The 70,507-nt window shown below is 42.2% G+C and overlaps 7 protein-coding genes across 9 annotated transcripts; 4 read left to right on the top strand and 3 right to left on the bottom strand.

Annotated features, from left to right (window-relative positions):
• Positions 1-2,049: 2,049 nt before the first annotated feature.
• Positions 2,050-3,544, bottom strand: LOC120449053 (60S acidic ribosomal protein P0). Its single transcript, XM_039631347.1, has 3 exons — positions 3,403-3,544; positions 3,198-3,291; positions 2,050-3,121 (listed from the first exon to the last, which is right to left on the bottom strand). Exons 2-3 carry the CDS (start codon positions 3,249-3,251, stop codon positions 2,222-2,224), a joined length of 954 nt encoding a protein of 317 aa, XP_039487281.1. The 5' UTR covers positions 3,252-3,291; positions 3,403-3,544; the 3' UTR covers positions 2,050-2,221.
• A 27-nt stretch (positions 3,545-3,571) lies between these two features.
• On the top strand, positions 3,572-4,354 carry LOC120449054 (dnaJ protein homolog 1-like). The gene is made up of 2 exons (XM_039631348.2): positions 3,572-3,684; positions 3,736-4,354. The coding sequence occupies exon 2, from the start codon at positions 3,855-3,857 to the stop codon at positions 4,236-4,238; it is 384 nt and encodes a 127-aa protein (XP_039487282.1). The 5' UTR covers positions 3,572-3,684; positions 3,736-3,854; the 3' UTR covers positions 4,239-4,354.
• A 763-nt stretch (positions 4,355-5,117) lies between these two features.
• LOC120448195 (NEDD4-binding protein 2) lies at positions 5,118-10,583 on the top strand. Its single transcript, XM_039630061.2, has 5 exons — positions 5,118-5,328; positions 5,431-6,173; positions 7,639-8,425; positions 8,570-9,854; positions 9,909-10,583. Exons 2-5 carry the CDS (start codon positions 5,460-5,462, stop codon positions 9,979-9,981), a joined length of 2,859 nt encoding a protein of 952 aa, XP_039485995.2. The 5' UTR covers positions 5,118-5,328; positions 5,431-5,459; the 3' UTR covers positions 9,982-10,583.
• A 299-nt stretch (positions 10,584-10,882) lies between these two features.
• LOC120448196 lies at positions 10,883-11,958 on the bottom strand. The gene has a single exon (XM_039630062.2). The coding sequence runs from the start codon at positions 11,727-11,729 to the stop codon at positions 11,136-11,138; it is 594 nt and encodes a 197-aa protein (XP_039485996.1). The 5' UTR covers positions 11,730-11,958; the 3' UTR covers positions 10,883-11,135.
• A 2,310-nt stretch (positions 11,959-14,268) lies between these two features.
• On the bottom strand, positions 14,269-50,882 carry LOC120448857 (tyramine/octopamine receptor). Of its 3 annotated transcripts, XM_039631064.2 has the most exons (5): positions 50,746-50,882; positions 50,283-50,429; positions 17,386-17,803; positions 15,739-16,827; positions 14,269-14,838 (listed from the first exon to the last, which is right to left on the bottom strand). In XM_039631064.2, exons 3-5 carry the CDS (start codon positions 17,707-17,709, stop codon positions 14,446-14,448), a joined length of 1,806 nt encoding a protein of 601 aa, XP_039486998.1. In that variant the 5' UTR covers positions 17,710-17,803; positions 50,283-50,429; positions 50,746-50,882; the 3' UTR covers positions 14,269-14,445. The 3 variants fall into 3 exon arrangements, with proteins under 3 accessions (XP_039486998.1, XP_039487001.1, XP_039487000.1); XM_039631067.2 differs by lacking the exons at positions 50,283-50,429; positions 50,746-50,882 and adding an exon at positions 25,871-25,891; XM_039631066.1 differs by lacking the exons at positions 50,283-50,429; positions 50,746-50,882 and adding an exon at positions 18,433-18,509.
• Positions 50,883-57,585: 6,703 nt separating this feature from the next.
• On the top strand, positions 57,586-57,917 carry LOC120448766. Its single transcript, XM_039630951.2, has one exon. It carries the CDS (start codon positions 57,642-57,644, stop codon positions 57,861-57,863), a length of 222 nt encoding a protein of 73 aa, XP_039486885.1. The 5' UTR covers positions 57,586-57,641; the 3' UTR covers positions 57,864-57,917.
• Positions 57,918-58,864: 947 nt separating this feature from the next.
• On the top strand, positions 58,865-60,923 carry LOC120449833 (glucose-6-phosphate 1-dehydrogenase). Its single transcript, XM_039632483.2, has one exon. The coding sequence runs from the start codon at positions 58,968-58,970 to the stop codon at positions 60,579-60,581; it is 1,614 nt and encodes a 537-aa protein (XP_039488417.1). The 5' UTR covers positions 58,865-58,967; the 3' UTR covers positions 60,582-60,923.
• The last annotated feature ends 9,584 nt before the right edge of the window (positions 60,924-70,507 follow it).

The following is a 70,507-nucleotide window of genomic DNA, read 5'->3' as shown; positions in this document are numbered from 1 at the left end:
GTCAATACAACATTTAATGACTGCATTGCCTAATAGCATTGATCCGAAGTTTGACAAATTAAATATTTGATCCATTGATGTCATGTAGCATATGCCCGAACATATTTTCGCGAGTGAAGTCATGTAGAGTTTGCTGGTTTAAGTCCGTTTGGAAATTCCGCTTCCGGTTCACAGTGCGCTAGTAGAACTCGCCGGCAGGAGCAGGAATCGTTTAAGCCATTCCACCAGAATTAAACCGTTTTTCTCCAAATCTTTTGGCCAAACAAATCACAACTGAGCGCACAGGGTGGATGGGGATCTTGGGGAGCATGCACGGAGGGAGCAGAAGCAGGACCAAGAGCAGGAGAAGGAGCAGAAGCAGAAGCAGCATCGTTATATCGATGGCATTCTCATGTTTAGCACACAAACGAAATGCCAGAGCAAAAATATGCATACAAATCTATCTGTGCGCATTGGATAGCCGAAATCGAGTCCAGTTTCAGGGGATACCCGGTCGGCGGAGGGGCTTGCTACTTGGACCGGAGTCCTGAACTCGAATCTGAATCTGAATCTGAATCAGATTTCGAATCTGTCGACTGCTCCACATTTTGTTGTGCATGGCAAACATTGCGATGGAGTGTGTGATGTGATGCGATGTGATGCGATGTGATGTGTGGTATATCGTACATTGCCTGTATGGGTTTCTCGGACCACTCCTTCTGGATTGCCCGGCCCGATCAGCCCCTGCACTGGCCACCGCATGGCTGCTGTCCCAATCAATTGTCCAAATGTCCAAACTTCATTTATTATGCGCATCACAAAAATTGAAGCAAATCATTTTGCCAATCGCATTTTGATTTCAAATGCCGCTTGCTGCTGATTGAGTGCCAAGCGGTGGGTGGGGCGGTGGGTGGTATGCTGGTTGGTTTTTAGGGCTGGTCAACCGCCCCACAGTTTATGCTAATTCCTGTGTATATTTGACGCCAGCGGCGCCTGAATTATGCAATGTCTTTATTAATTTACCTCAAAACCAAATGGGACTCTAACATACCAAGTCTAGGGATGACCTCGTGAAACGCAAGTAATAATATTTTAGAGAAAGTTATTTAAAATAGACACTAAGTGGAAGTCATACACAACTTACTATACTTTGTAACGGGTTTTTGGTGATACCGGCCAATTACTTTGCTGTTAACAAAATATTTAACAAAGATTTAATCAAAATGGTAGATTATTTAATATCATACATACATACGTACATATTTTTAAATTTCCAATAATTTCTTAATCTATATTAATTTTAATACCTATAAAGAGTTCCCAAAAATAAAAACTGAAATTTCGAAGAGTCGAAAGAGTCGTGCCAAGCAGCTCGCTACAACTTATAGAGCATAATTCTATAGCTTATATAGACTCTATAGCTTTTATCGCATCCGCAATTACTTCCAAGGATGCTCACGAAGCCATCTCTAAGAACCAAAGAGGCCTGCGGAGGATTTATTTTCGTAAGGGCCTTTCATTTCGGTCCCGGCTATTTATGCAGTGTTTAACTTGGCCCGCGGCTCCTGCTCCGCCAGCTTCCACTTCCGGCCCCCCGCCCTCCTGCGCTTCGGGAGCGACATATCGCCACGCGGGCGTGGCACTTTCACGCCCAAGTCGCGTAACTCATTTTCGCTCGCCAGACGAGAAAGAAATGTGCAGGAAAATGGAAAAAGGGAAGGAAAGTTTCTTTTGCCGCCACTTGGCACATTCTTAATTTCTTGCGTATTTTGTCAAGACAAATTGAATTTTTATGAGCGTCTCCGTCGACGATGTCTTTTGCGAAAAGCAAAAGAAATCGCAAAAGTCGCCGACGACGGCAGCAGAAACTTTAAACTTTTCTCATCTTGTGAAATTCATTTTATCACAAGTAATTACTTTGTAAATATGCGGACGACCGGGGCAGCTGCAAGCGGCACCTGCCGCTTCTTGGATATTTAGAGGAGAATGGATTTTCACAAGCCTTCGTATTTTAGGGCCAGTCCCACCATGTCCACCTCGATTTACGTACAAATTTAAAAGACGTTTAAGTTAAGTGCGCTTTCGAGCAGTTTACTGCATGTTTAATGCAACTCGCCATAGGGTCCGTCAAACCGCGGCAATAATTTGCACATAGAAAACATAATAGAGGGTCTTAGAAAGTAAACGTCGAAAGCGATGTTCCGTGGGCACTGCAGATGGCATACTGCATTCGGGGTCCAGCTTAGTCGAACAGACCGAAGCCCATATCATCGTCCTCCTCTTCGGACTCGGACTCGACCTTCTTGGCCTCCTCCTTCTTCTCGGCAGCTCCGCCGGCGGCGGGGGCAGCCGAAGCCGAGGCAGCGGCGGCGAACTTGCTGGGGTCCTTGATGTACTCCTTGATGGTGGTCGCCTCCTTGAACTCCACCTCGGTGGTGGCAGCAATGGCCAGAAGGTTCTTGAATCCGTTGGCAATGCTGTGCGGGGCCGAGGCGATGGTGGGGTAGCCAACGGACAAACAAACGGCGGCCAGGTTGGCCACTCCCTGCTGGAACTTGACGCGCAGATCCTCGGGCTTGATGTCCAGGATCTCGGGCGAGAAGATCGAGCCGGAGTCATACACCTGGTTGACGATCAGACCGTACGAGAAGGGCGAGATGTTCAACATATTGAGCAGCGTCGCCTCGGAGGCGCCGACCTTGTCGCCGGGCTTCAGAATGGGCACATCGTTGATGATTTCAATTGTTCCCTTGGAGATCTTGGTCGGGATGGACAGGGCCTGGAAGAAACTGGTCTTCTCGGGTCCCAAGCCAGTGTTCTGGGCCGGGATGATGACGTGCAGAGGGGCAATAGCGCCGGGACGGGCGGGAGCGCGCACCTTGGACTCCAACAGCTTGTCGCGCACCTCGGCGAGATCGCCCTTGGTGAACACGAAGCCCACGTTACCCTTGATGTGGGGCAGTAGCTTCTCCAGCTGCGGGTTGTTCTCCAGATGACCGCGGATGGCCTTGCGCATCATGGTGTTCTTGCCCATAAGCACGACGGCAAGTCCACGCAGGCTGGTACGGATGTTCTGCATCTGCTTGGAGCCAACGTTGTCGGCGCCCACGATGAAGCACTTTGGGAACTCATCGAACAGTTCCTGGAGGACGGATTAGCGAGGATTAGTTGAAAGCATATGCCAGGGGCGAGCCAGGGGAGAGCGGTTCTATACTTACCACAACCTTGATGAAGTACTGAGCCTTCCATGCTGCCTTGTTCTCCCTAACCATTTTGATAGTGTATTAGGGACTCGTCGGATGAATTTAAGAACTGCAAAAGACGTCATCTCAATTAGTCAGTACTTGGCCAACATCATTCAACAGTTATTGGACCGAAAATGCTCGGGATGAAACAATTTTTCGGACTTTTAGCAATACTTACCAAAGCACAGACTTTTCGGTTTTCGCTCACAGAACGGAAAGAGGGAAGTTGGCGGCGGAAGCCAGTGTGACCGCATCGATTACGATAAAATTACCGCATGGTCTAAAAAAATACCAATTCCGATAAACGAAATTATTTATTTTTCCTTGAAATATATAATTCCTTGTGAAATACTTGAAAAAGGAGAACTAAAAAAAAATCATGAAAAATTAATAAGTGCCAAATGGAAGGCTACAGTGCCTTACAATTACTTCTGTTAATAGTGTTAACAGTATTTTGAAGGTAGGGTTACTCTTGTTACTGGCGGGCAATAATTTATCGATTATCTGTTAGTTTCAGTTTATTTGTGATATTGTTTTCAATCAGCGAATTGAACTACCGAAATATCACCAACAAGTTGAGACGCTGCCTCACATACCATACCAGAACAAGGAGAATCTCACTTAACCACAATGGGTAAGGATTACTACAAGATTCTGGGCATCGATAGGAATGCATCCAGCGAAGACGTCAAGAAGGGATACCGCCGGATGGCTCTCCGCTACCATCCGGACAAGAACGACCATCCGCAGGCCGAGGAGCAATTCAGAGAGGTGGTGGCCGCCTTCGAAGTGCTCTCCAACAAGGAAAAGCGCGAGATATACGACCAGTACGGCGAGGACGGTCTCAAATGTGATGACGATCCGGCGACCTTCGCCCAGCCCACGTCAGACATGATCCCCTTTATGTGCGCCGTCGGAGGAACCGTGCTCTTTGCGTTCGCTGCCTACAAGACCTTCCAGTTCTTCAACCGGAAAAAAAAGGCTTCCGACAACGATGGATCGTCCTCGGATTAAGCTAACGATCCAAGGGCTTGGTAAAGCAATCTCGGGGATCTTAATTTATAGATACTTGTACAACTTGTACAGTTCTCCTAGTGCTCTGAACGCAGCCTTTTCTTCGGCTGCCAATGTCTTGGGCAAAACAGTTATCCAAGAACCGAGAGCCGTAGGCTCGTCCGCAATTTCAGGTTCGTCATTAGCAACGGCAGCGAACACGGTTGCCAAATCATTACAAGCTTCAGTGAATTCTTCTACGGAAGCAGTGGCTAGAACACTTCCCCAGGGATTCCTAGCTGGACTATATTCAGATTCCAAAACAGTTGTGGCCAAAACATTTACCCAGACTTTGCATTCATCCAAAACTGCAGCTAAAAGTACCCTTAATGCCTTGTCTGTTGTAAAGACAGCCACCGCCAGTTGGAAATGGATCGCTTCAAAAACGGAAAAACGTCTATAAAGCAAGACGGCTATCAGGGGTCTCTTCAAAAGAGAAGTTACAAAAGCAAAGAAAAAATTAAAATAAATAAAACTTTTCTAAACATTTCGATAAAATAATTTCTTTTTTTACTCTGCAGTGGGTTGGTTATAGTTTTATAACCAGTTAAAAGTTTTACCACAATGATGGAGACATTCACTAACCCTTGATGGGATCCTATAGCTCCCGTTAAAACTAATTTTAAAAACTCTTGGAGTGATAACAATTCCATTTTTAATGTTTTCCGCATGTCCTTCACAACTTTAAAGTAAAGAACTAAACTGAAGTAAACTAATCTAAAACTTAATATACTTAAGCCGAAACCAAAAATTTAGCATTATTTTTCCGAAACAATTTCTTGGCTTGAAAACGGCTGGCCGTCAGCACTGCTGCCTATCGATGACGATAGCGCCATCGATAGCCTCCGCTTAGACGTGGTATTCCCAACTGGTAATGCAGTAAATTCACGGATGTAGTGAGACGCATAGCTCCCTTTTTTCTGGAAACAAACAAACGGAGCAGCAGCCTGCAGGTTTATCCTTGCATGAGGACCCATTGAAGGAGTCACAGTGAGACATCAAGGCGTGCCCGCATTTACGGCATCAGGGATCTTGGTCTGGTCAGATATTGGTGAGTCCAAGCCCCGGATGCGATAAGGGAATTTGGGGGTGGGGAGTCTGTTGATTACTGCGCATTACGTTGCGATCGGCTCTAAACGATCTTCTTTCACAGGGCAAGCAAGCAAAAATAAAAAAACCGCAATGTCGACAGCTCGAAATTCGGATTCAGCTGACCCATCGGATTTGGCGCTCTTGCTGGGCAGCAGCAACAACAACAATAACAACAACAGCCACAACAACAACAATAACAATTGTAGCCGCAACAGAAGCGGCGGCACTCCCAGGAAGTATGCTTCTGCTGGAGCCCCAAGCTCCATCAGAATGTGCCCCGCCAGCAGTATGAACAACAACCAGAGTAACAAACAGCTTAGCTCAATTTGCCAGCGGGCGCAGGCGGGCCACAAACTGATGATCATAATGCGCGGTCCTCCAGGCAGCGGTAAAAGTACTCTGGCAGAGTCTCTGGTGCGTCAGGCGCACCTACTCGACAGACACCAGGTGCGCGACTTTGTCCTTAGCTCAGACGACTATTTCAAGACGCGCCACGGCTATGACTTCAACCCCACTCTACTGCCAGCCGCCCACGAGTGGAACCAGCAGCGAGTGCGCGACAAGGCCGCATGCGGCTGGAGCCCCATTATCGTGGATAACACCAACACAATGGTGTGGGAGATGCAGCCATACGTCCAGTGCGCAGTGCGTCACGGCTACGTAATTGAGCTTCTCGAGCCACAGACTAGTTGGTGCAAGTCTGCCAGCAAGCTGGCCCAGAAGAACGTCCACAGTGTTCCCCGGGAGAATATTCAGCGCATGCTGGAGCGTTACGAGCGCACTACTGCGGGAGAGCTCATTCAGGTGAGACGTCACTTGCTCTTGAAGCGATTTCCTTAAATTTGTATTCATTCACTTGGAGTCGACGTTATGACGGTCAGAAAACGCCTCAAAAAAATAAGAATAATGTAGACAACTCCAGAAGTGTTTGGCACTTTGGTTTGTGTGACTATGAATAGTTGACTAGCGTCATCTTTTGTTGGCATTAAATATTTTTCAGTCAACATCGTAAACTCCATTACTTGAGTTCAGAAAACCGTTGGCAATAAATGTATCCGGTGATATTTGCTGTTCATTAGATAAGAGCGGGTATCTAGCTTGCTTTTTAAATAGACAAATTAAACTCAGAATTTTTTGAACATAACAAACTTAAAGTAACAACCCCTTTTTCAGTTTTATATCCGTTACTCGTATAGTTAGAGTGTATGTAACACGTAGAAGGAAGGAAGCGTTTCCTTCAGGATCAATTGACGAGTCAATCTGGCCATGTCCGTCTGTCCGTCGGTCCGTATGAGCGCCTCGATCTCAGGAACTATAAAAGCTAGAAAAGTCTTGAAATGAAGCATGCAGATTCCAGACACATAAATGCAGCGCAAATTTGTTATCAATTTTTGCCACGCCCACTATTACGCTTTAAAGACGCCCAAAAAAATTGTTGAAAAGTATGTAACCAAATAAAGTTATAAATTGTTGATCAGGATCAATTGCCGAGTCGATCTGGCCATGTCCGTCCGCATGAACGTCCAGATCTCAGGAACTATAAAAGCTAGAAAGTTGAGATTCAGCATCCAGACTCCAGAGACATAGACGCAGAGCCAGTTTGTCGATTCATGTTGTCACGGCCACACTTTGGAAAAATGTTTTTATATTTTTTATTTTATTATTGGTTATCGATTTGCAAGCCGCCCAAAGATGCTAACCCCACACTTTTAAAACATTTTATCATATTTTGTGCACACTTTTCTTAGTTTTGTAAATTTCTTTCGATTTGCCAAAATCCTTTTTGTCCACAAATGTTGAAATTTCTTCTTCGCACTTTCACTAGGTGAGTAACGGGTATCGGATAGTCAGGAAACTCGACTATAGCATTCTCTCTTGTTTAATTTATGTTATAGTCTTGTAAATTGTCTTCGATTTGGCAATAATTGTTGGCCACACCAACTGTCCCAAACTGCCACTACCACTCTTTTGAAACATTTTTTAATATTTTCTTTATTAAATATTGTTTTCCCTATATCTATCGAAATAACACAAAAATTGTAAACATTTTTGTTCGCACTTCCACTAGCTGAGTACGAACAGGTTCTGATAGTCGCCGAACTCGACTACAGCGTTTTCTTGTTTATAAGTAAATTTGTTTTGTATAAAAGTTTGTTTATATTATTTCTTAGCCCGAAGCTTATTAAATAATGATTAAGCTTATTGAAATTAAAATATATATATAAATTATAAAATAATAATCTTGTACGCAAAATATTTTATGTGACAGTTAATGAAGGAGACAAAGTACTCTGTGGAGCTGCCGCAACTACGCAAACATCCACCCCTTCCTGCCGTGCCTGTCATCACCAGCTTTGAGGAGAACAAACCGCTGGAAGCCCCAGTCCCTGCGCCAGCGGAAACGACTTTTAAGCTGAATGCCAATGCCCAAACGTGGGTGCCCTACGAGCAGGGAGCGCCATCATACTGGTCCCAGACAGTATCCTCGGAAGACACAGGCGACGCGACGGTTCCGGAAATTCCGGAAGCTTTGGCTGCCCCAGCTTTAGAAAAGAGCGAAGTGTCTATTATTGATCTCCTCCGCGAAGAAAGCAAACCAAAAGAGGAACCGTCAAAAGCGGAACATTATGAGGCAAACCTCTTTCAAAGGCACTGCCTAGACTGTCACAATGAACCGAAAGGGTTTGCACTCCTGCGCCAGATGTATCCCAATAAACAGCTGACTGGTCTCTGGGATTTGTTTGTAAAGTGCAAGGCCGACGTAGATTGGGCCGTTGATATTCTGTTAAAGGAGGACGAGCTATATGCGGTCACTGGTTCGGATCAGATCGGATTTGAGGAAACTGTTGATAGCGAGGAGGCGGCGCAGTTTCAATGCGACTGCGACAAGGCGGCCGAGGGCCAGGAATCACCAATTTCCACTTCCAACTGCACCTCACCAACTTTGCCGCTATCGAAGACTGCATCCAAGCCGCAACGTCAACCGCGCATCAAACGAGCATCGGCCCCCACCAATAAAGAGTTGCAAATACAAATCCAGAATTGCTTTGTATTAGGTAAGATACTCTACTTAAAGGAGTCAATTAAAAATTAACCTTTTAAAAGAACTGCAAACGCCATTTCTTTAATAAGACACCATACATTTGTCAAATACATAGTTAACGTTCGATATTTGAGAACTAATATTAATTATTTTTTAGGCGACGAACAATACTCGGAGCACACGCGCAAAATCCGCGACATCCGCAATGGAATTCTGGATCAACCTATAGTGTCTAAAGTACCGGAAGCATCAGAGGAACCAGAGCTAGAACAGCAGGAGGAGGAGGACCCTGAAGAAAATACTCTTCTGGAAATAGACTTGGGCAGCGCTCTAATTGAGCAGCTACGCGCGCAGTTTTCAACGGAGGACGAAATGTTGCCCCCGGAACAGGAGCTACCTGCTGCAACAAAAATATTCGTGCCACGTCAGCTAGCCAAGCAGCTTTACATGTTGTGGATGGAAGCCGTGTTTAACCAGCTAGAGGAGATGCGCCAGCAGACAATGCGCGATGACGAGCAGTTCGCCCGCTTGCTCAAGCATCCAGGCTACGCCGATTGCAGAGAGTCTCCGAGCAATGTGGCTGAGCTTCTGGATATGGAGTTGGCCTGGAGCATATACAATAGCGAGCAGCAGGCCGCCAAAAAGGCAGCCGAGTTGGCCGCTCGCAAACAAACGCCCAACGATATAGCTACCCACCTAACTAAAATGAAGCTGTGCGAGACCTTTCCCGATATCCCCCCTGACACTGTGCTTGAGATCTTTGCGGCAACCGGCAGCAATTACGTTCAAACAGTGGAGGTCTTGGACAGCAATGTTCAGAGTATGCTGAGCGAAGCAGAACTCTATGATAAGGCCCTTCGCGAGGGCGAAAAGCTCAGTGAGCAAATGGCGCTGGAAGAGCGAAAGCAGAAGCAACAAAAACAACAGAATTCCTCCAGCCAAGGTCCCCGCATCAGTTCTAGTTCGATCGCCCCTGGCCGGTCGCCCCAACTGCATGAGGATGCCAAGTGCGCTGCTCTTCGCGACTTTGAGGAGACGCGAAACATGGCCGCCCATCACTCCCAACTTAAAGCAGAGTGCTATCTAAAGGCTAAACAGGCGGTTCAGCGCGGCAATGGTAGCGTGGCGTTATACTACTCGGAGATAGCCAAGTTACACAAGCAGAAGATCGACGTATTCAACCATCGGGCGGCCAATTGCATAATGGAGGTACATAGGCACACCCAGAACAACCCGGACCTGCTAGACCTACATTACCTACACACGGTAGAGGCGATCAGCTGTCTGGACTTGTTCCTTGACCGCCACATAACTGTGCTGCGCAACACTACCCGCGTGTACAAGCACGTATTTATTATCACGGGCCGTGGTCTTCACAGCGCAAACGGAGTGTCCACTATTAAGAACAGGGTGAAGGCCAGGCTGAGCGAACGCCGTTTGCGGTAAGTAAGGAGGGATTTTCGATCAAAAGTCGCTTAATTATTCTCCTATTTCAGTTGGCAAGAGGTCAATCCAGGATTGCTGCGCGTCAAGGTATTTTCAGCATCGCGTCATTCAAAGAACTTCTGATTCGAGGCGAATTGCACAACAGGACTTGCGGAGCAAAATACGTTTTACACTGCCATAAATGTAGAAACAAAATCAACTTACAGGGAACCGGGATAACTTAATTTTAACTTATCCGTTATTGAACTTTTGTATCACTGCTTACAAAATTGTAAAGTTAAGTAATCATTTTTCCCTGCTCCTAATCGCTGTATTATTTTCCAATGTGCTCAAGAACCTCTAAGACATTCCCGATTTTGTTACTCTATATTACATACAACTCTCGTCCCAGTACTTCGTTTTAAGTATGAATAATGCTTCCAGCCCAGTGTTCGTGTTAGACGCGAACTCGCAATCCGACTCAGCAAAGTAGTGATTTATTATCTAACAACAGCATACCTAATCACAAAATTTCTTATTTTTATACTAGTTTACTCAAACTACCGCTTAGGTATAATAAGATTAGTGTAAAAACCGTAGTCCTAAAGTAGGCGAGGTCCAATAATTACCATTAGATTTCAGATTGGTAAGCAACTATAATCCTTAATCCTAATATAAAGGGACACTTAAGGAGGATATTGTTTAGACGTTTAGAAACACTCAAGATAATAAATCGTACACTTGAATCATTTATTTTTCAAACTGTTACATTAGACGATATAATCTATTTTAGTTAATTAAACTCTTGATCGAGTTTAACCATCAATTTAGACAATCAATTTGTTATAATAATTATGTGGTAGGAATTTCATCATTTACTTTGAAGTGTACGCCAAGATCCGACAATTATCGGTAAAAGCTTCCAGTGGTTACATTAATGGCTTATTCGCGGTCCAGGTACCGCTGATCTATTGGTTCTATGAACAATTAACCTTCCTTATGCCTACCTGTACCATCTGTCCGACAAATAAGAGCGTGACCTTGATTTAATGTTTTAAACATGGAAAGACGACTATCTTTATTTACCACTACAAAATCTTCTAGCCTGACATCGGAAAACGCGTGGCACGAAGCTAAGGGGATCTCAAGGATCAGCTCAGGATACACATCTGGGTGTACACCTGGTGACCGCTGGGATTTAACCATACATTCAGGTAATTCGTAATTTATTCTAAAACATCGATGGCAGTCTGAGCGAGCGCTCCATGGCTTTGGTTGGGTCGTGTGGGCTGCGGTCACTAGGTTGCGTCCTTGAGTGGCGATGGCAAACACGGGTCGGAGACTCCCGCTCCCGGCGACTGGTTCTCCTTGCCGCCGTGCAGCCTGTTGGCCATCAGCTCGATGAGATTTGTACGCCCCCGCTTGGGCGTAAAGCGAGAGTTGCCCGAGCTGGAAGCTTTATCACGGGGCGGGGTGTTCAAAAAAACGCCCTCGAAGATCGTTTCCAAGATGTTGGATTCGTCGACATCACTGGGCGGGCTGATCTGGGCGTTAATTTCGTGCAGGGCCACGTACTGAGGATCGTTCTGGCGCGAGCGCTCCTCCTCGTCTGGAGGGAACTGCTGCTTAAGCGACTGCTTGGGCGTTTCGATGTCCGACAGATCGAGATCGTCGATTGGCGACGGTGTGCGTCCGTGGGGCGAGAAGGCACGGATTTCGAAGGCCGGCAGCTCGTCGCTGCTGCCATCCGGGGACTGCTCCTCGCGCTCGAAGGCCAGCGAGAGGTCACTTTCGCTCTCTATGTCCACGGAGGAATTCAGGCACTGCAGGCGGAAGGAGCCGTTCAGCTGGTCTCCCTCCTCACACGTATTCACCGCTTCCGTGGTCTCCATTGGTCTGGTTGGCTTGTCAAGTGCGGCGGTGCCTTATATTCATCACTGGGATGCGCTTCGCGTTCTGCCTGTCTGCAACCGCGTCTCACTTCGCGGAAATCCGCTCCCGCAGGTAACCAATTTTTGGGATCAAGCCCTGTCCACCAGACAATGTTGAATTTTAAATCCCAACAATTTACAAGCCGTCACTTTCGTAGTGATGGTAAACAATGGCGCTACCTGAATTGAACCGGCGTTCCCTGCGAATGGGTATCGTACACAGCCGATAGTTGCAGGCATACAGCAAGTACCGATACGCCACATACTTTACAGTTAAGCAGGAGATAATTTAAAATTGTGATCGGAAATATTTAAACATGACACACCGGTTCATTACTGGGGTTTCCAACCATGGCTGTAAAGTATAAAAAACAACTAATTAGTTTTCTGCAGGTCGTTCACTTTGGGCAACAGGTATATTTAGTAACGAAGAAAATATAGAAAAGTCATATTTGGGAAATATATGAGTTTTCAAAGGGTGTCGCTAAACACTATGAGCATTTTGTATTATTTTGTATTTTGTTAAGTAACCTTTTCTTAAAATAATGGGATGCTTAACTTCAAACTCTGCATTTGAGTTATGCAGTCTTTCTCCTACTCTCAGAATCCCATCCTTGCCCAAAAATGGATTCAATGGCAATATTTTATTATTTGTCTTAATTTCCTTATTGCCTTTCAGACACTTAATCTCTTTCCTGAATTGATATTCTTGTTGTTTCCTAATAACAACTCTTTCAGCTATTTTTAGCTCCTTTACGAATAGATGGATAGGCTTTATTTTTTTGTTTTTATCTGCACGAATCTATTTATGTATGCTACTATACGTATAAGCTTTTCTACACTGGAGTTCTTTTTTATTAATTCGTAAATTGGATCATTTATTTCGTTATTTAATACCGTATTTATCAAGACAGGTTCTTCTACAGACTGCTGCCGAGTCCAAAATTCTTTTGGGTCGGCTAGCCATTTCGGACCTTTCCACCAAAGAGCACAGTTAGAATCCACTCCCCTAGATGCTCAATCTGCTGGATTATCCTCTGACTTCACATGATTCCATTCAGTATTCGTTAATTTCCGAATGTCATCCGTTCTTCTTCTTATAAATTTGATCTTACTTTGAACACTGTTAATGGATGCTAACGTAATCGTGGAGTCACTCCAAGCATAGATCTCCATCACATTATCAATTGACCCTTTTAATCTTTGGATTAACTCACTAAGCGAATGAGCTGCACACAGCTCCAATTTGGGAATTGGCTTTCTATTTTTTATAGGATTGACTCTACTTTTGCTAGCTATTATATTAACATTATGTCCTACTTTAGCATAGACTACTGCAGCAAATGGTGTCTTGTTGACCCTATTTTTTTTTTTTAGCCAAATTTATCGGAGGGTAAAATAAGTATTGTAGGCTGGAAACCTTATTAACTTATTCTTAAGAACCAAATATACCCATCTCCATAAACTCAAACCCTTTTTTTTTATAACTTTAATTCGAATCTGTCTTTTATTTGTTTTGTTTACGCTTTGTTTGCTTTTGCTCGTTAAACAAGTTAATTAGTGAAACTATCATACATCGTCGTTAAATGACATAAATTGTGATATACATATTCGATATAGCATGTACTTGAGTTTATACATCCATTAAAGTACCTCCTTTCTCCAACTCTGTTGCATTTCGTAAAGTGCAATTAAACATTTATCTATCTTAAGTAAGTTTCGATGTGCTAGCTTTAAGCTGCCCACTCAACACAATAGTTGCTATGCCATAAAAACAATTAATCATTAAATTATTTAACAAATAGTTCAAAGCGTATTTGAAAGTACACATTAGGTATAGTGGTTGGGTTTATCGCTTAACTACAACTAAATTACATATAAATACAAATCGTTAAAGTGATGCCTAGAAATCGTTACTTTCTTGGAAGTTATTTATTAGCTTAGTAGATGCTTACATATCTTGAGCGCAGATTTGATTTAACTAACACTTTTTGGTTTTCCATACGCAGGGGGTGAAACACGAAAGTTGCCACAATTCTTATGCCTAATCATTTAATTTAATTGTATTAAATTCAATTTGATGCTATTTTCATTTGGGATGTCACTTAGCTGGTGTATATGTAAAATACATGTATAATTCTTTACCATGTAATTTTAATGATTTTCTTAGAAGCTGTGGCTCGAGGCATACATACTTCCTCCCTTTAATCCCAGCCAGCACAACCCATTTAAGTATGAGTATTGAGCAATTTACGCGCATTGGAGAGATACAACTGAATCGATTCCGAAGAAAAGAATATAAACAAAATGCTTAAAACTAAATAAAAGAATTTGAAGTACAGCTAGAAATAATAGGTCGAGTCTCATTTTGGACTTTCCAATATAGTGGCTGGCAGTTTGCCTCAACGTTAAATATATAAATATTATTCAATTTACCAAGCTTTATCAAATTCATCGACTTATTGAAAATGAGTTACCAAAGAACGAATTTGAAAGCATATAAGTGATAGAAAATTTTAATTTGAAAGGTCGCCAACTGAGGGTCCAACTACAGATTGAGATCTTCGCTGATCGCTCAAACGACCATTTAAGTTTGGCACAGACTTTGAGTAACGCTTTCCCGTTCGAACCTTGGTTGGCCCGGCCTAAATCCTCCGCCCGCCCCTGCCCGGCTGTCTCAATTCAGTCCTAGAAGTCGCTTGAAGGCTCGTCGGTAGTCTAGGTTGAATATGGTGTATATGACCGGGTTAAGGCCCGAGTTGATGTAGCCCAGCCAGGTGATGAAGTTCTTGAACTTGTTCGTGGGGCAGCAGCTCTGGCAGAAGGGCAGGATGACGTACATGAGGAAGAAAGGCAGCCAGCAGATGACGAACACGCCCATAATGATGCCGAGGGTGCGAGCCGCCCGCCGCTCCTTGGATAGCGAGATCTTCTGCTTTTCCTCGATGAACTGGTTTACCCCACTAGTCTTCTTCTGCAGCGGAGTGGCGGAAACAGCGGCGACTCCCGTCGAGGATTGCGGCGGGGTCAGCTTGAGGGACGTCTGCTCGTCCGCCTGGGTCACGCAGACCTGAAAACGAGATGAGGAATAGTTTTGTTAATCAAGTGACATGGATATTAGAAATAAGGAACTGTTTTTTTTGTAAAGTAATTATACCCGTTACTCGTAGAGTAAAAGGGTATACTAGATTCGTTGAAGGAAGCGTTTCCGACCATATGAAGTATATATATTCTTGATCAGAATGAATAGCCGAGTCGATCTGGCCATGTCCGTCTGTCTGTCCGTCTGTCCGTCCGTATGAACGCTGAGATCTCGGGAACTACAAAAACTAGAAAGTTGAGATTAAGCATACAGACTCCGGGGACATAGCGCAAGTTTGTCGAATCATGCTGCCACGCCCACTCTAACGCCCAGAAACCGCCCAAAACTGCCACGCCCACACTTTTGAAAAATGTTTTACTATTTTTGTATTGGTGTTGTAAATTTCTATCGATTTGTCAAAAAACTTTTTGCCACGCCCACTCTAACGCCCACAAACCGTCAAAAACTGTCAGTGTTGAAAACTGTCCTTCGCACTTCCACTAGCTGAGTAACGGGTATCAGATAGTCGGGGATCTCGACTATAGCGTTCTCTCTTGTTTTTATTCTCGTTACTCGTAGAGTAAAAGGGAAAATATATGTTTGTGGTTTTGTGGATACCCGTTGCTCAACCAGTGAAAGAGAGAACGAAAGTATCTCGATAGAAATTTTGTAAAAACTTTATAAAAATAAAAAAACTAAAAATTTTTTAGAAGTGTGAAATTATTCGCGTGGCAACGAAATTAGAAGCAAACTTGCGCTGCATCATTAGAGTCTACACTTCTTATTTTGTCTGACTAACTGTCTAACTGGATTTATATAAATACAAATATAATTTATATAAAGGAAATCACTAATGGATTTTTAATATTATTACGATTCACGTCTTACCTGTATGCAACCCTTGGGATCGCTCCCGCTCTCCGTGCTGATCTCAGCGTCGGACTTTCCGCCTCCAGAGTGTCCTCCACCGGCCTGGCAGCTACCACCATCCCCGACGGCAGGAAGGAGCTGTTGCTCGCCATGGGGCTCGCAGGTGGACGAGGACTGCGACCTGCGGCCACCACGGGCCTTGCCGTGCTTGATGGAGTCCTTGATTTTGGCGCGACGCGACTTCTTGACCAACACGACCATGTGCTGCTGTTGGGGATCGCTGTTGCCGTGGGAACCCGCTTTGGAGGAATCCTGCGGCTGGTGGACTTCGCTGCTGATGCTCTCCTGGTCATTCTGGATCATAGGCGTGGCGAACTGGGCCCGATCTCGGCCGCAGCACAGCCAGCTGGCTAGAAGGCGCGACTTGGAGCCGGAGTTGGAGGCGGCGACGGGCGAGGAGTTGGCCATCGGCTCCAGCTCGGTGGACTTAAGAGCGATCGTGTTGAGCTTGTTGGCCCTGGCTCTCTCCCTCAAGCGGCGCCGCGTGGCTACGAAGATCTCGATGTAGACGATCGTCATAATGGCCAGCGGAATGAAGAAGGAGCCCAGCGAAGAGTAGATGACGTAGCCGCGCTGCGAGGTCAGCTCGCAGGGCGTGGCGCTGGTGAACTCGTCCGGCCAGTCGTTCCAGCCGATCAACGGTGGACTACTTATCAGTAGTGAGAGTAGCCACACTCCGGAGATGAGCAGCAAGACGCGACCCACGGTCCGCTTTTGGGCGTAGTTGATGGGGTCTGTGATGGCCCAGTACCGGTCGAGGGCTATGGCACACAGGTTTAGGATGGAACTGGTGCAGCACAGCACGTCGCAGGTGAGCCACAGCTTGCACAGGTGGATGCCGAACTCCCAGCGCCCCAGAATCGAGTAAGCCACGTTGAAGGGCAGCACCAAAAGGGCCACCGTGAGATCGGCCACCGCCAGCGACACTATAAAGAAGTTCTGGACGATGCGCAGCGGCTTGTAGGTAAACACACTAAGAATCACCAGGATGTTCCCGATGATGGTCAGCACGATAATGACCGAGAGAACCAGGGCGGTGAGAAGGGCCTGGTTTAAATAGAAAACAAGTCGGGGAGAGTTTTAATGTGGTAGTTTCGAGAACATAAATAAGATCTACTGATTCTAAACCTATTAAAGGAGTAGAAACTACCAGTTCGGTTACGTGCACGGTCACAATCACACATTTAATATGGTCGGCGTTAAAGTTTCAATAGAAATTGGCAAGACGAATAATAGTCTAATCAAATCAAAACATTTTTAAAATTTTGTTCGTGGGGGCTTTGGGGGGCTTGTGGGCGTTATGGCCCAATGGCTTTTAAAACATAATTGCGCTGCGCCAACTTCACCAGAATCAGTATGGTTAATCTCAACTCGTATTTTTTTTAATAGTTTCCGATATCTCAGTGTTCATTCGGACAGACAGACATGGCCAGATCGTCTTCCTCCTACATGTTACATACTTTTAATCAAATCTAGTATACCCTTTTACTCTACGAGTAATTGGCATATTTATTTTATTTCAGCTGTCTAACGTAAAACAATAATGCCAAACTCTTATCCGTTACTATTTATAATAAAATGCAATATTATCATTATGTTTATTACCTCCCACTCCGGCACAGCCAGCTGAAGGCCCAGGACGCTAGCATGCAGCTCCTCCACAGCTCCGTCGCATTCCCCCGCGGAGTCTGGATCCGCCTGAGCCGTACTAAGTGCCGCGGTGACAGTGGTCAGGCCCTCCACCAGCGAACCGGATATGTTCGCCACCGACTCCGTTCCCATGCCCGCATCGGCATCCGTATCCACATACCCCCGTTCGTCCTTGTCGCTTCCGAATTCTGTGGTGCTGACGGCGGCCGCAGCGGTTAGAGCCGCTGCCGCCACCGTTGCGGTGACATTCACAAACAGGATCTGATCTGCCGATGGCATCTTTCCCTGCCACTTGCTTTCCTTGGGCTCCGGTTGTGCTTACATGCGTTTTGGTAAAAGGGTAGATGAGCGGTGGCTTTTTCTGCGAAGGCGACTGGAGAGAAAATCAAACAAAATCGTGGAGAAAATATCGAATCAATATTAATGGTTGTTTATGCAAATAATGTCTTAATCTCATCAAATAGTGTTTTATGTAATAAAGAGTTCATTTTAAGAACGAGAAGTGAACATTTTAAATGTGGAATTGATTTACAGATCAATTTAGATGGTGAATAAGTTACCACACAATGATGTCAGGAACTTCTCATGCCAAATTATTTACCGTTTGTCAACAATCACAAAGGTTTCGATTAATCGGAGGCACCTTCAAACGAAAAATTAAAGGCATTGCAAAAAATCCCCAGCCACAAATAATGGCGGAAGGGTCCAAAACAATTTAACTGACAAATCTTGGCGAATAACCTCACTTAGGGATTAATTATTTTGAAGTAATTAAAAAAATGTCAGAACAAATCGGGTCAAATAGATGGTCCCAAGTAAATTCACGTCTATGAAAAAAAGAGGGTTCTAAGATGTTGAGAAATATTGGGGAAAGGAAGTAGGGCGTCCATTTACTTATTGTCCTAAGTCAATAAACTCATGCCTTCCTTTCAGTCATCGAATAATTGTTGCTCTGTTCTTTTCCACTTCCGCCTAACACTTCTATATCCGCTAAGTTCTTACCAGCTTTACTAAGTTTTGCTATCGAGCTCCTTTTTTTCGCCGACCGAGCCCGGTAGCTGTTGAAAGAACATTAATCAAAATAAAGAAAGCAAGAAACAACTTTGAAGTAAACATTTCATTTAGCAAAAATTGTTTTCCTTTTTTCGCTCCTCGGACTGCCAGATTGCTTATGCTCTGAATCCTACCTTGATTTCTATCTGCAAATGTAAAGCGCTTATTCGGGGAATGGGGGATGTATTTATACCCGTTACTCGTAGAGTAAAAGGGTATACTAGATTCGTTGAAAAGTATGTAACAGGCAGAAGAAAGCGTTTTCAACCATATAAAGTATATATATTCTTGATCAGGATCAATAGCCGAGTCGATATGACCATGTCCGTCTGTCCGTCCTTATGAACGTCGAGTTCTCAGGAACTACAAAAGCTAGAAAGTTGAGATTAAACATACAGACTCCATGTTGCCACGCCCACTCTAACGCCCACAAACCGCCCAAAACTGCCACGCCCAAACTTTTGAAAAATGTTTTGATATTTTGTCATTTTTGTATTAGTCTTAAAAATTCCTATCGATTTTCCAAAAATCTTTTTGCCACGCATAAGCTGATTTTCTGCTGGAACCTACGCGACATAATTGAATATCTCGTGAAATATCTCTCGGGGCACCTATACTTCCCACAGTTCGTTTCTGGCCTGTCCTGTCTGTCCGCCGGGCGATAAGCTTATTATAAACGCTCCTGATTAGGGATACAGCGCCAAAAAACAGTCAAGGAATTGTGCTTGAGTTCGCGTGAGTGTGAATGAACAGCTTAGGATAGTTTGTCCCTGACTTGAGTTCAGTTGGGGGGAATGGCGAAAAGTTTTTTGAACTCGTTATGCAGTCGATGCGACCTTGACTGAACCTGCTTCCGCACACACACATAGTCGTATAGCTGAGTACCCATGTAATGGCAGGCTCTATTCCACATGGCCATGTATTTTTTGGCAAACTTGTCACTAGCATTTGTGTGCCTGCATCGGCGAATGGAAGGGTGCAGCGAGTGTGCAAAAGTTCGGTAACTTTATGTTTCTGCAAAAATTGTATGGAAATCCGGCGAGCACCTAGATAATACATAGCCCGACCAAAGCAAGGGTATCCGAACTTCGTTGGCGTTGTCGAAGCTTCTTTAGTTCCTTAATTTAACGCCGTGACCCGCTCATTAAATATGCAAGAGTTCCGGCATATCTGCAAGACACACGCATCCTCGCCAGCAAACCACCCACCCGACGAACCACCCACCGAGCTTTATTTATAGCTCACATTAGGCACTTGGCTTGGGCAGCTAAAAATACTGGGAGTCGAATCTCCTTTGATGCTGATCAAATTTGCCACACGGAACGAAAAGATACCGATAAAGTGTAATTTCTAATTGGCATTGATGGGTGTGTGTGCCACGCCCCCTTGCTGGCACCTAGAGCCCGCCCTAAAAGTTTCATTTCATTTGCATGATTATTGTGGCGTATAACAATTCCAAGGGGCACACAAGTAAAATTTCATTGTTCAAATAGGCAGCATCTAAGCAAATTGAGAAACACATATCAAACAAAATTTGAAGGTGATGAAAACTCGTATTTTTACTTCTCTTTGAGCTGCGAGAATTTAAAATATTTTCGCGCAATTAAAACGGGGGAAATTGATTGGAAATTATGAAATGTTTTAGTGCCTAAGTAAACATGATTGAGACATTAAGGAATGTACGGTTCTACTTGGCGCATTGTGGTTTTGCATCCCGTCCACCGTTTAACGATTTTCCAATTTCTGGAGCAATAAAAGTACGTTGATCTGCCGCCCAGTTGACAACTGGCCAAACTGCAGATAAGGCTCTCCTGCCAATTTCCATCTGTGTTCATTTACGGTTCTGTTTCTGAAAGCGACACTTCAAGAAACACTGTATAAATTTGAACTAAGATATAAGCTTATCCATTTACTTCATTATATGTTATAAATCGTAGTATACCTTTCATTATCTACAACACTTTATTAAAAATTTTGGATAAGTTACAAACAGTCTTTTCTGAGTGTGGCAGGGTGAACTACATCGACCTGAACTAGGCCTAAATGAAAGTCAACCTGTACTCAATAAAATGCAATTCGAGTCGAGTCGAGTTGATTTGGGCTCGGTGAATGGAAAAGCGTGGGAGGAATGGCCAGTCCCAGGACCTTATCCACTTATGGCAGGCTCTGCAGTCCATTCGGGATACCCACGCAGTGCGAGCACCCACTTTCATGCAGTTTTAAGCTTCTATTACGCGAATATCGATAGGGTTTTTGGCTAGAAACTGGATTAAGTGGGACACTTAAACTCTGGGTCTCTGTCCGTATTGTTATGGCTCCAAGCGGAGTAAGTGAAACGAAATAACAAAATACAATGTGGGCTAAAGTCGGCGTCCGTTCACTGAGGCGGGGGTCAATGAATTTTAAAGAATCGGAAAAACCCGTAGATTAAGCAACGAACAGCCTGCAAATTTGATGTGCAGTTCTTTTGCCTAGTGGACTTTGTTTCTTCTTGTGCGTCTCCTTGTTTTTCCGCATTTTACCATTTTTCTCGCTGGCTGTTGCGTATGTCGTGTGGGAAATTCCTCCACCAGATGTAATTATACCCGTTACTTATAGAGTAAAATGGTATATTACATTCGTTGAAAAGAATGTAACAGTATAGTATATATGTATATTCTTAATCAGGATCTGTCTGTCTGTTCGTCCGTATGAAGGTCGAGATCTTAGGAACTTTATGCAGACTCCAGAGGCATAGACGCAGCGCAAGTTTGTCAATTCACGTTGCCACGCCCAAACTTTGGAAAAATGTTTTGATATTCTTTCAAATTTTGGTTAGTCTTGTAAATGTTTGCCACGCCCACTCTAACGCCCACAAATCGCCAAAAACTGTCAGTGTGGAAATTTTTCATTCGCACTTCCACTAGCTAAGTAACGGGAATCAGATAGTCGGGAAACTCGACTATAGCGTTCAGTCTTGTTTTTTCTTCTCTTTTTGTTTGGCAATGACAAAAACACGCTGATGTGAGGAGCAGTTGGGCAAAGGAAGGAGGTCGGAGAAGTTGTCCTGAGATAAAGGCATGTGCGAAATCCGGACTGCTTCCCAAATGAGCAGCAGATTTATGAAGCAGAAAATATTCCTCGTAAAGTAATGAACGCGGCTGCCGCCAACTCGGCTGATTGAACGGAGGTGGGAAACAGAAATACGTTGGATCTGTGTAGTACATTTCATTGCCTTCATGCAGAAGCAGAATTTTTGATTGCAATTCAAAGTTCAAGCGTTGAATCAAATAAATAAAGCATTGACATTAAAACAAAATGTTATTAAGAATACCACTTTTTGCAATGTTTAAAGGAAAACGATATATGCTTTTATTCTGCCAAATTTTAATGGAATTCGTAACTAGGCTACACTGTAAATAACTCTTCTGAAACCATTAGACCATTTCAACTATCGATGTTATTAAAATACACATGTTTTTTACCGAGCCAGTTAGTAAGGCACCTTTTAAAATATTCCTTTGCTTTAGCCTTAGCTCCTTTAAAATCACACTGATCCAAATTATAGCAATTGTTGGCTAGACATGTTGAAATGTCAGCAATTCGTCAGCTGCCCAGAATCCCTTCGATCGGGAACCGGAAGCCTGACACGTTTCTGGGAGTTAATGCAAGCCAAGTTATTCGAAAATTGATGTGCTCGCTCTGTGGCAGAATCGCAGCGCCATTGCCTGAAAGAGGGAGAGATGTCAGTCCGGTGGACAGGAGGACAGACAGACATACAGAGAGATGGACCTCAATGGATGGGTTTCCATACCTGCAACTGATAAACATGAAAATCATCATCATCATCGTCAAAAAGCAAACCAGCCATGAAAACTGCTGGCTATACGTGTGTCTGCACGAGTCTTTCAATGTGGATGGGCTTATGGCCACGCCCAAAAAAAAACAGTTCGGATAACTAAATTCATAATATAACATTTTTCATTGGGTATTAGTCCTTTGCTTTTTTTTATGGGGCCTTAGGATTAATTTACAGAATAAAAATGCTTTCAAGATTTCCTTTGATTTCATTAAAATAATCGAGGGATCTTCTTTCGCTAACGAACAAATTTACCAAAGCCACATGAAGATATGAATTTCGCTCCAGCTGCCTACATACACATTCTGTCAGTCCGTCAAAAGGTGCACTTCAATTCACATTTTGTGCCCTCCGAATCGAACACTATTCTGAGACCCATCGCACATCGCATATCGCAAGGCGCGGATTCGGCCAGAAGGATCCGCTGCTCTGCGTTGTCCTGACAGCGGAGAGAAAGTAGCAAATGGAAATGCATTTTCCGCTGGCACACGTCCAACGTCCAACAGACGTCAATAGTGCAGATTCTTCTCCAAGTGAGATAGGGGATGGCTGCAATGCTTGTAGGGTTCCTGCATATTTACGCTTGATGAGAGTGTGCTTAGCATTAAGTTGGACTTCCATACTTGCTTCCCCTACAGTCGCCCTCATGGTGGCATTCGATTGCCATTTCTGCTGGGCTTAAACCGAGTTTCTTTAACTAAACATTAGTCAGTCTAAGTAAAACAGTCAACGGGTGTCCAAATGGAGGACGCTCCAAATTAACCATTACCTCACTCTTTGATTTTGTTGTTTGATTTACACTTTTAAATCGACTCAACATGTGTTTGCTTTTAAGGAGGGAGTGGGGGACGTGACTTCCCGTATCCATTAATTTCCAGTTAGTTGACCCTGAAATTTTTGTTTGTGCTTTGGCTTGCGGCAAAATGTTGAACTATTCATGAATGGATTGCCTTTTCCCTTTTTCCCGAACTTCCGCTCGGTGGGCTCGGCAGAAAAATCAATTTGCTCAACTAATTAAGGATATCATCTTTCTGGCCGAGTCGTGTAAGCCTGTTTTCGCTTTCCAATTAGCTAAGAGCTATACGGCTATTCTGTTGCATGTTGTCCAAGTTCCCACTTCGATTTTCTATATTTCCTGGCCGAGAAGTCAAATGAACGGTTCGGTGTTTGGTTTTTAAGCATACAAGGATTCAATTGATTTGAATTGATTGATTTGACTCTATTTTCTGGTGTTCGGTTGCCTTTTTTGCCGGCTTTGTCCATTGCCACTTTTTACGCAGACAAATCAGAAAACAAAAACAGGAGGGTATTTTTCCTATCTTCCTTAAATGGATGCGCCATTTTTTTGTCTTCCGTTTGAGTTGCAACTGGTCATGAAATTGCAATTGGGTTCAAGTGGGTTGCTTGAAAACTAGTTTGATTGCCATTTAGCACGATTTGTTGTTCGGCAGATGGTTAACTAAGCTTATGGCCAATCAACCTGAGTGCCTCCGGTGTGTTATTTTCTATCATATTTTCGAGTCAATAACCAGTGAAACTCAATGTTTTCTTTGGTTTCCTCATCACTCTCCCAAATAAACACGTGCAGCAAGTGGCCAGCATCTGCCAGTCAGTCAACCCATGAGCAAATTTCGCTGCCATTCGCCAGCTGCTCCATGCATCATTATATTGTTACTGTGCTGTTCACTTGGTTAAACATTTTTGTTTAAACAATAGAATTGGGCACATTCAAGCAAGAACAACAGAATATATTATATGTATATAGGCTTGGGTGCTGCGAGATAAGTACTCTATTTGTTTCGTGACCCGAAAGGAATAACAGCAAATAAAAATGGAGTAAGCATTGTTAAAGTCGGACTTTCTGCTGGCCACAATAAGACCAGTCTGGACCTTTCTGAACGCACAGAGTACGTGTTGAGAGGTTTGATTGAAAAGTGATGGTCGATCGATGCAGTCATAAAAACTAAGAGGACATCGCCGTCCCACTTGGCGCAAGTTCATTGGTAGGCAAAGTGCCCACACACTGGGTCAAAGTGGCGACTTCCGGACTACACTAAAAGAAATTATATCAGAGTGCTTCTCATTTGAATAAACTTAGCAGGACAAGAGTAGTACGATTGCAAAGCGGAAAGGCTTGTTATATTTTGTTTAAGAAATGCTTTCGGAACTGTTGTCTTTTTTCCAAATGTATTTTCATGTAGATGGCGCCGGGTGCCGTTGGAAGTTTTTTAGCGAAACCTCTCTACATATAGATAAATCAATTATGGCAGATGCGTTTATTTCAGTCGTTAATTAAAACTGTTCCAACCATTAAGAATAAAAAATAGATGTTGTGATGTACTCTCTACTGGGTTATTCGATTTTACATTGTAATCCATTGAAGTAATTTTTTAGGGCCCTCTTCTGATTTGGTATTTATTGCATTCAGCAAGGGAGTTGGCAACCAAACGCCAAATCTGAATCTGAATCTATAAAATATCCTTTATTTTTACAAGTGTAGCTTAGTCGGACCCTCGTACGAGTGCAATTGCAAATAGCACAAAAGAGAAACCGAACACATCCAACGAGAACTGAACAGACGGTCCCATTTCTATAAAAGCTTCTTCGGCGCTCAATAAAGTGGGTCTGTTTATGGACTCCGGCATTGATTGGGGGACATGTCTGGGCGTTTGGCAATCGGAAATCGTAATGCGACTTGATTTGCTTCGATTATATTTATATTTTACTGATTGCGCCTTGATGCTGCAAATGTGGCGTTAAACGTAACTGAATTAACGCCTAATAAGTTTTCCACTTAGCTCGCTACTCACTTCTGGACTTTGGCTGGGATTGACTCATTGCCGATTCCTGGCCATCATCGCTCCCCATGAATAAATGCATCAAAATCAAAATAAAGTCAGATCGTTTCCGATTTTCCGAAATTTCCCTTTGCCCTGCTGGCCTGCTGGCCTGCTGGCCTGCTTTAAAATTCATTGCATTGCTCTGCCATTTCGCCGATAGTTGATGATCATCATCAATATGGGGCCAGAAAGCAGAAAGCTACAGCTCGGAGCCAGCGAAACTGGAGGCATCCCTGCAGTGGCTGCATTGACATTGAGCGTATTTGTCAGGCACACAGAGACCAGTCCCCTAACAATTCCCCAATTGATAGTCGACTTGCTGGCAGAAAAGGGAGCTGTTCCGAGCTCTGTACGTGCCTGGCAATGGAAACTCTTTGCCTTTGACGTTGACTGCATGCGACAAAATTTACTTGTTCGCATTTATTACATGCCATTTGGTGGCCCAGTGGCGTTGCCTTATGTTGTTTACTCAGCCAACTACATTCCCTCCGATTCACGCAAAGAAAAAAAAACAAAAACCAGAGAGATTTGATAACTTTGTTGGGTTAGATGGGGAATGGTTAATTATAGGTTGATTGGCCAGTTGTTTAAAGATGTTGTCAGCAAAAACGTTTACTTATTGGCAGAGCTCTAACTAATGATTGGTAAGTCCACTTAGATTTGGGATAATATAACTCAGATTTGGATTTAGTCAACCCATCACACTTACCTTTTTTGAAATGCCTATGGTGATCCCAATGGCAGGGCGACGTAATTTGAGCTCTTTGCACTCCATAAAATTATCCAGATACGTTCCCAACTAAGGAACAACCCATTAAGTTAATCTAAACAAATGTATCAAAGTGTCAGAGCTGCAATTATATCACCCACCTGACAGCTGTCACAGGCATGATGGATTAACCATATAGGTTCCGACTGCGGAGATAGCAATGATTATATTCACAAGGGGATTAGGCGGAAAGCAGTTGTATAGAGATATAGTTTTCCGGAATCAGAGATAATCCGTGCGAATCAGTTCGCAACAACAATAAGTGCCGGCATTTGAAAATGTACGTCGCATTAATTTATTGTTTTAACAATCTGCTATCTGCTTGAGGTTTCTTCTCGGACCATAAATACTTCCCTCGATTTTTGACATCAATTGGCTGTCCTACCTAATAGATACATATTCCTTGTCATATTTTGTACTTTCGCTAGCTTTGACATGGACATTGCCTATAAATCATATTTGGCAACCCATTGCCACGGTCCACTTTCCCACTCCACAGTTCACACTGGGTCTATCACTTTCCACTGGTTTACTACCATTACAAGTTTGTTGATGGGAAAAAGTTTGCATACCCCTATTTTTATTTTCAGGGGTCGTTTTGTGTGGCAGGCTGCCAGAGTTCAGTGCCGTGCATTCACAAATCACTTGAAATATTGCAGTGCTTTGAGCAATTCGTATGCATCAAATGCAAATATATAAAGCAACGAACGTCTGGGAGATATACGAGTATATTACACAATTATGCGCCCAATTGTTGTTTATTGTGTGTTCTACCGCTAGAGGCTTCCCCTTTCATCTCGCCCAGATATGACCAACTTATTTTTTATTTGGACGAACTTCCCTGGTTCTGACGCCGAGCAGCTGCAGGTGTCGTCGCACTCGAACATCAAGCAGCCAAGAGCGGAAAAACGTGTGTTGGCTAAGAAAATATACAGAGACTAAGGGAAACTTTGCCTATATGTCGTATTGTATTTTAGCTATCATAGGTCGGTTGAATTTTAGCAACAGGAAGTTCTCTGACTGCAACCCTATACGCATATTCGAATATACGGATTTGACAAATTATTTTGCTAAGAAGGCTATTATATTCTACATATAAGACTTCACGTTTGCAGTAAAACTCATAAAGCCATATCGATTATTATTGTTTTTGATATTATTGACGATTAACGATTTCGACTTCCCACTCTTCATATTTGAGTGCTTACTTACAATGTATACAAAATTCTTTATATATTATAGAGCTCTTTCGCGATCATCAATCAAAAAGAATTTGTTTCATAACGCAATTAATATTTACTGACTAATTGCTTATAACGGGTGTTTTTTTTAGAGGTATAGAACTTTAAGTTGGCATTACTGTTCAAGATGGCGACCGATTTAACAGCTGTCAAGTGATTTATTCTCAGTTTGGTTTGGCAATTCGTCATGCGTGCTTACAAAATCCAACTCGTGCAAGAATTGAAACCAAACGATCATCAAGCAAGGCGTAGATTCGTCGAATGGGCCCAAAACGAGATTGCTGTTGTTCCCGATTTTTCATAAGCCTCCAAGATCTTGTGATTTAACACCGCTAGACTACTTTTTGTGGGCTATGTAAAGTCATTGGTCTATGCGGATAAGCCACAAACGCTAAACCATTTGGAAGACAACATTCGCCGTGTTATTGCCGATATACGGCCAAATGTTGGAAAAAGTCATTGCAAATTGGACGTCCAGATTGGACTACATCCGAGCCAGCCGTGGCGGTCATATGCCAGAAATCATATTTAAAATGTAATGCCACAAGATTATCTTTCATGTCAATAAAATTCATGTCAATCGAATAATCCATCGTTGTTTTATTGCAATTTAAAGTTCTATACCTCTAAAAAAAACACCCTATATATGTATATTCCTCTGATTTCTAAGGGCGATGATCCTCTCGTGAACTCTGATTTCCCACCATAGCTAAGACATCGTCGAATCATTTTAGCATGACTTACTTAGCAACAAACAGCCCGCCTCTTCCCATTAGTTGGCTGATCTGCTGTCCAAAACAATTGTATATATATGTATTTAGCGCACTGTTTTTGTATTTGTTCGATTTTCCCCCATTTGCATGTGCTGAGTAACAAAAAGAACCAGAGGTATCCATAAATAACTGATTCTGCTTTTTAGGTATCGCCCATGCCTCAAGTAGGTGTCGACAACTTTACGGGGCCACAAGGATTGGGATGGAGAGACGGGATGGGGCAGGAAAAGGGAAGGGTGCCTCAAGTGTTCGCTGCTGGGAAACTTTTGCTGCTCGCTTTTGTTTCGCCTTTATTTTTCCTGATGAATTCAACAAATATTGACAACGTGCGTGCCAAACACAAAATAAATCATAGTCGATTCTCGCTTTTCTTTTCCATTTCCCGGCTGTTTTCCCGCTTTTCCTCGCATATTTATTTACATGCCGGAAGAAGAACGCCGAACGGGAAAAGGGAAGGAAAATGAAAACGAAGTCGACAGCGGCAATAGCAGCGACGCACGTCATTAACAGCTCGTTTTCTCAGAGGAGGGGGGTTTTGGGTGTGTTGGTGGGTGTGTGGTTGAATTTCGGTGGCGAGTGGGTGGAGGCCTTAGGCGCGTATCTCTGTGTCATATTGGGTTCGCCTCTTGGGGCCATCTAGCAAATGGAAATAAGTTTGTACATTGGCATGGAAACTATTTTGTACTTAGCATTGAAACAGTTCGCTTCTTTGATTTGGCTTTGGAAGATAGAAAGTTGGTTGATTGCTTTAGTGAAATGTTTGTCAATGCCTAAATCGAAATAGTCAGCTGTGGGTTCTTTTTATTTTGCTGGTGAAGGCTGACTTTTTTGTATTTAGAGATTCTGAAAGATGTGCTCTTAGAAAATAATGATCTTTTAACATACTGAATACATTATGAACATTATGAACATAAACTTGTTTAAAGACGATCCCAAGTAACTTATCTTAAAATCCCACATTTTATTTTATATGTCACCTAAAGGGTATAATTAAAATTGCCTTTATTTGGAAAGCCTTATTTTATGACATAAAAATGCTTATGTAAAACATTGACTTTATTAATGCCTCACAGCTATTAGATATACATGGCATAACTGCCTTAGACCAAAAAAAGAGGGCTCTGAGACTTTTTCGATTTTCCTTCGCTCTGGAATTGCTTCTTCTAGCCTTTTGCGTCTCTTCAAACTTTTGGCGTGGCTGTCCCTCAATATCTGCTATGGCCTAAGTTTTCCCATAAAAATTAACTAAATTGGCTTACCAATTATCGCAACTCAATGGCAATTAGCTTTGAAGGCACTCTTCAGGGCAGAACCCTGAGTGGACTCAAATTTTCTTCTCTGCTCAATTGAAATGCTTTGCTTAATTTAAGCTGCATATCTATGGTACTGGGAAATAAATGAGCCTTGAATTTTGGCAAATTATTGATGGGTTCGAAGGTTAACAAAATGCAAGGTCCTAACGCAATCCTCCTCCTCCTTTTCCGCCTTTCCCATTCCACATGGAGCACACAAAGCAAATTAGTTACGCCTAATTTGCAATTCATTGCAGGCAACAATTGACTTTGCCAATGATACAATTTGAATACGACCCCCCATCAGACCCCCGCCCCACGACATGAACCCCCTTCCACATGTCGATGCTTCTCGGAGGCTGTCTATGAGCTGCTCACTTTCCATGTGAACGCCTCAAGAGCCGTCTAAGATGATTGATTTTGTGTGCTTAAGTGGAACGGGGAGCAGGATATCAAATTAAAAATCCTCACACCACTGAAAACCATTAAGCGCAGAAAAATTGTGGTTCAAAGTCCGGAATTTACTCACTTCAGGGGCCAATCCAATTTAAATTGCATATAGACTTTATTTACTTTATTTAAAGAAAGATTTAGATATTCGCCTTTTCTTTAAATAAAGAAAAATTCTTAAATAAATAAATAAAATGATAACAAGCCTGTCCGAACTCACGACTATAGATCGTGGAGATCAGAAACAATACACTTAGAATTCGTAAATACGAATAAATATTCAGCTATTTAAGTTTCGGTAATCATGGACTTCTTATGTAGACAACCCTGCTTGTGAATAAGATAAAAACAAGAGAAATCGCTATAGTCGAGTTCCCTGACTATCTGATACCCGCTACTCAGACTCAGCTAGTGGATGTGCGAAGAAGAAATTTCAACACTGACAGTTTTTGGCGGTTTGTGGGCGTTAGAGTGGGCGTGGCAAAAAGTTGTTTGGCAAATTGATAGAAATTTACAAGACTAGTACAAAAATGAAAAAACATCAAAACATTTTTCAAAAGTGTGGGCGTGGCAGCTTTGGGCGGTTTGTGGGCGTGGCAAAAAGTTTTTTGGCAAATCGATAAAAATTTACAAGACTAATACAAAAATGAAAAAATATCAAAACATTTTTCAAAAGTGTGGGCGTGGCAGTTTTGGGCGGTTTGTGGGCGTTAGAGTGGGCGTGGCAACATGAATCATGCGCTGCTTCTATGTCTCTGGAGTCTGTATGCTTAATCTCAACTTTCTAGCTTTTGTAGTTCCCGAGATCTCAGCGTTCATTCGGACGGACAGACGGACATGGCCAGATCGACTCGGCTATTGATCCTGATCAAGAATATATATACTTTATATGGTCGGAAACGCTTCCTTCTGCCTGTTACATACTTTTCAACGAATCTACTATACCCTTTTACTCTACGAGTAACGGGTATAACAAGAGAAATCGCTATAGTCAAGCTTGCGCTGCGTCTCTGAAATCTGCATTCCTAATCTCAAGCTTTTCTAGCTTTTAAAGTGAACCTGATCAAGAATATATATACCTTATAGGTTCGCAAACACTTCATCCTACCTGTTTACTTGTATATATATCCTTTTACTCTACGAGCAACAGGTATAATACTTTGAAGTACCATCTGCTGTCATAATGAGAAAAAGTTCGCGTTTAAAAGTTATCTTGCTTGCGTTTTCTGTGGCCCTTATAGAAGTATACATATAGTGTACATATGTAGATGCCGTTCTTTATTTGGCACTAAAACATAATTTCTTTTAAATTTGTCTCAACAGTGTTTTTTGCATAGTTGCAATCAGCTAAACTGATTGTTAGTACTTGCACATACCTTAGCCGATTGGATTGGTTAAAGGCAGAAAACGTATCACACTTTCGATAGGATCTAGTAGTCTTGGTGGGCAGTCCAATATCCCGAGAAAGAATGGAACGGGAGAAAGAGGAAGGAAAACATTGTACTATAAATTATATTGCCTGAATTAATTTTGCTCCAGGGCAAGCCCGGAACTTTATCACCTGCTCTAACTGGATCTGTTGCCAATGGCAATTGCAAATGCAAGGACACCGCCTCTGAGTCTTTGGGGCGCCATGTGCAGCTGGCATATATATGGGGTTGTGTATCCATTTAGTAAATGCAACTCTCATCGGGGTAGTTGCAAATATTTAGCTAAAATATGCCACACTTTAACATCCTTAGACAGCAGAGCAGTGCAGAGTGCTGCCATAGTTCCTTCCCTCCCCCCGATCTGCCCGAGGCTTCTTTTGTTGCCGACTTGGCTGTATAACTTAATAAGGTCTGGTAAAAGGTATTGGCCCCGGCACCGGGAACCAGTCTAAAAGGAAGTCGCACACACTCGCATATACACGCACTGGTAACGGTCCCTGGTATTGCAGCACGTTTTGTAGTTTTCGACAGGTGGGTGGTGGGCTGGGAATGCATAATTTCATTATGCTTACCGAACAAAGGCTCTGAGACCCGGCAATGGTTTGCGCCATCGCGAGACGCAGATATAAGGGTTAGAGATGGCAATAAAAGCGTATTAAAGGAGAAATTATTGGGAAATTTGCATTTGCTGAATTAATGATCAAGATATGTAAACTACTTGAGGGAAATTCTCAGAACATCACAGTTTCCTTTTCCCATTCCACGGCCACAGCACTTAGACAAAAGGTTAACTGGCACTCTGCCAGATCTGCGCCTTCGTCATTAGTTAACTTGCCGTCTTTGTATGTTTTATTCCTATCCATGTCCTATAAATTACTTACTGCCTTTCGGTGCTGAAGTGTTGCTCTGCGGGTTGGCCGATAACCTGGCATTTTTCCCGACTCTCCGACTTTCCTGACTTCCTAGACGCTTCATAAATTTCAATTTATCTTTAGGACGCGTCCCCCTCCTCACTCGTATCCTTGGACCATATTTATTTGCAGCTGTTGACAAGTAACATTAGGTTTAGAGCGATGGCAGACCTGGGGGATACAAAACGCCTCTAATGCATGGTGTTCCAGGACTAAAAGGCTAAGGAAGGAAAAGCTGGACACTAGGAAGACGTAGATATTTTTACGACAGGCCATTAAATTTATCTACCAAGGGTCCATAAGGTGGGTTCAGTACAGGTTCGACAAAGTTAATTATATATGCATTCTCTTCAAACTCGAGCACCAGATATTGATTATCAATTTATTCAAAAGTAGCTGAAAATCTAAACCGCAGATACGTCAAAATCTACCAATCCCTATTCTCGTATTTGACAAGAAACTGAAGAGTTAATCCCCGATAAAAGGGCGATCTATAAGTGAATAACGAATGAAAACTGTAACCTTAAAAAGTTCCTCGGTCGGTGTTGAAGTTTTCATTAAAGTTTTACCCATCTTCAACCTACACAAAGTTTTTCTTTTGAACGAGAGAATGGGAAAAAATGGGAGAGGTGGGCGAAACTTGTACTCATTAGCATGCGGTCCGGTGTTTCGTAGAGGATGTAAGCTCCTGGCTGCTGGTTGCTGTTTAAGCGTGGGCAACTTTCAACAGCTGACAACAGTTTTGGCTGCTCAAGGGTTAAAGGGACCGATTCCGGATGTTGGCTTAACCGCTTGCACCCAGAAGACAAAAGTGAAACAGCACGCGGGCTTGCTATGCAAGGATCAGGATCCCAGATACTATACGGTCTGTGCTCCTGGGTTCCAAGTTGGGTTATCCTGCCTCAGTCTGAGTGTGTGCATCTGATGTTCTGTCAAAACTGTTTGCATCAATGAAAGCGAAAACTAATACCCCCATACACTTGCAAAAATAGTGTAAAAATCGCGTTAAAAGTTTGAAAGAAGGAGCGTATAAGTAGCTTTTAATTAATGTTCACTTACACATTGATTTTAATTTTTGATTAAGAGTAAAACATGCTGGAATTATTCTAAAACGCATTTTTGTTCAGTGTTTCACCCACTTTCTCTTTGTTTTCTCACATTTCCCACTGTCTCCGGCAGCTCACTTAGCAGACGAGTTGAGAGCAATCCACATGCATAGTTTTTCGAGTGCAATTAAGTGAAACTCGTGTTAGTTAGCGCAGAGGAGTGGGAGGATGGTCGTCGAGGACATGTGGCAGCGAAGAGTATTAGCTATAGAATGGGTGACACACACAGAAGCCAAACTTGGACACGTTGCCATGACAGTGCTCCACGTTGAGCCACTGATCCGCCGCCGAAGGAGCAGCACAGAATTGCGGGGGACTTCAGCCGAAGTTGTGCCGTTGGGTTTCTGATAATGTGAGTCATATGTGGCACGCGTTCGCATACAAAGCATGTCATTAAAAGTTGTTCCACTCCCACTAAAAACATCCCAGCCTTTCACAGTGCTCATGGATACAAGTGACCCCTCCATCTATGAAATAAAACGAACTTTAATGTGAAATCGTGTTGTGCAGAAACAGTTATTATCATAATAATAAAAAAAAAATATGTAAATATTTTTACCATTTCTAATTGTATTACACGAATATTGTTAGCCTGAAAAGAAAATGTTCAATATGGCTCCTGGCGATTTGTGCGCGTTTGGAATACAACGCGTAGGATCCAGTACAGTTTAATATTGTTCCAGCTCACTATTCATATTTCAAGAATAAGTAAATCATAATGTTTATCTACATGCGTAGGGAATTTTTGAATTCAGAATACTGTGCGTTAGGTTCATCTTGTAACTTGTGGTAAATACATACTATCATCAACAACACGATAGCAGGACGAGCTAAATCAACATCATGACCATCATATAAAAAGTATACGAGCCGAGACAAAATTATACGAAAATATGTTTGCACAACGGGGTCGGGTCATGTCCAATAAGGTTCGTCGCAGCTTTTGTCGCCGGTGGCCAGCAGTATGCCTGCATGTGGCATGTGCGTCCATGGGTCCATTTGTCCAGGAACAGGACATCGGACAGCGGACAAGGGAGGCGGCACTCGTTGGTCGCTTGGCTTGTGTATCCAATTCCATTAAAATCAATTTGTCTATTTATTTAACCGATAATCTGCCGAAGCTTCAACTGCCGGCCTGTAAAGTTGTCGGCTTCCTCTTTCCAATCGGAGCAAGTGGAACGAGAGGCGTTGGTAAATTGTACATGCATTGAAAGGATACGACAGCTGACAGTGTCAGCGGGGGCGGTGGTGAGGCAGTGAAGCGGTGAAGCGGTGAGGACGAGTAACCACTTTTGTCATCCTGATGCCATAGGGGGGCTCTAATTTGTCAACATCACGCCAGGTGAAATGGTTTAATTTTCTGCCTTCACTTTGGCGACCAAACGTCAATTTATTATCATCCCACCATGTTTCCTAGGGGGGTCGTTGGGGTCACCTCTGTGTAGTCAATATTTGCGTCAAAGGAGAGCATCATCATCTATGCAGGGGGCCACCAGGTAGTTTGGGGTCTTTGTCGTAGTTTTTACGACACTATTAACATCATTGTGTATGTGTGATTTATGCGAGGAGGTGCCAAAGCTACCCTGGATACCATCCCTTAGAGTAATCGTGCCTCACTTGAGATTGGTGGTATTCATTATTTTCTCAACTTTTCACGGCTCGTTTGGACCAGTACATAAAAATCGACTTGGCGCCCGGAAAAGTAGGCAGCATAAAAAGCATTAGGCCAAGAGCAAACACAACCGACGGCAAACAGACCCACGAACAGCTGCCTGCGTTGATTTTGACATATGAGAACCATTTTCCTGTATACATGGCTCTTAATTATATTTCGCGAACGGGATGGTCGCAATTTCCCGTTTTCGGGTTTGGCTCCTTTACGTTTAGTGTCCATTAAACGGGTAAGATGCGTCAACGAGGCTTGATTGCGTCTCAATTCATTTGTACGTTCCATTAGACGCAATCGTGCGATTCTGTTTCGGTTTTTAAAAATCCTTGCTCTGTAGAAGCTAAGTGGTTGGTCGCTCTATTAAGTGGTAAACATAGGTGAAAGACAATTATTCTTCAAGACTTTTAGACAACGATTGGCTCATGTTATACATATTCCGCGTTACTATAATTGACGATTTCGGGAGTTAAGCACATTTTCAAATAATTTAATTTGAGTGGCATGTTCTTGGAACTGGTTTTCCGTAAACAAGTGCCTACGTACAAAAGTACTTCGACGTAATACAGAGAATTAGTACTGATTCCTAAAAATACTAGATTTTTTATTGGTTCTGTCCCTAACAGTCTTCGAAGCTAGGCTTTTCGCTATTTCCCACTTGCTTGCCATTCCGCGCACATCAATCAAATTCCTTTGGACCACTTAGCCATCTCGAAAGTAAGAGCTGGTATGGGGGCCATAGCGTTCGGTCTAGTGCGTTGGTTGACAGATTTTCCGTCCGCTGGCTTCCTCTGACAGTTTTTCCTTTTCTACTGCTGCTACGGCCACTTGAAGCGCGAATAATTTAAATTAATAAATTGAATTTAATTGACAAGCATTTTGAGTCGCCAGTGAAGGGGAGCCCTTCTGTAGGAGGTGAGCGGATGGCGGGGGAGCCAAGTCAATGAGTTGTGCGTTTTCGAGACTTGCCTTACTTTTCTCTGCCCTTAGATGTGACTTTCCCACACTTGGATTTCCAGTACTTCCTGATTTCCCTGCTCGCTTTTCAATTTCCGCTGCATAAATCTTTTATAGCCAGGAACTTTGCACGTCGAACGCAGGGAGGGCAAACCTAATCGTTAGTAAGCATTTGCTAGCCGTCTTGCAATTGGCCTTTTGCTTTTTCGGCTTGGGGATTTGGTTTTGATTCCAATGCGTTTGCTAGCTACTGGTGTTGCAGGTTCTGGAGCAAAATAACCAGGAAAAAATTATTATTATTAGCCCAATTCAGTAGTATGCCAGTATTGACTTCTTGCAAATGCACAACTGGGCGTATACTCGACTACATTTTTCCATTTGCCCGTTTAAACAAGTTTAAAGTTGGAACAAAAATATGAGAGTGTTTGGCCCAGCATTGCATGATTAATTGAGGTGCGGTCAGCGAACTCAATTAGTTGCCTGGCATTGATTTCTGAAAACAATCCATCATGGAAAACAAGAAAACATTTCGCAGCTGCAGATTTGAGTAAGAGAAATGGGCTGAAAGCATATTTTTAAACGCAAGGAAGAGGATTTTAGTAAACCACAAACTTTCCTTCAATAATTCTCCTAACAGGCTCAACTCTCTCATCCAGAGTGATTTGGGTGTGCATATTAGGCTTTATATGATTTATCCTATTAGATGTGCTTAATAAACATTCTTAAAATGGTTCCGTGCTATAGCAACTTTCAACATAATCTACACACACTTGGCAGCTCATAAGTCCGCCCCCAGACCCTCACAGGATATTTGAGCAGTTAGGCATGCTGATGACTTAAATGTCCTGGTGATGGCTTCGCTTGACGTCATTCTGTCGGCAGCTTAATGGCTTGATTATATCCCCTTGCCAGAGTTTCTGGCTCGTCTTTTTGTTTTAATTGTGGCTGAGTCTGGGATAAGCCTCCGCCTCCCGATGATTTATTTGAAACATTTTTGAATAATCGGCTGGGCCGATTGTGCCACAGTGATTTATTGGGCGACGCATTGCACCTTCACGCTCGACAGGTGATCCAATAGGTGGCCCCGAAACTCATAATGTTTCGAACCACCCCGTTTCACATCTCTGTCTCCTTGCCACATGTGGTTGGAACACGCTGCGACAAAGGGGCTTGTCAGGAAATTTGGCAGACAGACAAAGTTTTCTTCGAGGTGCGCCAGGGACAAAAAACTTTTTGCTCAGTTTCCAAATTGCCGCGCTGCCTTTTGAGCCCCTTATTTTCAGATAAGGCTCGCAGAAGCTTAATTCGCACTTCCTAGAAGATTAATTCAGTCTTTAAATTAGAATTTCTATAACTTGCTACTTTACTTAAAAGAAAGGGCTTGTGTTATGTCTGCTAATCTTAAGGTACATGCCTTAAAGTAATTTTGTAAGCGCTCTTGAATTTTAGAGTGGAATTTATACTTTGTTTAATATTGGGATTCCACTAATAAACAACAACAAGAAAGAATGATATACTCGAGCTTCCCTACTATCTGATACCCGTTATTCAGCTAGTGGAAGTGCGAAGCAGAAATTTTAACATAGAAAGTAATGTCGGAAACGCATCCTCTTGCCTGTTACATAATTTTCATAATTTCTTTGTTTATTCTTTTAGATGAGATTTGCCTGTAAATAAGATGAATTCATCTTTTTATGGCTTCTAAAAACATTTCCCATTAATGGTAGCCTTATAGATTACGGTTAAACCCGATTTCCTTGGGCTCTGGCCATTTCTCATTATTTTACCATCCCTTTTGGTTCTCTTGCAATACTTCTCTGGTTGCCCGCCCTGCCACCTGCCACTCATACATCTTCAGATTAATTTTTTCGAGTTTAATATTCAAATTGATGCGAAGTCAATTGTTCTTTATCCAGAGGCAAATTTGAAAAATTAAATAAAACGCTTAAAACACATCTGAGAAATCACGTGGCTTAGGCAACCGCTCACTTTGATTGAAGGAGGGTCTGATGTGCAAATCATTTTCTTATTTGCTTCCTTCATTTTTCCAGAGTCATTCGATCCACGCCAGCAGTTTTAGGGGAATTCTCCTTCTGCCGCTGCTCGCCATCTTCATCTTCATCTTGTGACATCAGTTTTGATGACGCTGTCAGGTGGGGGATCCCACTCCCACTCACGTATGCCAGTCAAGAATGCAGTCATGCGTGGCTCAATTTCTTTCACTCTCTTTTCAGTTTCCCCACATCAACGACGTCTCTGACAGTTAAAGTAAACCAAAGTGGCGACACAAGAACAGGAAACATAATTGCGAAAGCAAACAGTTGGGGAATATGGTGGGGGTAGATAATTTATTTGAACGTTCACATACATGTAAATGCCCTGCTGAGTTCTTACAGCTTTTGACGGGGTCTACAAAAATAGTATTTTGAAAGTCCTCCCTCCACATCCTTTAGCACTGGCAATTGACTTCGGATGGCCACAAGTGAATTGCCTGATTGTCTTCATTAATTCCCTTCATATCCTGTGCAAAGGTGCCACAGTACTTCATACCGCTCGATAATCAGCCGCATTTATATGCCAGTCGGGCACAAGGGTCGCACCGAGGGAGCATCAGCGGCAGCTGCCGATGTTTAAAATGAACATAAATTAAATCATAAATTGCAGCCATTTCCGGTAAAAACATTTACGAAGGGAAATCGCGAAATTGGTCTGGCGAGGGCGACTTGAAAAGAAAGTGCGGAGAAATGTGCTGGGGAAATCGAAGGGGAAATTGATTTTCAATGGCTGGCAAATAATTATTGTTGTGGAAAGTTACTGCCAACGCCCCTACGCCATTCGTCTTTCCGCCTCGCGTCCTTGAGTCTGCTCCATCAAAATCCAATTAAAAGTCAAACTAAAAGTATCTTAGTGTCGATGGCCAGCTGTTGGTGACAGCTTGTTTTGGCCGAGGATTGGCCTGTTGATACCCCATCTGGTGTGGCCCATTGTTTAACCTACTCGTAGAGGTGTCGCCTGTCATCCTGCACATAAAATAGAAGCAAGCACAAAAAAAACTGGTAAAACAAATGCCCAGCGAAACCACATTGTGTTTCGTCGGATGCGCTTTTTATTATTTTTGGGCGGTAGCTCTAAGGTGTATTAGCGAAAATGTTCAAAAATCCTCAACAAAATGTGTATAACTTATCAACTCATATTCTTGATGGATTCCGTGATTTTTGTATATAGAGTTTATTTTGATACAATGATTGAAATTAGATCTTTTAATAATGATTTCATTATTAAATAAGCATTTACAGAACTGCAATTCAAAATTTTGTTCCTGATATGTTTTACAATAACTAATATATCTTGGGTAACTATTCTGTCGGTTCTTGGGGGACTTCCGCTAGTGAATATACAAAGCCTGAAGAGCGTGATGATCCAGGATCCATCACACTTCCATGAGCAATGTCATATCGTCAATGGCGATTGTCCCTACACCTACACCTTTTGTCCTGGCCCAGCATACCCATAGTCGCGGCCCCGGTGTATCTGAGGTGCATTGTTTATGTGCTTTGGCCCGGTAAGTGGGTTTCTGATTGCGGAAATTAGCTGGTTTCAGGTCGTTGTCTCAGCCGAACCAAGGAGAGGTCCTGCCGGGTGGAGCCATGTTTTCTTTCCATTTGATGGATATGCATGCAAACAGTGTGGCCCAACTGCTGTTGCACTTGCTCATCCTAAACAGAAGGCTGTGTTGGTTTGGCTGACTTTGGTTTACGTCGTTGCGGTTGGCGGTATTTACGGTTTTGCGGTTATTAAAAGTGTCAAAAGCGTGCAAATAACGATGACAGCAACACGATGCATGTGGAGTTGGTTATAGTGGTGTGTGAGTTAGTAGTGCTATCCAGGTGTCAATAATGTTGCAACGGTTAAGGATCCGGGTTTTTGCGGAGATCGCTAGCTTTGACTGATTCTATATGAGTCTTTTGTATAAAATAGTTTTCAACGCTGAAATTATTTGACAGATTTAAAATCTCACTTATGTTGTTGTAGGAAACTACACATAACACATAATGTTGTTCATGTATACATATGTGTAGGGATAATACAAATTAAGTTTATTATTTTGGGTATTGTTCACAAAGTTTGAAATTAATAATTATAAAAATGAAAAGAACTACGACTCTCGCACTAATGAACGCATCGACTGACTTCGTTAAAAATTCTGCAGCGACTGAATTACTTCAGAGACACAATGGGAGAGAGAGACTGTTGGCAATGCTGTTAGGATCTGGCTGATGAAATACTTGGCGGTTCTGGTGAAATAGGAAACAGTGTGTGCACTCCCAAACATCTAGGCTGCATGATAATGCCAACTTACTCCAATCCCACAATCGGCCATCCTGAATATTCATTCGCCCCTGAATGAACTCCATTTTTTTATATATTCGGCTGCAGTCGTTGTTATTTTTGGCCCTTCCTGATTCCCTTCCTTTATTACTTCATAGCGACCGTGGTTTAGTTTTTTTGTAATTTTATACGGACCGAAAAATTTTGGGCGAAGTTTCATTCCTGTTCCATACTGTGTTCTCTTAATGGCTACCAAATCTCCTTCTTCATATTTATTTTCAAGCTTTCTTTTCTCATTAAAGTTTTTCCTATTCTCTTGCTGAACTTTTTCTATGTTTTCCTGTGCTTTCTTTCGAATCTCTTCCCTCTCATCGTTCAATTCTTCTAGTTCTAAGTCATCTATTAGGTCTTTTATATCATTCAGCTTAAGTCTCATATTCAATCCTGTCAAAATTCTAAATGGACTATACTTAGTGGTTCGAGGTGGAGTATTGTTTATGATTTGTTGAACTCTGTCTACGTGGCGATACCAATTTACTGGGTTTTCTTGACACATTTTGCCGAGCATCGGGATGACAATTTTGTGTATTCGTTCGACTTGTCCATTGCCTCTGGGCATACCTGTCGCAATGTGGAGTAGTTGAATGCTTTCGCGATTGCAATATTCAGTAAAGGATCCTGAAGTGAATGCGGTTCCTCTGTCCGTAACTATTCTGCGAGGGTTCCCAAAAACTGCTGCTTGCTTCTCGAGTTTTTCTATAACCTCATCTGTTCCTGTTGACTTTGTTGGATAAAGCCAAACAAATTTAGAAAAACCATCCACGACTACTAATATGTGGTTATACTTCTTTTTTGTATCGGTAAGTGGGCCAACGTGGTCAATGTGGTAGGTTCCGAGCGGTTCTTGAGCCTTGTCGATCGGCGATAGTAATCCCTCCTTTTTTCCGCGCTTAGAGTCAATGATCAGGCACTCTACACATGCTCTAACCACTCTTTCTACTTTAGGCAGAATTCCTGGAATGTAATAGGACTTCTCCAAAATGTCTCTGGTTTTTTTAATTCCGAAGTGACCCTCTTTGTGTGCTGTAGCAATGATTTCATCTACCATCGAGTCGGGAACAACTATCAGTTCATTTACTGGATCCTTGCAAAGGATATTATTTTTTATATAAAAATCTTCGTGCTCCTTATTACTTGCCAATATAACTTTGACGGCTTTTATCCAGTTGTCCCTGTTCTGTGCTTCGATCAAGCGTGATTTTGTGGAATCCGCTATAAGAAAGCACGACAAACGGCTGAGTGCATCTACGTGTCTCATCTTCGTTCCGGCTCGGTGCTCCACTTTATACTCGAATTCCTGCAATGACATTGCCCATCTTGCAACTCTAGGAGGCAGATCGTCTTTTTTGATGGTCATTGCAAAAGCGTTGCAGTCTGTGACCACTGTGAACGGCTTTCCCAACAAGTACACTCTCCATTTTTTCAACGCATTCACAATGGCTAAAACCTCGAGCTCATAGGAACTGTATTTCTCCTCACAATTGTTTGTTTTGCGGCTCATAAATTCAATCGGGTGAAATTGCTGATCATCTGGGTCCTTCTGCATCAGAACGCCGCCGAAGCCATATTTACTCGCATCTGTGTGTACTTCTGTAACAGCTAAAGGGTCAAACAGTTTCAGTACTGGTGCTGATACCAATAGTTGTTTTAAGTGGTTGAAGGAAGCAATACCCAACTCAGTCATCACGAGGTTCCTATCGTTCTTCTGATTGCCTTCCTTTCGAAGCATGTCACTCAAAGGCTTTGCTGCCAAGGCATAGTCTTTGATAAAGCGTCGCATGTATGACGTTAAACCCAAGTACCTCTGCAAAGCTTGCCTGCTTTGAGGGATTGGAAAGTTAACAACAGCTTTGATTTTCTCGTCAGTTGGGGATATGGTTCCATTCTCAATCGTAAAGCCTAAGAAGTTGATTCTGCTTTTCAAAATCTGTGCTTTCTCCCACTTAATTCGCAAACCTGCCTTCGACGCTGCGCTCAATACGATTTCCAAAGCCTTGATTCCATCGTTCTCGTCCTTGCTTGGTACGATTATATCGTCCATGTATACTACGATTGTCTGATTTTGAATGAGTTCTCGCAAGACTGCTGAAACATAACGACAAAACACAGCCGGGGAATTTGAGATGCCAAATGGAACATGCGTAAATTCATACTGTCCGTTGTGAGTCACGAATGCTGTGAACTTCCTTGAATCTTCGTCGATCGGCACGTGGAAAAATCCGTTCATCAAGTCGAGAGTGGTAAAGATTTTCGACCCCTGCAATCTATCCAAAACATCGTCTATCAGGCTCATCGGAAAGTTGTCCTTCTTGATTTTCTGGTTAAGTTTCCGATAGTCACAACAAAATCTCTTCGATCCATCCTTTTTTGAGACTAGTACCACAGGCGATGCATACTCTGAGCAACTTGGTACGATAATTCCCTCTGAAAGCCAGTCTTGCACTTGCTTGTCTATGAAACATTTGTTCTCGTACGAAGTTCGTCGTGGTCGCTGATAAACGGGTACATCGTCTTCCAATATGATCTTCATATTAACTGGAGACGCCAATGACTTTACTGGTTTATAGTCTTTAACTAGATTTTCTACCTTTAGCTTCTGACTCTTTTCCAGGTGAGATAGATCGATTTTGTCGAGCACGGAGGACTCATCGATGATCTCAGTGACAAGCATTCCTTTGAATGCCGTAGCGAAATCCTTTTCTTTTTCTTTAAATAAGACCCCCTTCGAACTGAACACGACATCGATACATTGGAGCACATCATTTCCAATAACGGCTGCGTACTCCAGTTCATTCTGTTTTACTACGTGAAAAGTTGAGGTAAAGCATACGCCATCCGCCTGAAGGTTAATATCAAAGCATCCTATTGTCCTTAGCTCACCTTTGCCAATGCCTCTCAGATGTTTAAATACAGGCTTCAGCCTTAAATCTTCATAGCTTCTGAAAATATCCTCCCTCATCAAGCACAAGTCGCATCCCGAATCGATCATCGCTACGAATGTCAAACCGTTTGCTACTATCATTTTATATATTGACCCTTTTTCAACATTGACTTCCAGGACATTCGCTTTCTCATTCTTGACGACAACATTATTTTTCTTTTCCGCGCAGTTCTTCGATATGTGCCCTTTCTGGTTGCAATGATAGCAAACTATGTCGCCTTTACAATCTCTGGCAATGTGGCCTTCACTGTTGCACTTAAAGCATTTTCTCTGGCCATTACTCTGTCCTTGTTTCGCTGCCACCTCTTTCTTAACAATTTCCTTATTAATTCCTTTTCCCTTTATCTTTTCGTAAATAGAAATTTCGTCCTTTAGCTCTCTGATAGTTTTTGCGCGATACAGCCCAGCCTTATTTATCCTGCCATCCGGTATGCCTTCTACAACATACGAAACTAAGCTCTCCTCATCAAGACTTATCGATTTGCTGATCTCCATCATGCTGTACAAAAACTCAATGCATGTCTCTTTTGGTTGTTTTTGCCTTTGCCGCAGAAGCTTATGAATCTCAGCCGAGCATAATTTTTTGCCGAACTCATCTTTTAACGCGCGCTGTAACTCGCCCCACCCTCTAATTCGGTTTGTGCTTTTGATATAAAGCTTGGCGGCTCCGGTCAAAAGTTGTTTAGCATAGATAAATCTTTGCAAATTGTCCCAGCCTACGGTTACTGCAACGTCTTCGAACTCAGACAACCAATGATTGACGTCTTCGTGGTCTGAGCCAGAAAATGATGAAATGCTGTCTTGGACATCGCGTAGAGTAAATCTCGAGCCTACGTGGTGACTAACATCTTGATAATTAGATGAACCCGAAACACTTACTGCATCCTCATCCTCACCGCCCGCATCAATGCCATAGTGTTCAAATAATCTGTCCTGCAAAGCGCTCTTTCGCCCATTGGTATCCAAACCCAATTCCGTTAATTTTGCCTTTAAAAAAGGCACGGTCAATTCGAGAATTTGTCTAGCATCCATGTTAGTGCGTGAGCCGTTTACAAATTAATTTAAATGTTAAACAATGAATTCAAAAATATTAAACAATGATAAACAAATTTTAAAACCAATTTGTTAAATGCGCAGCCTCTCGCTCACCCAACCAGTTGTTACGGCTCTCCTCCGCCGCACTTCTCGTCTCTTTAATGTCGTCGTATTTAAGTTCTTCTGCGTTGCGAAATTCGTCTTCGCCGTAACCCCGCTCCGTATTGCGTTACGGATCACGTCGTCGATTGCTCTTACGTCGCCGTCGCTGCTCCTGCTCTTCGTTATTTCGTCGTTTTGTTCAAAAATATGTACTCATATACTCGTCGCTGTGCAAAACTAGTTGTTGCAATATTGCCAGCTCCAAGTCTTGCCCCTATTTGCGTCTCTGCTGCTGTTTTTACTTCTTCGTCGTTCCCGTCGAAATGCACGTATTTTGTTGCACGCTTGATCCTACTCACGCCGTCGATGCTTCTCCTGTTTTTTTGCGTCGTATGATCTCCTCTACTCGTTTACTGTTTCCTTCTTTATTTGGTTTGTCGTTGTCGTTGTCGTTGTCCTCTCGTTGTCGTTATCCTCTCGTTGTCGTTATCCTCTCTTTGTCGTTGCTTTGAAATTCGTCGTTTCTTTCGCCAGCTCTATCCGCTCTTCAATACGGAATTTCACCACGAAAAATTCTTGTTTCGACACGTCTTCAAAATGCCCAAGAACTTTCATGTGCACGTCGAAAGACTTTCTACTAGTCTCACCGTTGCTCTTGCGTCGTCGTTGCAACCGTCGCTTAGATATTCTTTCAAAGGGTCTCCTCTTCTTTGTCGAGAAAAGATCCAGAATTTGCTCCAGTTTTGCTTCGTCGAATTGTCGCACGCCAGTTTCTCTTCTGCTTCGTTCTCTCAAATTCGTTAGTGTTAATGCACTTTTATTAATTTTTTTCTTTGAACGATCCCGGTTGAGCCCCCAATAATTTGTAGGGATAATACAAATTAAGTTTATTATTTTGGGTATTGTTCACAAAGTTTGAAATTAATAATTATAAAAATGAAAAGAACTACGACTCTCGCACTAATGAACGCATCGACTGACTTCGTTAAAAATTCTGCAGCGACTGAATTACTTCAGAGACACAATGGGAGAGAGAGACTGTTGGCAATGCTGTTAGGATCTGGCTGATGAAATACTTGGCGGTTCTGGTGAAATAGGAAACAGTGTGTGCACTCCCAAACATCTAGGCTGCATGATAATGCCAACTTACTCCAATCCCACATATGTTTATTGTTTAATTTTGAAATGGAAAAGCATGATACGAAACATCTTATGAACTGTTTTATTGGGCTTTGTAAAGTTACCGTGTATTTTGGTTTAAAGTTAGCTCATTACTATTAACTTTTTTGTACAAAAGGCACGATTCTTAATTTAAAGTTTTTATGCTCTTGAAGCGGTTCTACGCGTAGATAAATTTAATTAGTTTTGATACAACACTTATGTACTGATATTTTTCAATCAAATATAATGAGATAGTTTTGAGGCTTCGCTTTTTCCACATTCAGTTTCTCCCATCAACTTCATAAATTGTAAAGTGCGAAAAGTTGTACGGCGTTGACGACTAATTCTTCCAGATTTTCGAGTTCCGGTGGCACCGTGTGTGCTTTAGCACCCAGAATAGGAGGGAAATTGTGAATAGAATTCGGTCGGTGGGGCGCTTCAGGATGTGGATGTGGGATGTGCCGGGAATTTCACGGGGCACAATTGAAATAGGTCTTAGTGTGGAGACTCAGCTGCATTCCCATTTCAATTCCAATTCCGTTCGCATTTTTGCAACAACTTTAAGTGCCCCGCGAAGCGAAAAGTAGTAAAGAGGTTATAAGCACACATAAAGAGGACTTGGTTGCGGAATTCTGTGTGTCTGGTGCTTGCTTTGTAGCTTCCGATAATGTTGCCTACAAAGTATGCAATTAAAAGTCGGCATACTCACTCAAGGCTTTCTCTCTTATTTTAGCCGTCACTGCGCCAATAAAAAATCGCCTGCCAATCGCAAAGGGTGCAGGGATAATGTAATAAGCCCCCTGCCCTTTGACCCTTACCCCAACCGCACGGCATACACATTTTTGAGAGGAAAACTTCCGGGGAAAGTGGGTTGCAACCGCTGCTGATGAGATGCCTTTGACTGCAACCTGCCAGGCCTCGGTGGCATATTGTAAGTGTCCCAAACCCACTCTGCTCTGCTCCTCCTCTGCTCGGGAAAAATGCAAAAGAAAAGCGGTGAAAACCTGCTGCAGCCGTCGCGTCCACGCTGAGTGAGTGATGTGGCAACAATTTTTTATGCGTTTGCAGCTAGCAACCAGAACACTGCACATACAGTGGGGATTGGCTAGGGATTGAGGTGCAAATGGAGCGTGAAAAGAGCAGATCAACTGGAAAACCTGGAGGAAATTGCTGGTTTAGGTTTTAAAGGACGTCCCAGAAACAAATGCTGTTGCGGTGCAATAGCAGTCACGAAAATAATTTGAATTAAAACTTAATCCACGCGTGACAATCTTCCCTGTACATTATTTGGCTGAAAATATATAAGCATCATCTTCTGTTTTATCACGCACAGACACACGAGTTCTAAAGCAAGAATTTAGGTCTTGGCACAGAAATTTATGCGCATTGAGTCGACAAAACCAAAGTCAACAGAACCAGCTTAAGCAGACGAAAAGTGCAGGGTCTAATTGAAGAGCCCGCACATGAATTGGATGATTAATGAATGATTTATGCGCTGGAAAGTGTGTCGTAATTAGCATATTATGCAAATCCGGCAACCAGCAGAAAAACTGACCAGAAAGCTTCCGTTTTCAGATAAACGAAGCCGCAGATCTAGTCAGTCGGCTTGTTTTTCATGCAGCACCCTCCATTTGCATCACTTTTTAATCGGAAAGTGTTTTCTTAGCCCTCATAAGTACGCAGGGCCGTCTACTCTGCTTGTTTTCGCGTTCAGTTGAATGAACTGTTGAACTACTGTTTTGTAGGTAGTTACAATTTTCCCAGTTGCTAGAAAAATTTGAAGGGTATGGGTCCCTCAGCTGCTAATTTGTATGTGCGTTGTAGTTGAGTGGCCAGAATCTAACCAAATCCACCGAACTATCCCGCCGATCCTGCTCAGTGACGACGGCACGTACTATTGGCCGGGACGAAGTCAGTTGAGAACACAGAACCGCATTCCTGGCCGGCCTTGCCATATCCCATTATTATGCAAACCGCAGCGCGAACTTTTCTTTACATTTCTTTATTTTTCTTTGCTTCGCCTTCGAATGCTGCGAGTATTTTTTGGCTCATAAAATAATTTTCATCACGCCCGCTGATTGATTGATTGGTGGATGAATTTCGGAGCATTCAATTAAGCGGATGCATTAAAATGTATATGCACCGAGAAGGCAGATCGAATGGAAAGCATGAAATTGTGAATACCAAATGAAAACACCGAATGGAAATTATTTTCTCTTGATCGAATTCATTGTTATTGTATTAAGATTTTATAATGGCATTTTTGCTGCTTAGCCAGCATACTCAACCAATTAGGGGACACTTAATCGGGTCCAAGATGCGTATACGTTATGGAAACGAAATTACAGCAATTAGTTGAATAGTTTTATGGGCCGCATAATTTACATTGCCCAACAAATTCTCACTTGGCTTGTTTGGCAGTGGAGCGTATAAGTAATTTAAAATCTGACTATAAATAATTAATGGACTTGGATATTTATTATCTGAACGATTGAGGCCCATCGTGTATCAAGCTCCCCGTGGAAAGCACAAGCAAACTTATATATTAAGTTTGCAGATGACCCAAGCGGCGTGCAACTTAATTTGTATATTTAATTATTTTTCAATTACCATTTTAATTGATTTATGCGAGAACATCATTTACAATTCCACTGCCCTGTCGCAACGTATCGTATCGGGGTTTAATGTGTCATTACAATTCGGTGGCCAAACATCTTCGGGTGGACAGCGTAAATCATTGCCAATTTAATTGAAAAGATTAAACATTAAAAATAGCAATATTTCATTGATTACATTACAGGCTTAACTGCATTAATTTGGATTCCCTTTCCAATATTTTTTAATGTATTTTTTGCGACTATACTGAAGGAAAATAAAATGTCACCCTTTCCCCGACTAACACATCATTTGAATCAGATAGGCACCCGCTGGCTTTGTGTATAAAGATAAATTAATCTGTTAAGGCATAAGCCCTTTTTATTTGCCCAAATACCCAAGAGCTTTCGGTGATTTATCAATTAGGATCTTTAAACAAATTTTACACCCATTACTTGCGGTATACTAGGTTTGCTAAAATGTATGTAACAGGTACAAGGAAGCCTATATACGAACTCCGAGATCTTGGGGACTATAAAAGTTAAGAATAACAGGCTAAAATAAGGTTATTTTCGGAGATGCCACGCCTACTCTATCTTCCACCCATTGTTGATGTGTTTGCTTTAATTGTTAAATATGTATATATTAACAGATATGCCAAACACTATTTGGCCACTTTCACTCTATAGCCCTTCACTGTCATGCTCATACTTTTCAAAAATTTATTTTTTTTTTAGCATTTCAATATTTAACTTGTTGTGATTTCTATCGATGGGCCAAATAAATATGGTTGGTCACTTTATATCTTAAAACTCTCACGCCCACAGTTTTTTCTTTTTTTTTTGTGGCTGGCCCATTTAGTTTGATATGCCACGCCGACTATAGCGTTCTTTGTTGTTGTGACTAAAATATGGATAAACTGTTTAACTGACTTAGAAATATTTGTTTATTCACGTTTTTCGCTCAAATCTCTTTAAAATGTGTAAATAAAAATAAATTCAACGAAACCTTAAAGAGTTGCTTGCCACCTTGACAGACAAGCAAGAAAATACAAAGTTGTGAATTATTTAAAACGCTTTTAGAGTGGTTCGAGTCTTGAACCGTTTTTTACTAAACGATGCTGGGTTGTAGGTGAAGTGCAGGTCACATGTTTATATACTTCTTCATATATTTACTTGTATATTTATGTGCATAAACATATGCACGTGGATTCGTATCTGTGTCAAAGTCTTATTGAAATTTTCATGAGGCAGCAGTCCGAGCAGATAATGCGGCCTGCCTTTTGATTAGATTTTATGTAAATACTTTCTGGGCAACGAAGCCCAAAGATGGTGCGCCGAGCTCAGGGCTGAATAGCGGCTGTGAGGAGCAACCGCAGACCGGAAAATCAAATAAATATATAATCATGAGGTTGGCGCGAAAGTTAGCCGCGCTTTTTAAATTGGTATAAATGCGGCACGCTCTGGGACAAAAGCACCCGGGGGGTATAGCCTGGATTTTTGCCATGTGATTTTGCTAAGTCTGTTACTTAAAAGCCGCAACATGAAATAAAATAATAATCATGCTTTCGCTGTTGAGTTCGCAGCCTCACAAGGAAGATTCCGGCACCCCAAGAACCGCTTTTCCGCAAGAAGTTTTAGGTGGCACGCACTCGGGAGCTTTGCCGTTTAATTAATTAAAGGCGTTCAAATAACACATGCCGTGGCACTTGGGAAACATTCTTTCTTTTCGCCCTACACACATATGCCCTTTTCGGCTTTTCCCATTGCGGATTGCCCTTTTCTTTGGCATACGTAATGGACGCACTTAGTTTTATTCCATGAATTGCGCGCAAAGAAAATTTGTGGAAGATTTAAAAATCGTATTTATTTTAGGTTTTGTTTTTTATAAAAGAGGATTTTGTTAAGTTTTTGGATTGATATATAATTCTAATGTGCTTCGGAATTTGACAGAGGTTCAAAGATAAACATCTTTCACGCCTTTAGTCTTTGAAAAAGTTAAAATTTTTTTTGTTTTTGAGAAGATTTTCACTACATTATAACGTTTGGTCAAGATACAAATTTACTGATTGTCATTTCGTTAAGTTAACTTACTAGAATCTGTTACTAAAATGTTTAACTAGAATGTCTATTATGTCTTTCAAACTTTGGAAAATGTTGTAAAGTTTGTAGGGCTTATTATTACATTTTAAATTCATCCAATATGCAATAAGTTTTTTTTTTAAATAAACTAATCTTTGTCACTTCCTAAACATGATTTTCGATGATGCCCAATTCCAAATGAATGCTGATGTTTCGCCTTACCTCAGTTATAAATTTTAGTTTTATAAATCCTTTTAGTTTTCCAACCACTACCACAGCACCTTGCACCTCGTCTATGGTCTCTTGCTTTGAGCTTCAATGGCCGTAAACATTTTGTGGCACATTTCATTGGAATATGCCTGGGTGGGACTGCAAGTTATAATTGTTGGCAATTTATTTATTACACAAGAACGAATTCTGTTAATTGGTATGGTCCGTCGATAGCAAAACTCATTTGCGAAATTTCGGTTTGGTTTCGGTTGCTTTGCCACACGCCAACGGAGCCTAGAAAACTTTTCTTTATAACTTTATGGTTTGCCCTCTTTTTCCGGTGCAATGAATCGATCAAGATCGAGAGACAATCGAATCGAATTCAATTTTATTTGCCTGCGTCGGAAAGTTATTGTTGGCTGGCAAATTGTCACTTGAACTTTGCGGGAATCTCTGAGCTAGCAACTTCTAATACCGCATCACGAAAGATGGAAGAGCGCGTTTCTATCGACGCCGCCTGCTTCCGCCACTCGCGTCCACACCAAACGCCAAATCGCACGGAACTGAAGGCGAGTGGCAGCGTTCCGCGGTCCTTCCTTCAACTTCAGCTACCCGCACCCTGTTGTGGGTGTTCGTCTCTTCGTCGGCTCCTCTTTTCGGCCGGGTCGAAACAATTCGGGTCGAAACGAGTGGTCCGCGTCGGCAAAGCAGGGCATCGCATTTCTCTTAACGATTTTCTCTTAGTGGCCAAACTGTTGATTCAGCACGGAGTAGGAACAGGAAGGCATAAAAATCATTTATATTTTTATATATCATTTATATTTGTGTATAAATAGATTTAACATTTCCATATGAGATTGCGATCAAAGCGTGAACTCATATCAATTAAAATTGCATGGCCTGTAGTTTATTTTGTTTTCTTAGTTGCAAATAAGTATTTGTTTATAAAAATTAAAGTGTTGCATAAATATATAAGCATTTATATATTTTTATTATAATTAATATTAAGCAGATTATGTTTGTGTGGTTTTAAGTTTAAATGAGTTTACAAAAGTGTGCTCGTTCAGTGTGTTACGCTTGAGATCACGGCACCGACTGAACTCGTAAATTGCACTGATCTTTATTCTCAAAAGTGCTCTTGTGACGTAGTAACGTAAAAAACGACGACCACTCGGAGTCTCTCTGCCTACTTGCTCGTTCGGCCTAAGAAAATTGTTACCGATCTCTACGTAAATATGGTTTTCCGTTTTCTTTGAGTGGAATGGATTTAATAAAAATAAAACCTTACAAGTTTTTCAAAAAGTAATATGCTTACGCTTCAAATAGTACAACATTCCGGCATGTTTCCTACTTTCTCTTCTTGACGCACGTTTGCTCTGTATTCTGGGAAAACTGCATTTGCATGGAGAATCCAGCCATGGAGACAGCTGCAAGAAGTGACAATTCGCATCAGAGATTCATGGGAGGATGATGAGCATGAGAAGGCTGTGGTTATTCGCACACTCCGTTTCGCAATGATACAATAATTGTCTGTAGCTCCTGCGGCTCCGTTTATTGTTCTTGCAGCTTGAGCTGGCTGCAGGCAGGAAACTCAATTATCTTGGAGCATGAGTCTGAAAAAGATGAGCAGTGTGCCTGGTTTATTTCAAAGCTCCAACCCCTTAGCCAGCCAGATATAGTCCAAGTCCCAGTTGTTGTGGGTCATCTCGTGCTAAGCCATGTTGACCGCACCTCCTCCCTGCTGTTGTCAATTAAAGTTTCAGAAGTTGCATGTCGCAGCAAATTATCCTGCACACAGGCACACATTGGAAACAGCTACAGTGTTTATGCGACGAACTTTCAAAGCATTTTATTTTACGAAAACTACCAATTCGTTAGCATAAACCACTTTTTTATGAATTCACAGAGTGCGTGAAGAGGGAGCCCAAATTTCTGGTCAAAGAAAAACCAAACAGACACTATTTAAATTGGTTGATTTTTGCCTTGGCGGTGTTGCAAATGTCTCTTTCTTATTGATTTTGATGACTGAAATGTATAACGGTACCTTGTGACCTTTTGTTTTCCAACCATCAGGTGGAGTGTGTCGCAGAAACAGTGGATAATTGGAATTCACGCTTTTAAAAACTGTTTAGCCTCATGGCATAAACGTAGTGAGTGGCTAACTGAACGAAGGTTCTGGCCGAATAATAAAGCCATTGCGCTCTTAGCTGGAACTGCAGAAGCAGATGAACAGGCGGGTCAGGGGTTAGGGACAGTTTTCGTCATAAACATTGGCAGTCCGTCAAAGCATGACCAACACATTTAAGTGTGTGATTAACAGTGTGCTACCGGTTTGGCAGACAGGAGCACACTGTCAGAGCTTCGACTCACCTTAACAACACACTTGCAAAAGTCTGAGTTTATGGGCCAGGGAAATTTGCATACCCTTTTAACCTGAAAACGAATGCGAAATGAAAAATGAAAATAGCAGTCGCTTTTCGGGGACCCCAACATACATATAACGCATATTGATATTGTAGATTCCTTCCAAGTAAAAAAAACTTTTTCGACCACGCGGTTTTATATGAATCTTTCAGATGTTAGATAAATATTTTTTCACTTAAACTAGCTAACATTTTTGTAAAATCTTTAAATACAGCATTTGAAAATCAAACCCATTTCAGTGAATCCAGTGTAATAATAACAGTTCACTGGTTACCAGAGTAGAATTTATTTGGAATCCGGAAACAATTTCCTTAATTTGACATGAATGGAAAATCCACAAATTATTTCACATTTCACATCGACTGTCAACCCCCAACAAATAATAATTTATCTTCGAGCGCAAAAAATGGAAAATGAAAAGTTGCAAGTTACAATGGATCGGATCGATAGTTGGCCAATATACAGTGTGCATATGCATTCTATATCCCTGTGCGGATATAACCAGTATCTTGTACCAGCTTTATTGTTGTTGCCATCCGATTGTGTTTGTAGTTGTTTATGGCACAAATGAATTGGCATCTTTCGAATACTTTTGGTTTGGCTGCCCTGCGGAGGATTTCCACGTTCTCCCTTTCCTTTTGCCAGTCCATTTCCATTTCCGACTTTTCCCGGTGCCGCTCTTTTTCACTGCATAATCGCCAGAGATGTTTGCCTGTTTGTTTGCTAGTCTGTTTTCGGGTTTGCCTATGTGTTGGTATGTATCTGGGTGTGCGTTCTGGCAATGCATTGAACCAGAAATATGTAGATATGCCAATGAGTTTCTTTCAATTTGGGTCTTCTTTGTGTGCCATTTGCCGTTTGTACGAGCGTAGCGCCTAAAAGGGGCAACCAGTTTCTGTCCAACTTAATTTCCCTATTCAGTACGAGTTAGAATATATACTTTATAAATAATTCCACCACTTCCTAGGCATCAGCGTTAAACACCTCCCCCTTATCGATTTTCACTAACCTTTCCCAATAATTTTCCTGTCATGTCTACTGAGGTTCCTTCAATTTCACGGAATTATTGTTGAATAATTGCGTCTATTTTATAGTATACTAAGATATTTGTATACCCGTTACTTACCCGTTACTTTTCGTTGAAAAGTATGTAACAGGTAGAAGGAAGCGTTTCCGACCATTTAAAGTATATATATTTTTGATCAATATCAATAGTCGAGTCAATCTGGCCATGTCCGTCTGTCCGTCCGTCTGTCTGTCCGTCCGTATGAACGCTGAGATCTCAGGAACTACAAAAGCTAGAAAGTTGAGATGAAGCATACAGACTCCAGAACACTGGAGTACAAACCGCCAAAAACAGTCAGTGTTGAAGACTCTCCCTCTCACTCCCACTACCTGAGTAATGGGTATCAGATAGTCGGGAAACTCGACTATAGCGTTCTCTCTTGTTAACTTTCAACTACTCTCAAAGTAAAATAATTTAGCACTGTCATTCGTGTTGATTTCGGTAACATATACCTAAGTATATTTACCAACTACTTAAGTTAATGTCGCAAACGTTTTTTCTGTAGTATTAAAGAACACGTTACCGTCTTCAATAACATTTAAATAGAGATATCGCAGTTCCAACAAATCTTGATTCATTTGATGAATGTGGGCGCAGCGATTCAGGCTTTGTCGTTGCGGAATCCCATAAAAGATTAGCCACAAAAATGTTGGAGTCGCTGCTGTGGCTTCCTTTAATTATGCGAACAGGGATTTTTTCGTTTCACTTCTTTTGTATGGCTTGTGGCCCACGAAACGCTGAAGTTGATGGGAGTTCGTTTAAGGAATGCCATTTGGCCTGAATGCAATAAAACAATTTAATTAAATTTTATGTGATCCCAGAGAGAGCAAATGAAAGCGAATAAAGCACAATAAACTTGTGGCAGATGGCACATATTCTGGGAACAAAAGCCGCCTGTGGATTTAACCTATCTCTATGAGGCAATTATGAGCTTAATGGTGTGTCTAAGTCGAGGTCTTCTTCCTTATCCCGTTCACTCATTCTTCCCATGTCTTTTCAATTTGCCACAAACTGTCACACATCATCGGGAGAGGAAAGCCCCTTTCCGTCTGATCTCATCAATGGGTCATTTAAAAACGTTGGCTTTAAGCAACTGTTTGCCGAATATTTCACCCCAACCTTGGTCCTGTATGTTTCTAATTTATGCATGTGTTAAAAAAGCTTAGTCAGTGCATAAATCGTTGGCAAAATTTGGCCTGGGTCAGGCTCTTCCGCATCTCACAAGTCCCAGCCACTTTGGCTAGGCCAGCCATCCGGAGCTCTTCCTGTTTTGGGCTCATTGACCACTATTTTGTTTGTGTTTATGTTCTGTCCTAGAAATTTCCTTTGTTTGCTGATTGAAATTGACTTTCCAGGGGCGCCAGTTGGGGTAACGAAGGAAGCAGCCGCAGTAAATTGAAGTATGATATATCTTCTTGCTGTGTCATTGAAAAGGTCAACCCATGGCTGATGTGCCGGATTTGAGATGATTCAACTGATTTGCTTGCCTGTTATAATCTAGAGCAAGAATTTATTCATATCACTTATATTTAAATAAAAGGGAACGCTATAGTCGAGCTCCCCGACTATCTGATACCCCTTAGCTAGTGGAAGTGCGAAGGAATTTACAAGACTAACAAAAATGTCAAAAAACATTTTTAAAAGCTGTGGGCGTGGCCGTTTTGTGTTTATGTTTTTTGCGGTCTATGGGCGTTAGAATGGTCGTGGTTTTTGTAGCAAATCGATAGATATTAACAAGAATAATAGAAATTTGAAAATTTATCAAAAGATTACTCTAAGAGCAAGAGCATTAGCAAGGGAATTTAAATTTCAATGTGTTTTGCCATATATTAGTGTCCTTGCATTTGGTAATTGACACGCACTCCTTCCAGAATCAATCACAAGGATACGTGTGCTTTAAATGAGACTTATTTTATTCAAATCTTAGTCTCTAGTCTTCATTTAGCTGTTAATCCAAGCTCACCTTACCAATGCCCAACCATGATTATGGGAAAATAACAAGTATACGGCAGGTGTGCCTGGAATGGCTGCTAGAAGTGGCTACTACTCCGTAAGCCGTTTTTGCAAGGGAATTGTGAATATCAAGAATACTCGGTGTTTGTTCATAAACAAAGCCAATTAACAGCGGTTACAACCACCTATTGCAGCTCAAGTTGTCCAAAGGGAGAGGCTTTACTACCATATCCCGGCAACTAATCTCTGCATGGCTCCTTCCATATTAATTGCGCAGAGTTTGACAAGCACGTATAAACACAGGATGGTGAGTTCGGATAGAAAGTGAAGGGAAATAAAAAAGTTCAAGTTGACTTGTCCTGATTTCTTCGGTTTGTTTTCTTCATCGCGTTTCTAGTATTTATTTGTTTAACTAATTTCTTGAATTTTTTGGCGGAGTCAAGAAAAAATCATTTTCATTGAATTTAATTGCATCACTTTACGCTTGGTCATTTATCCATTTATATAATATTAAAAAGAAAGACAGCGAACGGGAAAACATAATATTGTTTTGGCATATCGATAACAAGAGAGAACGCTATAGTCAAGCTTCCTTGCTATCAGCTAGTGGAAGTGCGATCAAGAAATATTCACAATTTTCTGCATATTGATAAAAATAGGAATACAACAAATTTTCAAAATTGTGGGAGTGGAAGTTTTGGCAAAAAGTTTTTATACCCGTTACTCGTAGAGTAAAAGGGTATACTAGATTCGTTGAAAAGCATGTAACAGGCAGAAGGAAGCGTCTCCGACCATATAAAGTATATATATTCTTGATCAGGACCAATAGCCGAGTCGATATGACCATGTCCGTCTGTCCGTCTGTCTGTCCGTCTGTCCGTCCGTATGAACGCTGTGATCTCAGGAACTACAAAAGCTAGAAAGTTCAGATTAAGCATACAGACTCCAGAAACATAGACGCAGCGCAAGTTTGTCGATTCATGTTGCCACGCCCACTCTAACGCCCACAAACCGCCAAAAACTGCCACGCCCACACTTTTGAAAAGTGTTTTGAAATTTTTTCATTTTTGTATTGGTCTTGTAAATTTCTGTCAATTTGCCAAAAAACTTTTGCCACGCCCACTCTAACGCCCACAAACCACCCGAAGCTGCCACGCCCACACTTTTAAAAAATGTTTAGATATTTTTTCATTTTTGTATTAGTCTTGTAAATTTCTATCGATTTGCCAAAAAACTTTCTGCCACGCCCACTATAACGCCTAAAAACCGCCAAAAACTGTGTTTAAGACTCTCCTCCCTTCCACTAGCTGAGTAACGGGTATCAGATAGTCGGGGAACTCGACTATAGCGTTCTCTCTTGTTTTTTGTATCAAATCGATAGAAATGTACAAGACTAATAAAAATATAAGAAAAGATCACCACATTTTTAAAAAGTTCGGGCATGTCTATGTCTATGTCTCTGAGTGCTTACCCTCAATCTTCTAGCTTTTATAGTTCCTGAAATCTCGCCGTTCATTCGGACGGACAGACAGACGGACGAACAGACGGACGGCCAGACGGACATGGCCAGATCGACTCGGCTATTGATCCTGATCAAGAATATAAATACTCTATATGGTCGGAAACGCTTCCTTCTGCTGTTACATATTTTCAACGAATCTAGTATACCCTTTTACTCTACGAGTAACGGGTATAAAAAGGAAAGCAAAATGCACATTAATTGTTTGTTTGAGTCTAATATAGCCTATTATTCTACCAGTGGCGGGTAGGTTGATCTTGTTAAATAAGTTGACGGCATGAAATACCTTGAGGTACCATGAAATGTCAGGCGTCTAACAGATTTAGCTCCAGCGAATTATACAGCAAGCAGTTAATGCATGTGCCGTGATCGTGAAAACAGCTCTTAGACCATCTTACATTGCTGCACTATGAAGATCACCCTGGTTCACTTTTGCATCGTTACGCTTGTGCTCCTGATGTGCTGCTTCACTGTGGAAGCAACAATGGCGAGGACAAAGAAGTGTAAGCCCCCTCTTAAGTATGCCCCGAAGCTCAAAAAATGCATTAAAGTCAAGCCGAAGAAGAAGACAACTCTTGCTGCTGGATCTACAACTGGCACGCCTGCTGCAACAACTGCAGCTGCTGCCTAAAAAATCGTCCTTTAATCGTCCAGCATGAATTAATAAACGCGACTTTTACTTTAAGTTTTGGTACAAGGGGTTTCCCATTTGAAAGCTAGATTTCTATTGCTGTTCCTTTAACATAAAATTGAAAAAGCTCGTCGATTTGGGCATCAAAGGATTCGGGTGAATGGTGCATAGGAATCGCAATAGGAGCCCACTCATATTAGCTGCACTGGCTCTCACAACATGTGTGGTACGCAAGTAAATAGAAATTCCACTGCGATTTGGCTCCCTTGGGTTCCTCGCATGCACTTAAAGGGTGGATTAGGGAATTTGAATTGATTGAATTTAAATTGCAGGGCAAGTAAAAGGCTGCTGCCAATCCCGGATGTGATAACCAGACCGTTCCTGTTCAGCAGAATTCCGAGCTTAAATCTCCTTTCCGGATTGGTGGCCTGGCCTGTTGACTAAAAGTATTTTATTTGACTGCTTTGAATGGCGTTTAGGTCTTAGAAATGTTTGTGGGTTTCTGGCTTTAAAAAACCTCATGTTGGGCTTGTTTATTTCTCCAATAAAAGTGTGAATGCAAATAACAATTTTTACAATTGTAAAAAAATAATAAATAAAAAAATAATAAATAAAAATACTAAAAAAAATTACAAATTAAGGTAATTCAAAGCAATCGCAGATCCTTAAATAAAATAGTTACTGTGGCAGATAAGCGAGAACAGTTAATTTAAAAACTCAAATAGAGTTAAACGGGTATTTTAAGGTCGTGTCTTTAGAATTTTGTTTGTTACGGCACTAATTGTATTATACTTTACTAATTAGTTTTGCATATTTGGATTGGACAGGAGGTAAAAACAGAGAGAACCTATTCGAAGCCAAAATTCAAGAACAACAAGTATGAAAACAAAACATGATTAAAAATCGCTCGTTTTAAAAACTGTTAAGGTTTTTATAGAATATGTGACCTACGATTTAAGCTTAGGTTTTATTGTTTCAGTCCATACCTCCTGGCAATATCTATCACACTCTTTCAATTAAAATTTTTACTATTCTTGGCCAAGCTTTGACTTCTCTTGCTTTATTTTATTCCCTCAAAATTACACTTAAATTAAATTCCCCAAAATGATTTCCATAGACCCTCACAATGAGGAGGCGTATTCCATCGTGGTTTTCGGAGCCTCAGGGGTGTTGGCCAAAAAGAAGGTGTTCCCAGCGCTTTGGGCTCTCTACCGTGAAAATCGACTGCCCCCAGGCTTTAAAATATTCACCTTCACCCGGACACCGCTGCAGACGAAGACGTATCGGCTGCAGGTTCTTCCTTATATGGAGTTGGACAAGCATCGAGACCCCAAGAAGTACAACCTCTTCTGGAAGATGGTGCAATGCGTGCAGGGCGAGTACGACAAGCCGGAGCACTACGCGGTGCTCACGGAGGCGATGGTCCACCAGGAGACGAAGCACAATCAGGTGCGCGCGAATCGGATCTTCTACCTGGCGCTGCCCCCTATCGTTTTCGATCAGGTGAGCCTCAATGTCAGCCGTAAGTGTAGCTCGTCCACGGGCTGGAACCGGATCATAGTGGAAAAGCCCTTCGCGCGGGACGACGTCTCATACAAGGTCTTTCAGACCTCGCTGTGCAACTGCTTCCGGGAGTCGCAGATTTACCTGATGGATCATCTCCTCAGCCGGCAGGTGATGCAGAACTTCTTTGCTCTGCGCTACTCGAACCACTTGTGGGGCGAGACCCTGAACAACCGCCATGTGGCGGCGGTGATGATATCTGTAAAGTGTGAGCTCCCGGTGGCGGTGAGTCGGGCAGACTACTTCAACCAGTTTGGCATTATTCGGGACCTGATTACCAACCACATGATCCAGACGCTGGCCATGCTGGCTATGGATCAGCCCTACGCCAACACTGCTGACGACCTGCGGGTCGAACGGCTGAAGGTTCTTCGCCAGGTGCTAACTCCCAACATAGGCGACGTGGTTTTGGCTCAATACCGCAACAACCGGCGGGAGTCTGAGCCTGCGAAGTGCGGATACACGGAACACACCTACATTCCGAAGGACTCCTTTACGCCTACCTTCGCTCTGGTGGTGCTGCAAATTAGCAACCGCCGTTGGTCCGGGGTGCCCTTCATCCTACGGGCGGGAAAGGCCCTTAACGACACCAAGTCGGAGGTGCGTATTCAGTACAAGCCGGTAGACTGCGACGCCTTCCACAGCGACGGTGCGGACATTCGAAACGAGCTGGTCCTGCGATCCTTTCCCACAGAAGAGGTCTTTATGCGCATGCGCCTCAAGCGGCATGGCGAGAATATCTGTCTTCGGGAGAGCGAGATCAACCTACGAGTTGATGATCGGGGACCGAAAGAACTCCAAGGACTTCCAGGCTACCTGCTCAACGTGTTCCATGGCGACCAGACGCTCTTCATGCGTTCCGACGAGCAGTGCGAGATCTGGCGGATATTCTCCCCGGTCCTCGCCACCATCGATTCGGATCGTCCTCGCCCGCTGCACTACGACTTTGGATCACGGGGTCCTTTGCTGGCCTATCGCAAAGCCGAGCGAGCGGGCTTCGTCTTCTTCGCTTCAGACGAGTGGCATCAGAGCGAAGAGACATTAGAGTACACGGTCAAGAGGAGCAAGCAGCTAATCGGACCCCACACCGCTCTCAAGCCGGTTAGGGAACCTCGGACCAAAAGGCTGAGCTCGACTCCTAAGGCGGAGGGATAATTAAAGTAGCAACGAAAGCTTTTAAATTAAACAAGTGTGGCGTGCTGTGTTGCACCAGCTACCACTTCACCTTGGCTGCCCAGTTTAAACCTTCACAGCTTTCTGTTCCATTCGGTTCTATTCCATTCCGTACTGCCATTGTTGCCCATGTTGCTGGTGAGGATTTCGCCAAGAGGGGCAGGAACAGCATTTATGCCTTGGCCATTGTCCTTTGCTGGAATGACTGAGAACCACTAGAGGCTATGGGAACTACGTAATTATCTAAAGAATATATTATATATGTAGTTATTTGTACACACAAAATTTTTTTGTAAATTTATTAAAACAGGTATTTAAAAGTAATCAATTTAATTTTTTGTATGGTGCTGTCGCAACTGAATTAACCACTTAAAAGGAAAAATTAAATCGATTTAAAGCAGACTGGCCATACTGTAAAAAGTGAAAATAAAAGAGCTAAGAATGTACTGGTAAGCCCAAAACGTCAATACACCAAACTTATTGTACATTAGACATCCTTGCTTATTCAGAGGAGTTCGTCTAGGACAGTTGGTCAGTTGTTTTTCAACTGGCAAGTTCTCGGTTTCGGAAAGTTTACAATAACTATATAGCAGTTGATGAAAAACGTACACACATATGTACATACATGCATACCAAACTACGGTGGAAGGGAGTTTGCAATAGGATGGAAAGTTACTCTGATTTCTTAAGCGAAACTTTGGCTAAGAAACTTTGAACTGCTCAATCACCAGTCTATGACTTTTTGTTTGCCCCGTAATCTTTTGTGGGTTTACTTTTTGCTCATGATTGTGATGATTCGGTGCTGATTCAGCAAATGTCGAATGTAAATCGGTGGCAAAAATGCGATGGCATCATATTCAATTTGGGGAACAGAGTCTAATAGGCTAATGCACTAAGTGGGTAAATTGCATTGCTATCTTTGGCGTACGTTTGCTCAACAGATTTCCTTGCCACGCCACCTATATCCCGATGACTTTTTTTTTGAGACTACTTCTCAGTATAGAATTTTCATCGTCCTTGTTGATTTTCCAGGGCCTTTGTGGGGAACCCACGCATATGCTTTGTGTTTTTTTCCTTTCTATCAGCTTGTCCTCCACGTTTTTTCCAGCTCCGTTCCCCTTGACAGCCAAAAAGTCAAATAAAAAGATTTTTCTCCCCCAAAAAGATTCCGTCGCTACGCCTTGGCTATGAGAATCATTAAAAACAATATTGTCGCTTTCAATTGGGATTGCCTTCCGAGTTTATTTACTTTGTTTACCATCCTCATGCTGACGGCGCCCCTTTCACATGGGACTTCGGCCGTTCTGGTTGGTTGCTTGTGGTTGCCTACTTAATTTCCTGTTAGCTGAGGCAGGACGGGCGTCGTAAACCGATTAAATTATTTGGTGCTTATTTCAAAGAAGTAAGCAGGTTACCGAATTAACGCAGGTGCATCCTACTACGGATTAGATGTGCTCAGATCATCGTTGCGTAACCCAAGCCGCAAAACGAAAGGCGTACCTAATCGACCCTGGACACTAAAATTCAGGGCGAGACCAATCTTGGTGAGTCTCTGGCATGGAATGGCTCCCTATTCTCGTTCTCCCCATACACACATATGACTGGCATCCTTCTACCTCCGCTTTGGGGCTTCGGATTCAACCGTTTCACTTTTTAATACCCCACAAACAGGGGACCCAAACAAACACACCTGCGGGGGAACAGGGCATGCCGGACGATAAAAAACGAGTCCTGGCTGAACACCTAGTGGCAAAAAGGATTTCGTGTTTGGAAACCGTAAAGTGAAATTAAAATGGCTCGGCAGTGCTGAGCTGACCAAAGTCCACGTTTGGATGGGCGATTTCTAGAGTGTGGGCCATGGACGTAGTTGAGGTGGTAAAGCAAATGGCCAGCGCGCTTACAAAACACGGGCAATCAAAAAATTGTAGTTAGTTGGCCATCGACTCATCCTTCGACACGATTCATCCACATCCTTTCCACTCGTGGGTGTTCCGTATGTTTGTGGCGCTATCTTTACGGCTTTGCAACTGGTCCTCCAAAGAACTGATGGTCCGATGGTCCGATGGTCCTGTTCCTGTTCCTGACCAAGTTACAGCCACCTACAACGAGCGATTACAACCCGTGACACTCCACACAAGTTGTGGGCCAACATTTTGCGGTCTGGCTTGGAAGTGAAGGAAAGGAAAGTACAGAAAAAGAAAGGAAAGATTCCCTGGTCAACATTTCAAATTGCTTAATTTAAAAGTGACTGGCAAAAAGGGAGCAAACTGGCGGGATATATGTAGAGTTGGGCAGTGGAGCGCAGGGATGTTTGGATCTCGGGCGTGTGAAAAAATAGTTAGTTAAATGTTGACTAGCTCGGTAAAAGAAACTTGTGGCTTCGGAGGTGTTTCTGGTTATGCTACTGGTTTCGGTCTGGAACAAGCTCGCAATCAAAGCAAACGAATTGGGCAGATTTTCAACGCCTGTCTCGCCGAGGGATGTGTGATGAAAGCACAGAAATATGTTAGTGCAACATGAAATGGATGCGGATCTAAAGTCGGGATGAGTTCCGATTTGTTTCGAATCGGACTGGAAGGGTGTGAAACAGTGTGATTAGTGTAGAGGGATCGTTGATGTAAAGCATAAGTGAAATACGAGCCATAATAACAGCATGAAAAGTAATTTGAAGAGAAAGCAATCTCATGTTCATGAAGAGTTTGCAATTAGGTTTCAGTTGTGGAAGTTTGTGGAAGTTGAAATATCGCAATATCTTTCGGTCTTTGCATTTTGCAATCATTAATACTAAATGCGTAGTCCATATTTCTGTGACCCAATCAATATTTGGCCAATCCGATTTTTGAAAATAATTTTCAATGTACATATGTAATTAATCTGCGCTGGCAAGCATCTACTATTTGCTTTCCAGCTAAAACTACCAGGACTACATCTCTCAATTCACTTAACGTACATATATGCTTCAACAAAAATATTGTGATGTGCGTCTGAAAACGAGATGCAAGAGGGTTTCATAGATAAAAAGATATTGCAATTAATTGGTTGTTTGTCCTGGCCACTTTCATTGGCAGTTACTATCCTGGAACATGTATGGTGGCAATAGCCATCTCAGAAGCATTAGCTCAATGAGTTTAGCCGCTCTTTTAGATCCCGACGTCCCAAATCCGTGGGGCACCTAAAAATGCGGTTTATAGTCAATGTGCACTCGGCTGTATATCGAAATCTCGGCTCCTCTCTCCACGTTCATCAAAATCTTCCAAATTGTTCTACAAGGAACTGCGGATGACGTAGAGGCACACAGACAGAAAAAATCCGTATACATATCTATCGTTTCCACAGTCTCCACAGAAATATAATTTGTTCTTCGTTTAAACATAAGGTGCACTACTGAAATATATTTATAGTTTGTCACAGAAAGAAAGATGACGAAATATGAATTCATGCTCCAATTGTCCAGGTATTCTTTGTAAATCGCATATTCCCATATATTTCCAGTGCATCACACAATGGTGGCATCCACGTCTGCAGCTTCTGATGTTGCAGTGGTCATGGTTGGTGAGCGTGTCTGTGAACGTCGTTCGCTGCACTTGTGCTGGTGCTAAAACGTGTCATTTGATGCGTAGGATGTCGTAATAAGAGGTAGGTGTTTGACTTTTCTCCCGTTCTCAGCTCCTTTTTTATGTGCTCTGTGAGTCAGCTGCTTTTAACCGACAACCTCCTCCTAAAAGTCCTGGAATACTTCGTCTTCAATGCATACATATGCAAATTGTCTGCGCTTTACGACCGGCTTCTCATTCATGAATATTAAAATTCGAAATGTTTTTCGGGATGCTTTGATAATTTAATAATCCAAATCCATCTTGCACGGACTCGGAAACGTTTATACCCAGAGCCTAGATAATGTTGTATGTTTAACAATGTAAGAATTAAGGTCGCTCAGTTGCGAACCTATTTACTATTTGCATAACTTTTCAATTTCTAAACTAATTCAAATTAAAAAACTTTTAGGTAAGGAAAGTCAGAACAGACGATTTTTTTGTGGTATCAGTTTGGCTTTGTTTGTTTAGCTCAACAGAATGTAAATGACAATCTTAACCAAAACCAGTAAACCATTTTGTGTCGCTTTCTTCTCATGTTTCTTTCATTCATGCCCTTGCACTTTATGACGTATTTATTTTGCAGATTGGGGTCATCTGTTCCGTTCTAAATCTAAATCTAAGCTCTTCCTCCATCGAAACTGGTTAGGACTTATTAGAAATGACGCCCGACGAATCTCGTTTGTGTCTAGTCATCTCCATTTGAGTTCCGCCCCTCCCTCGTTTATGTGGGGTTTAGCCCTATTTGATGTCTGTTTTGCTCAAATATATATTATGCGACAATTTGCCGTTTATGCCCGGGTCGTAAATACGGTTTTATGCTGAAGAAATTTATTTGTTATGCGCTTTTGGTTTTCCAAAACAAGCTATGAAGTGCTTTTTCCCGATCCCCCACAGCTGCTGCTCCTATTTTTTATTGACTGGGTTGAGTTATTGCCGATGCTTGAGGTAATTCACACTAAATTTTACGTCAGCTCTAATGCCCGGACCGACGGCGTATTATAATTTCAAAATGGTTTTCTCACCACAGCTTGCTGAGCATTTTCATAATGGCAATTTCGATGTGCAAATCTGAAAGATGCGAGCGGCGTGGTTGCGGTTCGCCCGACTTTAGTTACGCCTGCAATATAAATTTCAAATGCAAACCCAGACACTCCGCTGCTGAACCTGTCCAGAAACCGAGTCCCATTTGTCACGGTTATGTGCTCCTTTGTCGCTCGCATACGTTGCGGTTATGCACATCCACCCTCCTCGCTCTCCGCCCAACATCTTGACTCCTTGTGCGACAATCGTCTGCATCGGCTGCATTACGCTAATAACCTGATCCGTGTGAGTTATGGCGCGCTAACTGCAAAATTTCGTTTTGCTGGGGGGCCAAACTGGCGGAGGTGGCGGGTTTAACAGAGTTTTTGATGAAAGCGGCCAGATGAAAGGCGCGGAAGGCAGAGCTAAACTCATAATTGACTCCATGAATTCCTTGGAAAAGGCCCAAAAAGTGAGATTTCATGAATATTAAACATCTTACGATAACAAAAATGGAGTCAATTTGGGGGAGTATTTTCTTTTATCTTAACACCAGCATTAGTTCAATTCGATCTGACCACGTCTAGGTGAGCGCTGTAATATCGGGAACTATTAAATAAAAGATTGCAGATTTGTTAATATCTCACTCGCACTCCGACTGGTTGAGTATCTGGTATCTGATAGTCGAGGAACTTTACTATACCGTTCTCCAATGCTTTATTATTCGTTACAGATACTTTATGGTATTTTGAGCACTTGACTAAGAACTTCATTACTGTGACAAGAGCCACCATATATTGTTCACATATTAAATGCATTTAAACTCTAAGCGGTCTTATTTAATACACTGAATTGCCAAACTTCTGCACGTATAACATTTTCATAGGGATTTACCGGACTTGGAACTTTTTGAGCAGTTCGACACACCATACTGCGTCTGCATTTGTCAGGCTTTCGGGGCTTCGCTGTCAGTGGAATAACTTTGATCAGGTGACTCCGGGGGCAAACCATCCCCCTTGCCACTTCCGTTAGTTGACAGGGCTCAACGGCAACTGTTTGGCTCACTTCCGGTTGGCTTGGGGCGGAAGTTGACCAAACGCCCAAAGGTCGCCAGTGTGTCAGTGTGTGCATCTGTGAGTGTGTGCGTGTGAAAGGAAGTTCCGTGGTATATCCTGGGCCAAGGGTCATCATTGTCATGCTACGCTCCGGCTTGCGAACCCACTTTCCTCCACAGAATATTTTCGTTTGACAGTTTGTGGGCATATCAATGACCTCTGTCCTCTTGGCCAAATCTGAACTCATAAAGGGGCCGTCATAATAGAGTATACATATATGTATATAATATATCATATAGAAAGTGTGTATGTATAGGTTCTTGTCAAATTGCCAGCCTTTTTAAGGATTTTCGCCGAAGCGAGGCTCCATAAAAGTTGATGATGACCACATCAATTTGGTTTCCCTTTTCGCCACTCCACTTAATTAGTTGTGGGTGGTTTTGTTGTGCATTTTTGCGTTGCTGTGGGCCAAAGCTAAAATTGAGCACAGTTCGCATGCCGGGAAATACTTGGGTAACTCTGAGCTGAAAACCCGGATAAAATGTTGATCATGCTCTGCATAATAATGTTGTAATGGCACAGTAATTTTTGTAGCTTAATAGGGATATTATATTTAAATTATCGGAAGTTCCGTAAAAAGGCTCACCATCTTGACTTTACGCCTAATTATACCTGCTACTAAGCGTTTTTGCCCATATAAAGTATATATGTATATTCTTGATCAGGATCAATAGCTCAGTCGATATGGCCATGTCCGTCCGTATAAGCGTCGATATCTCAGGAACTATAAAAGCTAGAGAATTGAGATTCAGCATGGAGACTCCAGAGACATAGACTCATCCCAAGTTTGTTGACCCATGTTGCCACGCCCACAAACCGCCAAATACTGCCACGCCCGCCCTTTTGAAATATGTTTTGATATTTTGTTTATTATATTTAGTTTAGTAAATCTCTATTGACTATATTTCTGCCACGCCCACGAACCGTTAAACGTTTTGCCACGCCCACTTTAACGCCCACCAACCGCCTAAAGCTGTCAGTGCTAAAATCTCTCCTTCGCACTTCCACTAGCGGAGTAACGGGTATCAGATAGTCGGGAAACTCGACTATAGCGCTCTCTCTTGTTTTAATTAAACTTAAACTTAATGGATGAAAGGAATTTTTAATAAAGCTTTAACTAAATTTAGCTGAAAACTATGGAAAACTAAAACTCAATGTACGCATAATGTTTTGAGATTTATATGATTGTTGAGATTAAATAAGTTTGCATAAATCACAACTTGATGCGTCATATACATAGATCCGTACATATTAACATGTCCAAGTCGTAAATTCTCGGTACAAAAAAAAATATATATATATAAAAAGGCTCAGCATGTTTGTCTATGGCCTCAGGCAAAAAGCCGAAAGAAAAAAGCACCGAGGACCAGACGGTCTGGACCCGAAATCCCAAAGACACTGTATGTCTGGCTCTGTTGGTCCTGGCGCCATGTGATTTCGACAGGGTCTGGGCGGGAAATTATTTCACATTTGAAACGGTTTAGGGCTTGGAAAGCGGTTCGCGACTTAACCTGCCAATTTGGTTTATTGTTGGCCGAGAAAGGCTTTCCGGATCTGCGGATCTGCGGCTGATGCTTTTCCTTCGCCTAAGTGCAGATACCCCAAGCAACAACAAAAGCGCCTTAGGCACCGCATCCTTGCTCCTCTTTTTTCTGTTTCCTTTGAGGGCGGCTAATTCGACTGCAGGTGCGGTCGCCATTTAATTGCATTTGCGCTGAAGGAGCTGCTGCATTCGGAATTCCTTTTATGCATTATTATTTAACTAACAAGTAGCTAGAAAACTTTTAATACTTGGGCCAACTTTTGTCTTTAAATTGTTTGCAGCGCGCAGCGCAAAGGACAAAGCTGCCGTTGACAGCCAGAGGGCTGGGAGCAGGGAGTATGGCGCAGGGCTGTGGATGAAGGGTACCAAGTAGAGGATGCAAAAAGTATGTTTAAATTAAATAAGATAAAATCTCATAAAACGAAAATAGTTCCCTTGCGTGCGGTGGCTGCCTCTTGGCCTGCAAAAATGCTTGAATCAAAAATTTATCTCATTAAATCCGTGTCTCGTCTCTGGTAGCTTTACTCGGCACTCTCGACTGTTTTAACACTCGTTTAGTATGGGAAAATATTTTCTTGACTCAGTTTAATCCGCAGACTGCGTCAAACCATTGTGGCTTGGAAAATATGCAGACATATGACTTTTCTGTCGTATTCGAATGAATTATTCTGGCATGTGTCTCGAGATTATCTGTGGATTTCTTAGTTTACTCTTGACATGAGGCAAGTTCTACTTTCTAGTTTCGCTGCCGAACCCTAACCTTGCTTAATTCTTCACTTGTGCGGGCCCAAAGAGTTCCATCGCCGCTTGGCTGCGTTTCAATTAATGCAATATTTGCCTGCGAACCGCATCACCAGCTACAGAAACAATCGCTAACGTTTTTCCCGCATTTAAATAGGTAGCAAACAGTAAATTGGCCAACATTCATTTGCGCTCATTTATTTGCCGCCAGAGAGATTCGCTGCAAGGATAAGGCCCCAAACAAATTTGTGCCTCTGTCGCTGGCAGCAGCAGCTGGCTGGAAATGTTCGACGCTAAATGGAAAAGTGCAGGATATGCGACAATTTGCATTTCTATGCAAACTATTTTAGCTCAATTATGACCACCCCCCACCCTCATCAGCTTCATTTCCCCCGAAGGTGAGCCTTCTCCTGTTGGGAACGTTGTTTTTATCCGAGGTGAGTGCGTGAGCTCAGGGATAAATCACACATATTTGTTTGTAGAAATAGTTGATAAGTTTTGGAGCAACTGCTGGCAAATAAGAGTTGAAATCAATGAAAACGTTGATAAATAAAATAAGAGAAAAAGTGAAAGATATACTCGTAATAGAGTTATTCGACTATCATATACTCGGTTTTTGGGCGTTAGAGTGCGCGTGGCAAAAAGATTTTTGGAAAATCGAGAAAAAAAATTACAAGACTAACAAAAATATGAAAAAATATCAAACAATTTTTAAAAAGTGTGTTTCTGCAAATATATCTATATATATGTGTTTTACTAGAATAATAAAAAAATTAAGAAATATCAAATCATTTCTCAAAAGGGTGGGCGTGGCTGTTTTGGGCGGTTTGTGGGCGTTAGAGTGGACGTAGCAACAAACTTGCTTACTTACCAAGGAGTCTGCCTGGGTATACAAATTTGAAACAGTTTTCAAAAGTGTGGGCGTGTCGGTTTTAAGCGGTCTAAGTCTCTGTAATCTGCATGCTTAATTTTTTTAGCTTTAATAATTCGTGAGACAGGCGGACATGGCCTCTTACCCACTTTTCAACGAATCTAGTATTATATTTTACTTTAAAAGTAACGAGTACTTATATGCTATAATTCAGTAAATTACAAATATTTTTCGATGTTCTTTGCGGAAACCTCTTCTGCTTCCAAAAACGAGACTGAATACAGGGAATTCAATAAAGTGTGGTGATCGCAAATGGGATCAGGACATTTCCAGGCCCCGCACGAGCTCTGCTCACGGCTTCACCTCCGCTTTCCAACAGGAAGCGTTAGGCAGGCATGCGAGAAACTCATTTTGTTTTGGCATATAAAGCACGCGCGGCTGCTCAGTCAAGGGAAGTCGCGGTTAGGGACAAGTCAGAGCTTTGCGCATAGGCTGGCACATAACTTTGCATACTTTGAGCGGGACAGACGTTTGTGTGTGCCTGTTCCTCAGCGCAATCTACATGTTTATAGAGAATTTATGCATTACTCGCACCTGCCACGCTCCCACTCACGTGGGCATGGGTTATATATAGGGCAGCCGTGCGCAGCTTTAGGGCCATCAGACATGTACATTAACATAATAACCATCAAGAGCCCGAATCTGAGGCTGGCTCAAATCCAGGCTCAAGCCCGAGGCTGGAAATGCGCTTACGGTCTGGCGGCTTGATGCTGCAAATAAAGCAGTGTATATATTCTGGCTGCGAAATTTGTCCAGCAAATGGCGGTTATCGTTGTATGAATTTAATCTTCAAGTACTTGATATATATCTATCATATATTATCTATCATAATCTTATATCTCATATTTTCATTTATTTCCTATTTCCAATGGTTGGCTTAAGGTTGGGGCGCGCCATCCGAAAGTCTGCATATGGTAGATAGACAGTGTTTCTTTTGCTAGCAAGGATTCCAGTTGGGCCCC

Source organism: Drosophila santomea, chromosome 3L (assembly GCF_016746245.2).
Source record: "Drosophila santomea strain STO CAGO 1482 chromosome 3L, Prin_Dsan_1.1, whole genome shotgun sequence".
Classification (NCBI taxonomy): domain Eukaryota; kingdom Metazoa; phylum Arthropoda; class Insecta; order Diptera; family Drosophilidae; genus Drosophila; species Drosophila santomea.
The sequence above is the reverse complement of the archived record's forward strand: the minus strand, read 5'-3'. Positions and strand labels throughout refer to the sequence as shown.

Bases quoted from the DNA above. Each gene is read 5' to 3' on its own strand.
- LOC120449053 (XM_039631347.1), bottom strand. From the start codon at position 3,251: ATGGTTAGGGAGAACAAGGCAGCATGGAAGGCTCAGTACTTCATCAAG. The intron at 3,122-3,197 runs GTAAGTATAGAA...TCCGTCCTCCAG, and splicing joins AGTACTTCATCAAGGTTGTG to GAACTGTTCGATGAGTTCCC.
- LOC120449054 (XM_039631348.2), top strand. From the start codon at position 3,855: ATGGGTAAGGATTACTACAAGATTCTGGGCATCGATAGGAATGCATCC.
- LOC120448195 (XM_039630061.2), top strand. From the start codon at position 5,460: ATGTCGACAGCTCGAAATTCGGATTCAGCTGACCCATCGGATTTGGCG. The intron at 6,174-7,638 runs GTGAGACGTCAC...TTTATGTGACAG, and splicing joins CTGCGGGAGAGCTCATTCAG to TTAATGAAGGAGACAAAGTA. The intron at 8,426-8,569 runs GTAAGATACTCT...ATTATTTTTTAG, and splicing joins CCAGAATTGCTTTGTATTAG to GCGACGAACAATACTCGGAG.
- LOC120448196 (XM_039630062.2), bottom strand. From the start codon at position 11,729: ATGGAGACCACGGAAGCGGTGAATACGTGTGAGGAGGGAGACCAGCTG.
- LOC120448857 (XM_039631064.2), bottom strand. From the start codon at position 17,709: ATGCCATCGGCAGATCAGATCCTGTTTGTGAATGTCACCGCAACGGTG. The intron at 16,828-17,385 runs GTAATAAACATA...TATTTAAACCAG, and splicing joins TGGCTGTGCCGGAGTGGGAG to GCCCTTCTCACCGCCCTGGT. The intron at 14,839-15,738 runs GTAAGACGTGAA...TCTCGTTTTCAG, and splicing joins ATCCCAAGGGTTGCATACAG to GTCTGCGTGACCCAGGCGGA.
- LOC120448766 (XM_039630951.2), top strand. From the start codon at position 57,642: ATGAAGATCACCCTGGTTCACTTTTGCATCGTTACGCTTGTGCTCCTG.
- LOC120449833 (XM_039632483.2), top strand. From the start codon at position 58,968: ATGATTTCCATAGACCCTCACAATGAGGAGGCGTATTCCATCGTGGTT.